Below are 66,778 nucleotides of genomic sequence, written 5' to 3'. Positions count from 1 at the left end.
ACACCCACATGGGAAAAAAGGCGACTGTAGTTATATGGAAGGTGCAAGCTGCAATTGTCTTTGCCATGCTCTCTGGTCAGGGTCCTACTTTTGCATGAACTCTTATCACCTCTAGGTACTCAGAGAAATTCTTAGTACATGGAACTTCAAAATAGATAAGAACTGTTGATCACCAAGAATTTAGGCCAATTCCAGATCTCTATCACAAGCAAAAAGTAGAACATAAATGTATATATATATACATAGCTATCTAATACAGAGGATGGATTAACTTGAAAAACAAAGGCTCTTCTATTTTTCTTACCAGTGTTTTAAGATGGTTTTAAGATTTAATTTCCTTTATTTGGCTTGGAGTTCGACAGGACTATTTTTTGTGGGAAGGGAGAAAGGAGGTAGATGTATTTGTTTCCAGGTGCCATTTGCCCATGAATGCCAGATATAGTAATCCTGGGCATGGGATGACAATAGTAAATAGAAATGAAAGTAAACAATCTGGGTTTTAAAGCAAATACAGTGATGGAATATTAAAGATGAAATGGAATCAATTCACTCAATAATATTATTGAATGCCAGTGGGGTAGCGGCTACCTCACCAGGTCATGCTGTGACTCAAGGGTGTGGACCAAAATGTCCGTCCTTTCAGGGGGCTTCCAGGCTGTGTGTGGAAATACAAACAACACAGAGACAATGCACAACTCCCTCAATGCCTGCTTGTATTAGAATAGCCCCTGTTGCTTCACAGTCTAGCATGTTCCCTCAAGACTGCTGAAGCAACCTCTCAAGACCAGTGGAGAAGTTTCTCTCCTGCGAGTATCCTTGTCTTTCTGCCTTTCCTTATCCTTTACTACTTCGAGATGACCTTACTCTGGGACTTGTCCTTGTTCCCACAGCTGTATTCCACTCTGCCACTGGGCTTCCGGAGCCCAGTGACTTGCTTAAGAGCTGCAAGTCATTTTACCAGCCTGATTGTGACAATTGGATCACACTGAAAAATATTAGATTTGCATTAAAGAAACCTCAAATGTCAGTTACAAATACAAAACATTTTGAAATGCATTTTGGCAGAGGAATCTATGTAATACTTTAAGAAGTTTAATACGTCAAAAAAAGTAAAAGTTTAATCAACCAAATAGCAAAACCATACTTTTTTTGGTGCAAAGAAAAATTTAACATTAAAATAGTACCAAAAACCCTTATAAAAAGTCAGAAAATAATGACAGAAAGTCCAAACCAGGGTACAAAGGAGTTACAGAGGTAGAAACAAAGATTGTAATAGTGGAATTATGTATCTTAGATTAATTGCTCAATAATAAACAAGTCAACTCTGGAAAGAGAACATTAAATCTATTGAGAATTTCCAATAGATGTAATCATTGGATTACATCTCATATAAGTCACTCTCATAAAATTAGAAATGGAAATTTATGGAAAATTAACTCCACAAGTCTCAGTTGATTTTATTAGAAGATTCTTATCTTGGCTTCAAATACTTTATGCCGTAATTACTATTCTCGTGTTTAGTATTTTCAATCTTCAGTGGAAATAATTATTAGTCATATTCTAAAGTGATCATCCTAGATTGCCCTGAAAAAGAACGTAATTTTAATATCATCAATTTATTACAAATAATAAGAAAAGGCAAAGCATAGAATAGAGCAGTATTCATCTTTAGACACCAAGACATATATACTCCACAGAAATTTGACATATAAATTATATCAAATTTGGTGCTGAAATGAATTAAATAATTTTATTTTTAATATAATTAGCTTTTATATATGCATTTAGGCTGTTTATTTAAGTAATGTTAACAAATCTCAGAGTCGCTTAGGCTTGGTAGCTATTTGAAGAGTAAAAATAATGTTTCTATTAGAAATATATCTTGATTTTATTTCTTCAGAGTTGGATTTTATCATTTGATTGAAATGCTTCAGTTGTATGAAGTACTTAACACATTAAATGAAAAACAAAATTAGTCACTTGCTCTCTCTACTAACTCATTAGATATTGCGTAAGTTTTGTGTTATTTTGTTTTTTTATCAATTACTAATCAATGTCATAAGGTAGATCAATAGACTAAGAGCTGCTAAACACAATATACAAGCCTTAAGAATCAATAGTGATGTCATCTACATAAAGGAAAGAAATTGAATTTATGGTTACATTGAAACTTAGATCACATGATTCTACTTCTTTCATTTCATTTGTTTTTGTTTTAAAAATCCAAAGTTATATGTTTATTAAACAAAATACAGAAAATATAAACAGAAATAACAAAATAAAAATTATTCATATCCCTACTACATTCAAACCCAACTATTGTTAAGATTCTGAAATCTCTTTCTGTATTTTTTAAGAAAATTATGATTGTGTGGATGTGTGTGTTTGTGTTTATATAATTTAGGATCCTGCTGTTTAGCTCTATGTTGATAAGCATTTTTCTGTGTTATTTTACAGAATTCATACGTATGTCTTTACTGGGTATATGCATATACTCTTGGTAATTTTGTTTGTTTCTATTAAAATAGTTCTGAAACTATTATCTTTAGGTATAAAAGGTTCCAATTTACATATCTCAGAGAAGTCAAGGTCAAAGCATATAAATAATTTTGTGACTCTTAGTAAATATTGTCAAATTTTACAAGGGGATTGGACCAAATTATATTCTCACAAGAATATATGAGGTTATCACTAGTATTGGAAATCACACAATTGTTGTTGTTGCTAATTCAAGAGGTTAAGAATATTTCACTTCAATCTGCCTATATCTAATAATAGGTGATATTATCTTTAAATAGCTTTAGAAACATTTAGAGTTGGTCGATCTATGTAATTTATTTCCATTCCTAAAATATAATGAATTGTTAACCTTTTATTTTTTATTCTCAAAGTCTAATCTGTGTTGCCACCAGTGGGCTCATTGACTGGCATTTTTCAGTTAGAAGGATGAACATACTTAAAAACTTTGGAATGGCTCAGTTTGGAAACGTAGGACATGTTAAATTTATGGCACAGAAAGGGTCCACAATTCCTTTGTATAAGAGAAGGTAATAAACAGAAAACTTTTTCCTTTCCATAGCACTTTGCATTTCCATTCTACTAATCATTTTAAATAGCTTTTGTCTGTTATTGTTAATTTTGTTAATAAGATAACTATTTTCAGAAGCTACACACAACTCACATTATTTGGAATTTTTGATTAATCATAATCCAAAAGCACAACAAAATAAAATATACTCTTTCCTATGATAAATGTTTAGTTTTCCTTCTTTACATAGATGCTGGTTTCTGCCAATGCTTAGCTGTCAATAGAAAATATATTTAATAGTAATTATATGAAGCCCTTTGGCCATTATAGAAATAAATATTTTCATTTGAAAATTTAACTTAATCTCAAACTTCTCTTAAGATTAGAAGAAATGGCCTACAAAGAGCCCATTTGTAACTTCAGTTGAGCACAGGATTATATATAAAAGCTTTTGCAGGATGTGGCTAAATTCAGTGAATTATTTATAAAAGTAAAAGTGTTAAAACTTTGCTTGAAATTCATCCTGAACATGTGGACGCATATTGTAATTCCCAATATTAAAACACTTCATCCGTTATGTGCTTTTCTTTAATCTCTTCTGGGACAATTATAGAATATATTATACTAGAAGTCCTCCTATAAACTGATATCTGTTTACTCCAAATATTACCTGAGGATTTTAGTATCCGGGGTTTTTCTCAATCCAAATAAGGTTAAGTCAACATATGATACTGTGATTAGTTGATGCAAACATTCTTTGCTCTTCTGCTTTGGTCAAGGCTGTTCAGAAGTATAAAGAGATTGTAGAGGCTAAGCAGCCAAAACGCCACCTCCCTCAGCCAATCCGAAGGTCTTCCCTTAACTGGCCATAATTCCTCCCTTAGCGTCACAGCTTTGTGTAGAACAACAAAGCAGGGATACCAACACCCTGGTAAAATAAATTCACTGGTTACCTGGGAATGAAGGTGAGTGCCGAGAAGGTCTCCTCTCTGTCTTCCCTTAATGCTGCCAAATCGGCTCTCTTTTTATAATAACGTGGGGTGTTTCAGGCAGCATATGAAACATTTTTTATTATATCATATGATTTTTAAAAATCTAGACATTTTTGTGGGTTTGTTTTTGCTTGTTTATTTTTGACGTGGGAGAGGGGATTGAGATAGCTTTTTATTTAGTATTGATTTAGAATAAGCATAAATGACATAGAGCCCAGATGTTGGAAATTTGTCTTTGCTATTTACTAGCTATCATACCCTTGCACAAAATACTTACTCTCTTGGAGCTTTTATAATCTCCTTTGTAAAATGGAAAAAGTAACAATCATTCCACTTATTTGGCAAGATTTCTGACTCCATAGGCTGTAATATTTTCTTTCTAAGGGCAAACGTGTCGAATCTATACTGAAATAGGTTTATTACAGTTCAAATTAAAAAAATATTATTTCCTGAAAGTTTTGGTTCTGTTCTGATATTTTAAAACTTGCTTTTTTGAAGGGGATTGCCAAATAATGGTTTCGTACTCTATTTTATAGATTTCTTTTCACAAAAGAAATATGTGTATTGTGGAAAATAGAGATAAGTAAAAATTTTATTAAGAATTGCTACCATTCAGAAATAATAATAACTTGTGATTATACACAAGATTGTGTTTGTGGGTGGGGGGAGTATGAAACTGATTCTTTTCATGGTGCGGGCATGTAAACACAGTAGAGGGTTTTTAAGTTTCATTATGCAACTTTAGGATCTCTTTTTTGAAGACAGTTAAAAATATCTACAAAATTTTATTCTAGGCATTAACAATCTTATGCCTTTAGTCCTTGTATTTAGTGTCATTACTCTGTCCTTGTGGGAATAAGCTTTCACTGCCTGTGTTTTATAAAAAAAAAAAAAAATCCAATTAATCACTATAACTACATCCAGGTCCAGCTGGTTCATTGCCAACTCTCTGCCACTTAACTGAGGCTGAATTAGACTAATAGTTTTGTGCACTGAACAGTGAGACTTTCAGCTCCTTATAATGATTCATGAGTTACAGCTGCAGTCCACGCTCATTAACAATATCTGACTTTTCGCTGAACCACAGAGCTTCCTTTCCTCACAGTTTATCTTTTGATAAAATTTCAACTTTTCAGTTTTATGGATGAGCATTTGAAAGTTAATAAGATTCATAGACTTCAAGAAATCATTATTCAGGGTAGATGAGATTGTGAGAAAATGAACTATTTTTAATTTTTGTTAAGATTCACATGTAGAAAAATAGATACTTTCTCTGGGAAAAAAATACTTTTTCATGTTTTCAGAGAAATTATTTGTACCTAAAAATTTTTTTTTATGTGGAATTAAAATTTCCCAAAAGTGTCCTATTCCAGAATTTTGGTTTTAAATAAGCCAAAGTTGACTTTTATGATTTTAGGAGTATTTATGAGTATTATTTCATCTTGCATGATCCAATTGGCTCTATGTTATGTGAGCACATTATGAGAGGAAATGACAATTGGTTCAAATCAAGAAGTAAGGAATCTAAAATATACATTCTTAATATCTTTGAAATCTATTACTGTAAAATATTCAAAATTTAAAAAATAATCTTGTATTATCAAGACATAATACATTATTTAAAATTATGGAGTGTAAATATCATCAAACAAAATTTTAATATTTCTCTGGTATAAATATATATAAGAACAGACTCAAATTTGTAACAAAAAGAAATCTGGTTAAATGTAGAAGAGGAAATAATGAAAGCATTGTAGTAGCTTTAAAGAAATATAACATGTTTGTGTAAATTTTTCAAAAGTCACATTTGTAATTTTTTAACAAATGATTTTGAGTTAAAATAAATCAGAAGGGTATTTTCCTTGATCCTAGGGGTTTTGGATGCAGTTCCTACATATGCTCTCTCTAATGATAAGTCAATCTGACCTTCTTTTCAACATGCACTCTTGAGTGAGGTAAATATAGCTTCTCCAGTTTGCAGTTTGACTTCTTTATTCATCTGTTAAAAATACAATTAGCCTCTGTGGTGGATCTTGTGGATTAGTTCCCTAACACATGTATTTCAACTTCTTTCTTCTGTGACTCCTAGTACTGCAATGCCTGGAGGTTGAAAACTAAAATGAAACATTTTTCAGATGTCCTTGTGGTTAAGCTTTCAGGTGTGATTTGGGTTCCTCCAATCTAGAACACTTAATGGAAGATTTGAATTTTGAACTAAGTTAATTGGGAGAGAGCCCATAATTCTGCTATTCAGATGGTGGCACAGTAAGCTTGGGTTTGTCACCAACTTCCTGATTTTCAGCAATTTTCCGAATTGGCAGGTAAAACATTCTCAAACAGAGAAGCAGTGGGGAATTCATGGGGCTGGTAATTTCTTGGCTATTCTGCCTAGAGCTTAATCTGCCTCGATCTCCAGATCATCCAACAGTTTTTAAGCCAAGGAGTAGCTGGTGATATGCTCCTTTCCATATAATAGGTTTCTGAGGTCTGTAATGGAACTCTAATCAATAAAATAACTGACCTCAATTATAAGCTATTCAAGGGCATTTTGATTACTCATTCCTGATGATGGAACCCATAGATGTTCCCAAATGGTTTGATTTGTCATTTGTCCCACGATTTAGGTGAACATTAATAGAAAATAAAATAGCTTTCTGAATAGATTTTTAGAGAGAAGATTATTGAGAATATAAGAGGAAATGTGTGGTTTTTTCCTTCGAATATTCTTTTTATCAGAAATAATTTTATTCAGTGATACAATCAAGGTAAATATAAACATGTACACATTCATATAATCACACATTATCTGTACTACTGGGAGGAGTAAATGATACAAATAATTCAAAAGGAATGCATTTGAGTAAGGTATAACAGTGAATTTACATCACTCCATCATTTCCTTTTTCTGTCTGGTATATAATATATTATGATGTTCAGGTGTCAATTCCTTTGTAAAACTTTCCCTGCCTCCCCCACACTTGACTCTCTAACCACTAAAAATACAGACAGAAACACACACACACAGGGTTCCTATTTGCCACTTCTGTACATAGTTATGTTAGTACTTTGGTCAAAATGTGTTAGAGTTATTTCTTTAGTCTATTTTACGTTCTTGATGGTGAGGTTGATGAGGGTGGCATGAATTGTGTTTATTAATCTTTGAATCAATAGTATATGTAATATTGTAAATGTTAAAAAAAAGTGTTGGTTAACTCAACAAATTAGAAGTAAGAAGAAAGACCATGAGAAGAATGCAGCATAGAGAAATACAGAGACTATTGGATGAGGAGTCTTAAGATCACTTTTGCAGTCATGTATTGCTACAAAACAAGCCTCCCCCTGACCCCAATTCACTGACTTAAAACAACAATTGATTATTTTTCAGAATTCTGTTGGTTGACAGGCACTTATTCTGCTTTCTGTGCTGTTGGTTGGGTCTCTGGGATAGCTGGATGATCTGAAATGGCTTCACTCGCATGATCTATGGTTGGTGCTTTTATCTAGGTAAGAGGTGATGGTAAATATTGAAGTTCTTTAAAGGCCCTGCCTTAGAAGTTATTCAACCTCAATTCCATTGCACTTTATTGGTCAAACTATGTCTCCTGGCCAGCCAAGACGCAAGATGAAGGCAAATAAATACCACTTCTTGAGGGTCTAATGACAAACTCACATTGCAAGAGAGAGATGGGAAATACTGCTCTGGCCATCTTTGAAAACATTCTCTTCCATACATACCCTTACTTTATTTCTGTCTCTCCTTAGATGTGAAACAATATTCCTAGGTCCCAGTTTTCTCATCTTTATAATAATAGTACTGGACTTAATAAATTTTCTTCTAGCTGTAGGATTATCTGATATAATGATGTTTTTGTTCAAAAGGTTTGTATTGAAATTTGAGCCAGATTTGATCATGTCTTTATTTCAACTTGAAATTTATCAGGCTTTTCTTCTTCAGGCTCCTGTGAGCTTCAAGTTGCTTTGTAGACTAATAGTACGCAAAGAGTGATCATCAAACCACCAGCATCAATATGTCACAGGAGCTATTTATATTTATTTTTATTTTTATTTTTTAAAAGGCTGGTCAAGTAAAGCAGTGAGACTGGAGAAGGAACAAAAGAATCTGTAACTGGTTGTGATCAATTAGTTGTAAACACCATTGCACTCAGACCAACTAGGAGCTACTTTTAGAAATACAAATTAATGGGATTTACCCCAGAACTACTGAATTAGAATTTGTGGAGGTGGTATGCAGGAATTTGGGTTTTAACAAGCTCTCTAGGAAATTCTGATACATGGTAAAGATTCAAAAGCACTGGTGTAGGCTGAGTGTGGTGGCTCACGCCTGTAATCCTAGAATTCTGGTAGGCCGAAGCAGGAGGATGGCTTGAGGTCAGGAGTTTGAGATCAGCCTGAGCAAAAGCAAGACCCTGTTCTACTAAAAATAGAGAAAATTAGCTGGGCATGGTGGCACATGCCTATAGTTCCAGCTACTTGAGAGGCTGAGGCAGAAGGATTGCTTGAAGCCAGGAGTTTGAGGTTGCTGTGAGCTAGGCTGACACCACGGCACTCTGGCCCGGGCAACAGAGTGAGACACTGTCTCAAAAAAAAAAAAAAAAAAGAAAGGAAAGGAAAAAAACCACACTGGTGTAGAATACATCAGAGGAAGTACAAAAGTAAGCAGCAATGTAAAACAAAGCAATCCTGCCTACTGACCACACATTTAGTCATAAGATGTGGATGGTATCAAAATTAAATACCCCAAATTCTCATCTCAGCCAAGTAATTCCACCATTACAGATGCATTCATTGCATTTAAAACTGAAAATCCAGTGTTAAAAGACAACTCCATAAGGAGAGGAACATAGCAGGCTATTAAAACTACAGCAGAGATGAGTTTATCATTGTCTTTCTTGAAACCCACATAGCAAAACCTAAAGAAGCTGAATACCAGACAATAAAATCTTGTTTCGAATAAAAATCCTGTTATGAAGAAAAGATTGATCCATGTGTTTTTAAGTCTCCCCAAGAAAGAAGAAAAATGCATAATGAGGGTCTCCAGAAATAAGGAAAAGGCACTGGGTCTTCATGGAAGCCTGAAAGGGGCAGAAGGGGGTAAAACATCAAATGGAGAAAGAAATGAACAAAGCGGAAGTGGAGAGACACCAAAGCTAGAAGCTGCGCCCTCCTCATCTGGCTCTGGCCCAGCCATAATGCCTGTTACCATGGTGACAGATTACAAAGTTGCTCATGAACAATAGGAAAGATGAAGAGAGGAAGAGATGAGAGAGGAAAAGGAAGGGAGTGTGAGGGATGGAATAGGAAAAGAAGTGTTTGGAGCTGATTGCAACAGCTAAGAGATGAGGAGACAGAAACAAATTATCCTTCGAAACCAGAACCTCCTATCTCTAGCACTCTCTCTCAATGATCTAAAAATAATGCGGAGGCAGGAAAATGAGAGTTTCAAAAGTGAAAAATTTCTGTAGTTCTGTGTTTTTTTTTCTTCTTTGTTTAGGTGTCTGTTACTTGTCTCCCTCACTTCCAGCTGCAAGGGAGGCTGGGGAATGTCCCTTGGGAGCTGTGTGCCCACAAGGAAAAAGAAATGTGATTTAATTAATACGTAGCTGTCCCTGCCACACAGATGCAAATAACATATGGTTAAAAAAATGATTTATCTCAAGTCTTCCCTCTGAGAGCAAAGATGAGCAAATTTAGTAAAATCGAAATAACAGTTATATCTGTACTTTATGAAAGATTGTGAATTTATTTGTAGTCACTTTGATATGAAATTAATGCATTGGCTTTCTTAGAAACTTACTTAATTTCAAGTTTAGTAGCACTGCTTTTCCTAGTGAAATATTATCTATTATTGACATAGCAAATAGTGTAGGTTCATGGCTTATAATGTGTTATTTTTCTTGTCATAGCCATCTAGGTAATCTTAAAAAGAGAATTTTGATGGAAGCAAAAATCATTTAACAAAATGTAATTTGATTTAAATTTGGATCCAATTAAAGTTTCAAAACATGATGCTAGAAAACTAGGGAAAGGTAACACAGCATTGCTATGCAGATATCAAGCATATTACTGAATGTTTAAGAGAATGGTGAGACACTCAAATCCAGAGCCACCTTGGACAGTTAGTTACCTGTTGTTGTATGCGGTACTCAGTATTCTAAGATTCAGTTTCTACATCTGTGAAACCACAGAAAGAGTGGAGAATTTGAGTTAAGTAATCCCTAAAGTCCTTTCTAACTCTAAAGGTTTTACAGGCACAGCAAGAATAAAGGAAGGCATCAAGTGTCTTGTGCTCCTACAAATGTAGTAGTAACCTCCTTTTTGTTGGGGAAGACTAAATCCAAACCATTTCAGATACATTGGTATCTGTAAAAATTCCTTTGTGGGAAAGGAAATAGAGCTGTTGGAAGGATAAAGAGAAAATTAATATTTATATCCATAAAGTTCTTAGCGTAGTGCCTGATACAAAAAAAGCTTAATAAGTTAGCTAATTTTAGCCATTATGAAGCCATTTCAGAACACTTCACAGCCCTCAAAATTCAAAATGTTGCTTGTTATTATTATGCTATTACCTAAAAATCCCTCCAGATCACTTATCATTTGGACTTCAACCTTATATATAAATAGGTACCAAGGAGATAGGTTATCAGAAAAGGAAGAGGAAAATTTTATGTTTGTTTACCTCTCCTCATATTCCTCCCTGTTACTTAGTCTTTTCTCCCTTCCTTCTTTTCCTGCTTCCTTCCTGTAAATCCTTGGCTATGAATTAAACCTGAATAGTTTGCTTTCAGAATCCAGTTTCCAAATCACTCTTCTTTACTGACTCTTTTTAGTACCTTCCACAGTGCCTTGCACGTAGGCACTGTGTAAATTTTGGTTGATGCTAAAATGCTATGTTAAAGCTTTTTGGGGGCCTGTCTTTAAAATTTTTTGCAAGATTCAAGATTTAGAAAGTTTACAGACATAGACAGGAAGTAAGGCTTGAGATGTTTCCAGTCATCCTTGTCAGTATTTAAGCAATTTTTGGCATATGTGCTTGCTAATGCAACATTGCCTGATTTCTTTCAACCAATGTTTTTATTTCTTTTGGTTACTGAGCAGAGCTATCATTGAACCTTCTCTCTAACTCTCCCCTATATCCCTTGAATAACCAAATATTGATTTTTTTTCCTTCCCAAATAGATCTGTCCAGGCCAGGTCTCTCCATTTCCTAGCATCACTCTTGCTCACCCCAATCCAATCCATTTTCCTCACAGCAGCCAGAGTGGTGAATTGAAATATACAAATAGATTTTGGCTGTCCTGTTAAGTGTCAGTCATGATCCCAGCAGGAAACAGGCTTCAGTTCAAACAGTTCCAATATAGAGATTATAATAAAGGAGCCCTTTGCATTGTGGTCACAGTTAAGGGACTGAGAGAAGATGCTGAGGAACATAGAGACAAAAGTGAAAGCTGTTTACTATTGAAGGTTTGTATTGCCAGAGCTCATTGAGAGCTTGCCCAAGGAGAAGGGACCTTGGAGATGGGGTGGGAGTACTTGGAGCTTCATCTCTCCTCCAGTCTCAGATCTCCTCTCAGGGTATCCTACTGGCCAAACTTAACTGGAAACAGGAGAACAAGGAGCTCGGGTAATTCACTCTGTAGGGGTCAGCCTGCAGGAGAACAGAGCTGGGCAGATAACATGAAAAATAACCAGTGCATCTGAAAGACCAATCCTTGATTTGACCTGCAGGACCCTGCAGGACCTGACACCTTCCTCCCTCATCCAGCTTATCCTTGGTCACTCTGCTGCATTTCACAGAGCTTCAGCCACATTTGGAGTTTGTACTTTCTGGAAGGTACTATGCTGTTCCCAGCTCAGTGTCTTTACAGATGCTCTTTCCTCTGTCTAATAAGTTCTGGCCCAATTATTCACTTTGTTAAATCTTAACCATTCTTTAGAGCTCAGCTCAAAAGACATTTCCTCAAGGAAGTCTTACCTGACTCCCTGGACTAGGTCAAATCCCCATGTAATGTGTTTAATTACAACCTGTTCTTCTCCTTCACAGCACCTACTGTACTCAAATATCTATTTCTTTATTAATTATGAGACTCTTCATATTCTTGGCTATGAACATAGAGATTTTGTCTACTTGGTCACTACTGATTTCCTACATGTTCTGCATATAAGTGTTGAAACTCAATAAACATTGATTAAGTGAATGAACAAATGAATGAATAAATATTTTTTCATGGTTTATCAAAACATGCAAAACTGTCTCATATGGCTTTTTAAACGTACTATCAAAACTACATATGAAATATCATGGGAGAAGAGTAATCTTGAACTGGTTTTCTGTTGTTGCATATATGTCTGTAGTGTTCTATATATGCAGGAAGTAAAAAAGAGGAAACTTGTTTTTTAATATCTCACTGCTTTCCTGCCTGTTATAAGGATAGATTGAATGATTACTTCTTGTAAAGCCAAAGTGTAGCAGCAGGGCAGGGCTGTAATTGAATGACTCTAGTTATCCTTACTGTGACTTTCCTAATTATTCACTATTTTATTATGTGCCTCCAGATCTCAGTTGGTGGCAGAGTACCTTTGGGTGGAAAAAAGTCATTCTGATTTATCCTTTACCTCCAAATATCTCTGTGCCTCCTCACTTGCCCCAGAAGAATATTTGTACCTATAAATTAGATGAAGAAAGGGAGAGCTTCATGGGGGTAGAAGTAGTCTGAACATGTGCTGTTTTCAACACAGTGCATACCATGCAAGGATTTTAATATCCTAAATCTAATGTCTTTTTATACTATATATTTCTTCATCATTATTATTATTTTGTTCTATTTCAGAATATTACGGTGGTACAAATGTTTGGTTACATGAATTGCTTTTGTACAGTTTGAGTCAAAGTTATAAGTATTTCCATTGCCTCGACAGTGCATATTGTACCCTGTTAGGTATGAATTTACTAATCCCCTCCTCCCCCTCCCACCACTTCCTTGATTTCTATTGAATTTTATTACCATATGTGCACATCAGTGTTGATCTATTAATTCCAATTTAGTAGTGAGTACATGTGGTTTTTATTTTTCTGTGCTTCCAATACTTGACTTAAAAATATGGTCTCCAGTTCCATCCAGGTTGTTACAAAAGGTATTAGTTCACCATTTTTTATGGCTTAGTAATACTCCATGGTATACATATACCAAATTTTATTAATCCACTCATGAATTGATGGACACTCGGGTTGTTTCCACATCTTTGCATTTGTGAATTGTGCTGCTATAAGCATTTGAGTGCAAGTGTCTTTTTATAGAATGTCTTTTTATTTCTTTGGGTAAATACCCAGTAGAGGGATTGCTGGATCAAATGGTAGGTATACTTTTTGTTCTTTGAGTCATCTCCATACTACTTTCCATAGAGGTTGCAATAGTTTGCAGTCCCACCAACAGTGTATAAGTGTTCATTTCTTTCCACGTCCATCCTAGCATTTGTTGTTTTGGAATTTTTTGATAAAAGCGGTTCTCACTGGAGCTAGGCGATATCTCATTGTGGTTTTGATTTGCATTTTCCTGATGACTAGAGATGTTGAGTATTTTTTCATATTTTTATTGGCCATTAGTCTATCCTCTTTTGAAAAGCTTCTTTTCATGTCTTTTGACTTTTTAGTGGGGTTGTTTGATATTTTCTTGCTAATTTGCTTGAGTTCTTTGCAGATTCTGGTTATTAGGCCTTTATCAGATGTATAGCATGTAAATATTTTCTCCCATTCTATTTGCTCTATTGATTGTTTTCTTGGCTGTAAAGAAACTTATTAATTTAATCAGGGCTCATTTATTTATTTTTGTTGTTGCTGTGATTGCCTTTGGTGTCTTCATAAATTCTTTGCCTAAGCCAATGTCATAAGAGTTTTTCCAACCTGTTCTAGAATTCTTATAGTTTTCTGCCTTAGGTTTAAGTCTTTTATGCATTGAGAATTAATTTTTGTGAGTGATGAGAGGTGTGGATTCTGTTTCAGTCTTCTACATGTGGCTGTCCAATTTTCCCAGCACCATTTATTGAACAGGGATTCTTTTTCCCAGTGTAGGTTTTTTTCTGTTTTGTCAAAGATCAGATGGAAATATGAGGATGGTTTTATATTTAGGTTCTCTGTTCTGATCCATTGGTCTAGGTGTCTGTTCTAGTGCCAGTACCATGCTGTTTTAGTTACTATAGCTTTGTAGTATAGCTTGGAGTCCAGTAAAGTGATACCTCTCAATTTGTTCTTTTTGCTTAAGGTTGCTTTGGTTATTTAGGGTTTTTTCTGGTTCCAAACAAAGTGTAGAAGAAATAGAATTCCTTCTATGCAGTGAAATAAGCAGCAATAAAAAATCTCCCAATAACAAAAGTCCTGGACCAGATGTTTTCTCAGCTGAATTTTAGCAGACCTACAAAGAAGAACTGGTAATTATCCTGCAGAAATTATTTCATAAGAGAGAAGGAAGGAATCCTTCCCAACTCATTCTATGAAGCCAATATCAAAGCCAAGAAAGAATAAAACAGAAAAGAAAACTACAGATTAATATCCTTTATGAATATAGATGGAAAAATTCTCAATAACATCCTAGCAAACTGAATTCAGCTGCATATAAAAAAAAAAATCCACCACGACCATGTGGGCTTTATTTCAGAGAGGCAAGGATGGTTGAACATACACAAATCTATAAATGTGATTCAACACATAAATAGAAGCAAAAACAAAGTCCATATGATCCTCTAAATAGATGCAGAGAAAGCATTTGACAAAACTGAGCATGCTTTAATCATAAGAACACTTAACAAAATAGGCATAGATTGAATTTACCTCAGTATTATAAAAGCTATATATGATAAACCCACAGCCAACATCATACTGAACAGGGAAAAATTGAAAGCATTCCTGCTTAGAACAGGAACCAGACAAGGTTGCCCACTGTCACGACTTCTGTTCAACATAGTGTTGTAAGTCCTAGCCAGAGCGATCAGTTAAGAGAAGGAAATCAAAGGTACCCAAATCAGGAAAGATAAGGTCAAACTATCGCTCTTTGCTGATGATATGATCTTATATTTAGAAAACCCCAAAGATTCTGCCAAGAGATTCCTGGAATTGATAAATAAATTTAGTAAAGTCTCAGGTTACAAAATCAATGTACACAGTCAGGCTGAGAATCAAATCAGATACTCAATAGCTTTCACAATAGCAACAATGAAAATAAAATACCTGGGAATATATTTATCCAAGGAGGTAAAAGACTGCTACAGGGAGAACTATGAAACACTGAGGAAGGAAGTTGCAGAGGATGTAAACAAATGGAAAAACACATCATGCTCATGGGTTGGCAGAATCAACACTGTTAAGGTGTCTGTCTATACTACCCAAATTTACAGATTCAATTCAATCCCCATTAAAATGGCAACACCATTTTTTGTAGATCCACTGTCTTAATAATAGATATGGTTATTATTGGTTCTTCTGCTAGATCTATAATACATAATAGTATTCTCTATCTGATAGCCATTTAAAATTAATTATGTCAATGGCACCAGAGTGAACAAATTGATACATTGTGCACAAAGTAGCCAAAGGATGAACTGGCTGCCACATTCCTTGAATATTGGGGCTCCTCAGACTTTTCTTGACCTCTTTTCTTCTCATTTGACATAATCATTAAGGTTAATCTCATCCACTCCCATGGCTTCCACTTTCATCAGACACACAGAAACATACCCACACATATGTGCTAATGACTTCTAAGTTTTTTATCCCAGTCCCAAGTCCTCTCTTTGGCTCCAGATCTTAATTTTCAAGTACCCTTTTCCACCCTCTTCTGAAATCACACCTGTTAAGCTTCTCTTATTTTCAGTCTCAGTTAATGGATCACCATCTACCTAGTTTCCCAGATCAGAAGTGTTGGACCCAACCTTGCATTCTCTCTCACTCTATATCTAACCAGACATCATGTCCTTTCAATTTTAACTCCAAAATATTTAATTATCCGAGCTTCAACATTTTCTCCTCATTTCTAGTTCATTGAGTCAGTTTCTTAACACTGTAATAATATAATTTTCTTTGGCCTTTCTGTCCTTTTTTCCCCTCTCTTCATCATAGTCTGAATTCTGGGAAGAGATTGGCATCTACAAAAACAAGATTTATACCACTTTCTTGCTCAAAAAATATTTATCACACCTTAAGCTTCTTTGCTCACTCCTTAGTTTGACATAATAAATTCTTTAAAGTATGAACTATGTAAACTCTCTCTACCATTCTATCTATCCAAACTTATCACGTACTATCTCATATCTTACCCCAGGGCTCTATATTTTAAGCTTTTGATGGTATCAGTTACTCCTTGCTTTCTGTGACCTTGTTTCATGATGGAAGAGCTAAGAAGACCTTTGAAAACTTACATTTCTGTGCTTATCTGCAAGGCCACTTAATGGCTCATTCTTGGCATGTTCCAGACCCCATCTTATCCCTTTCACTATTTGGTCATTCAAGAAATAGTGTTAGTGAAAATACACTGAACATACTTGTACTCTGGTCTCCTTCATTTATAAGGGGATCTGTTCAGTCACTTATTAAGTTACTCATTAAGCCTTTATTGAATACCTATTAGGTTCCAGACACTGAATATAGAGATACAGTCCTTTCCATAAAGGCATATAGTCTAGTAGATGAGATATATACCTTACTTAAGTCTAACATATATATGTGTTTGTGAATGCCTCGCAATTGAGCTGGCTTCTCGTAAGAAAAGCAAAAATACAGACCACTTCTGATTTTTCAGATACTTTAAAAATTATTAATTAAAGGAAAGACTATTTCAAGAGTTTCTCTTTGGTTAAAGCCCTAACATTTTCAAAACGGTTTTTTAAAAATTTTACATATTTTGTTCATATATAGTCTGTGTGAAGTTCTTAAAATGAGTCAGAAATCATAAATGAGATATAATGAGTATGACTTTTACAGCTTTTATTTTTCTCCTAGGTATTCCCCTGGCATAAGTGCTACTGAACAATTAAAATGTTGACTAAAACAAAAGGATAAGAAGCAACAAATTTCTTTACTGAGACATGAATGGAAGAATCTCTTTTTCAGTGCTAAGACAGACTTATAAATAGTGTGCATAATTAATTATTTTGCAAATTCAAGTGTATATGCACAAGACATCCTAGTATGTTTATAGAAATTCCTAGTTATGTTGTTTAAAACTTAATTATTTCTCTTGGAGTTTGTGTCTAAAAATACAGACCAATTCTGTCTACAACCATTTGCTTTTTATGTCACAAACTGATTTTACACAATTATTATAACTTGGACAGGCAACTTGGGCTAAATGTGCCCCCTACATAATTTTTTCTACTAATCTTTTTATAAATAAAGTTTTTGGAGATACTTGTATTAACTAGAGTCATGATTTCAGTAAAGTCCAATAAAAATCTAAATGTACTTTCTAGTTCAAAGTTGCTTATAACTTTTCAACGTTTAGTTTGTGATTTTAAATTTACTCTCTAAAGATAAATTATAAATCCAAGAGCTGGAAGAGACTTTGTGGGATCATTTGGTTCTCCTTTTGCCTTAGACATATACAAGCCTAACTTTATTAAATTGCCACTCTCATTTAAATTCCTCTGAGGGAAAAAGAGCCACAGCCTTGCCTGGATGAAGTACTTAATTATACTTGCAGTGAATATAGTCTTCTTTCTTGGGGATATTGAACCTATTTTGTCTCCTTAGTTGCAAATTAAACCTAATTCCTTTTCAGTTTCTGGCAAGTGTTCACAGGCACTATCCTTCATCAGCCTGAAGGCATTTATATAGCCTGATGGTCTTCTTTTTGCAAGATTAAAAAAAAAAAAAGAATACAAATAAAAACAAAGAATTCAGTAGCCTTTTCTTATAGAATCTATTTTCCTATTTCTTCTTCTTTTTTTTTTTTTTTTGGTGCCCTTTTAGTTTCTCTATAATTTAAAATGCTAAAAGAAAATCTGAAGATGTTTTTCTTAAACATGGTCAGGAAGAGCAGGTTTTTTCCTTTTATTTCATTTGGCAAACATCTATGGAGCATCCGTCCCATTCTGACCGTGTATGTGGGATGTTAAAGAGGCAATGCTGAACAGGAGGGAGCCTCTGATCTCTAGGAGCTAACCATATTGACAAGGTGGCATTGAAAAATTATAAGCAACTTTTATGTAGGCAATACAGAGGGGGTCAACAATGCTAAGTAGGTTAGGCCTCGGGCTACCAAATCAGTGGAGCCCCTGTGGGAACTTGGTGCCATATTTCAGAATTCTGTGCATTCTGTACTGTGCAGTACAGAAATGGCTCACAAAAGATGAGAACTGAGACTTTAGCTCCATGTGTACTTAAAACAAACAAACAAACAAACAAATAAAACTTGGATTTGTGCCATGGCATCCTCTATAAACAGCCCACTGATCTAGAGAAATATTTTTTAATTTTATGATTCCTTGCCCAACTATTCCTCAAACTCTACGAGATAAAAATTCCAGTACAAATATAATCCCTAAAATAAATTTTTAAGAAAGATAGTATAATCATAAATTTGGAGACATATTTTTCCAATATTCACTCTCAACAAGAGGAAATGAGTGCATTTTTTCCCATGACTCTTTTACCTGTCCATATTTAAATATACACATGCATACATATGTATTTTGTTGGTGGTGTTGATGGCAGAATGCCAATAATCACTGTGTGTTCAACATTTCATTTTGTGAATATATAATCTTTAAAAGTATTCTATTCTATGTTTTTACTGAGCAGAAAACTGAATTTTTAGCCCTTGCTTATATAAGTGGTTATTATGGCACTATATACCCTTTAGGTATAGATACGTAATATGGCCTGATTTTCCCAGGATAGATCTAATTTTCATCTGTTATTCTAGCATAATTATTAATAGCTCCTCTTTTCATGCTCAGAGGTATCCCAGATTGGTTGATAAATTGCGTGGTTGCCCTCAACTTTGGGCCACCTGCTCTAATGTGAAGATAAGAAAGTATTATAGTTAGCATGAAACATCAATGAGAGAGCATTTAAAGCTACCTCTGCAAGTGAGTAAAAATCACTCATCTGTTCCCTTTTCCTGAATAGGTCTGATTTTTCCTCTGGGTTGGGACTTCTTTCCGATCATATTAAAGTGATTTAGGTGAGGCGAAGATAGTATTGGGGGTTGTATTCATGTAAATAAAATGTATAAAAGTATCTATAAACAGATCATCTTGATCTGGCTGTATTTTGAATGCAATCTATAATGATACAGATCTAATTAATTGTTTATGAAAATTTATTTACTCTTTTATGTTAGTAATTTATTTGTATTTCTATATACTCAATGCTATACTTTTCTGGATTATCTACAGATAGCTATGTCCTCTATCAAATCATCAGCACAGAGATCTTAATGTAATCAAATAATTGTATTATATTAACATTTTAAATGCAAAGATTTTGTAAATTGTAGTATGGTTTGCAGCCTTGAATTTACTATCATATCTGAACGAGGCCTAAAATTACTTTTGTTTTAGGCATACATTGAATTTTAATTGATGTCATTTTAAATTTATGCATCACTCATGGGCTTAACTTAATGGAAGAAATTAGGAAGGTTGACAGGAGGTGAGTTGGAGTTGGTAAGTCCACGAATTGGAACAAGGAAAGGATGATATAGGCAGAGTCATTGGTACCATATGTTTTTATCTTCCTGGGGAAGCAGCATGATTGCAGGGCTCCCTGTGAAACTCCTGTGTACTAGTTTACAAAGGCTGCCGTAACAAAGGATCACAGACTGGGGCCTGGGGTGCTTAAATAACAGGAGTTTATTTTCTTACAGTTTTGGAGGCTGGAAGACCAAGATCAAAGTGTTGGTACAGTTGTCTCTTCTGAGGCCTCTTTCATTGGCTGGTAGATGGCCATCTTTTCGCTGTGTCCTCATATGGTCTTTCCTTTGTGCGTATGCACCTTGTTGTCTGAGTCCAAATTCCTCTTTTTATAAGGACAGTGGTCAGATTGAATTAGGGCCGATATTAACAGCATCATTTTAACTTATTCACCTCTTTAAAGGTCCTATCTCCAAATGCAGTCTTCTGAGGGGTTAGGACTTCAACATATGAATTTTGGGGGAACACAGTTCAGCTCATAACACCCTGAAAGAAGGAATTTCATTTGCAAGAATGAGTGAAGCCAAATCCTTTAACATCAAAATTAGAAGATGAGACAGGGTCTGAGCTACTCCAGGAAATTTCTGGAAAGTTGTTTTATATTCTTGATGGCATATATTGTTGGAAGGAAAATTTATTTCACTGCTTATGCTCTGAGAAGGCCTAAAGAATGATGTTTCCTGAATATAGGAATAGCTTATGTTTCAATGGTTTATATTTGGTACGCTTTATTATAGCTTCCCAAGATACCATGTATAAATAATAAAATAAAGGGCTAAGACTCAGAACAAATGAGTTGAAGCCACTATAAACTATTCATCATTCCGTGGTTCTGAGCAAACTGAACTTTGATCTTTAAATGTCAATTTCTTTATTTAAAAGTTATTACAGGTTTTGAAGGCATGTTTCTCTTCCCACCCCCTGAACCCCTACCCCCACCCCAGTAGGAAAGGATAAGATTAATTGGACATGTAAAATCATTGGATTACTTAGGTAATCCAATGCTGTGGAGGGAGATCGTGAGATTCATAGACCATTGGAGCAGGAATTAACATTACAGATACTCTCTTTCAAACTCTTCAGTTTTCCATGTGAAGAATGCTAGATCCAGGAAAACATAGCTTATTAGGGTTTAAGCTCTGGAGTCAGACCAGTCTGGTTTTGAATCAGCCTTGGACACTTTTCTATCAATATTACTTGGAGTAAATTACTTAACCTTTCTAAGTCTTGGCTTCTTCAACTACAAAATGAGGAGAATATTAATAACAGTTTCTTCTTCATAGGGTTGCTATGGGTTTCAAATGGAATAATTGCAAAGTACTTAGCACCATGCCTGGTCCATGTTAATTGTTCAATAAATGTTAGTTCTAATAATAACTGAGTATACCGTTGCCCAGGATCATGGAAATGGTGTTATTCGAAACTCTGAGATTTCTTAGTTTTAAAGGTATGTTTCAAATTTAGCAAGAAAATCATTTCCACCTTTAAAACTTTATAAGTACTATTTACTACCAACCATACCCTTTTTTGATGCCTTTCACCAACCATTAAATGTAATAACTTTCCTTAGGGCAGTAAAAAGGGCTTTAGCTTTCACTCCTGCTTTGGCATAAGCAGGCAGTTCTGTAGCAGTTACCATTGCCAGGATCTAGAAATAAAAATTTACCCTTTGATAGTTTACTAAATGCAGTTATTTAGCAAATCTACCACTTGAGAGTCTGTTGATTTTTAGGACATTTTTAAGTTCAGGAATAAATTTGAAGTACAATAAATAGAAGCCTCATTCAACTATTTCATTGGAATCATATTGTATTTAAAAATTGATAAGAACTGGTAAGAAACTTGTTGAAATTTATCTGAGAAGTCTTAAAGGTACAGATTTCTTAAAAATAAATTTTATGTAATAAACCTATGTATAGGCAATTATGTATATATCATTATAAACTGACCACACAAAACCTTAATGAAAAGCACTGTTTAGGGCTATGTTTCTTAATGCAGTTAGGTAGGATTGGGGGAATAATGGTGGGGAGGGATCAGAAAATCAGGGGTGTGTGGCTAGTTGGTTTATTAGGGCGAAAACACCGAAGTTTGTTCCTCCTTGCTTTGACTTGATTTCAATCATGGTATTTAATGTATAATCAAGTAGAGCATAAGATATTTGTTTATAAAATGAGGGCCTTGGCTATAAACAGGTGAAAAAACCCAATTGGGGTCAAGGGGAATGGTCGTAAGTTATTCTGTCTGTACAACTGCCTGGTGACCTTAAGAAAGGTAATTGTCAGTGGGTTGTTTTTCTGATAAGATGGGCAAGATATCACCTGTCCTTCAAATAGGGTTGCTGTAAGAGTTATATGTGTTAATTTACTGAAATGCCTAGCACATAGTTGGTGTTCTCTAAATAATGACTATTATTACAGTAGGTTCTTAAATATTGGTTGATTATTTAATCAGATTGAGGGAAGTTAGTTCATTCGAGTGCATGCTTTTCTTGTAAGAAATAAATAAGCATTATGATCATTATCCAAATTCATTCATTCAACAAATACTGACTGAGCATTGACAGTCAAAGATCTCTACCCTTAGGGATAACCTACTGCACATAATGTTCACTCAAAAATATGAATTAAAAGTCTTTTCCATTAAAGGGAGTTTTTATTTACTTTTTTTCAAGTTTTGAATTATGATTATTTATTCAAAATGTGCTCCATGTCTTATAATCAAGGGATTAATAACTAAAACAACCAAGATGAATTTCTAGCAAAATATATATCCTCTGATGTTTCCTGAAAGCAATAAGACAATATGTGGCATTAACATATACAGTTTACCTTCAATATAATCCTGAGTAGAGTTGATATTCCTGTGAAGAAAAGAAAATCTAATATACACATTTGACTTTTACTTTATAGAAATTTGTGTTCTATGGCCACAAACATGTATTTTATTATTTGCTATAACATCTTAGCTAATGCTAATATATAATGATTTTTATGCACTATAACTTGCTTTGGTGATGAATCTAAAAAAGCAGACTTATAAAGAGAGAATATCAAATTTCATTAAAAGGAAAAGGAAAAAAATTTCTGTGGGGCACTAATAGTTAGACATCATTATGTTAAAGTGGGAAATAATAAATTGATAATTTAAATAAATTAACAAAAACATAAAAAGTGACAAAACAAGAAAAATATCAGAAGTTTGCACATATAATTAAAAATCATTTTAGTTTATAGCTATTTTTTCTTTAAAATTTGTTTTAAATCAGATGCTTTTAATCATATTAATAGTATACAGTAGCAAATTTTGTGAAATTTCTAGAAATCTATAAAATAAATTAAAAGATGAGACCATATGAGACCAGACAAGGAAGAGAAGACCAGCCCGGATGAGGAAGAGGAGACTAGATTGGAGGGGGAGATGAGATCTGATGAGGAAGAGGAGACCAGACCAGAAGAGGAAGAGGAGACCAGACAAGATGAGGAAGAGGAGACCAGACTGGACAAGGAAGAAGAGATGAGATCGGATGAGGAAGAGGAGATGAGACCAGCTGAGACCAGACGAGGAAGAGGAGACCAGACAAAATGAGGAAGAGGAGACCAGACCGGATGAGGAGGAGGACACCAGACCCAACAACAAAGAGGAGACCAGACTGGACAAACAGGAGGAAACTAGACCGGATGAGGAGACAAGACCAGATGAGACCAGACTAGATGAGGAAGAGGAGAGCAGATCAGAAAAGAAAATGAGACCAGATGAGGAAGAGGAGACGAGACTGGATGAGGAAGAGGAGACCAGACCAGAAAAAGAAATGAGACTGGATGAGGAAGAGGAAACGAGAACAGATGAGACCAGATGAGGAAGAGGAGACCAGACCAGAAGAGGAAGAGGAGACAAGAATGGATGAGGAAGAGGAGATGAGACTGGATGAGGAAGAGGAGAGGAGACCAGATGAGGAAGAGGAGACCAGACTGGATGAGGAAGAGGACATGAGACCGGATGAGGAAGAGGAGACCATACCAGATGAGGAAGAGAAGGGGAGACCAGATGAGGCAGAGGAGACCAGACTGGAAGAAGAGAGGAGACCAGATGAGGAAGATGAGACCAGACTCAATGAGGAAGAGGAGATGAAGAGGAGACCGAACCGGATGAGGAAGGGGAGACAAGACAATATGAGGAAGAGGAGACCAGAAAAGACAAGGAAGAGGAGACTAGACTGGACAAGGAAAAAGAGATGAGACCAGATGAGGAAGAGGATACCAGACCAGAAGAGGAGATGAGACTGGCAAGGAAGAGGACACCAGACTGGATGGGGAAGAGACCAGTCTGGAAGAGGAAGAGGAGACGAGACCCAATGAGGAGGAGGACACTAGACCAGATTGCTATGGTGTAATATCTTTTTAATGTGTTGTTGAATTTGTTTTGCTAGTACTTTATTGAGGATTTTTGCATATATATTCATCAGGAATATTGGTCTGTAGTTTTATTTTCTTTTGGTATCTTTGTTTGGCTTTGGTATCAGGGTAACGCTGGCCTCATAAAATGAGTTTAGAAGTGTTCCCTCCTATTCAATTTTTTGGATGAGTTTGAAAGGGATTGGTGTCAATTCTGAAGATGCTTAGTAGAATTCACCGGTGAGGCCATCTGGCCCTGGGCTTTTCTTTGTTTGGAGTTTTTGATTACTGATTCAATTTCATTATTATAGTTCTGTTCAAGTTTTCTATTTCTTCATGCTTCAGTTTTGGTAGGCTGTTGCTAGGAATTTATCCATTTATTCTAGATTATCCAGTTTGTTTGCATATAATTATTATAATAGTCTCTTATGATCTGCTGCTGGTGGGTAGAATCTTTTGAATAGGTCTGTTAGTTCCATTTGTTCTATAATATTGTTGAAGTCATTTGTTTCTTTGTTGATTTCTGTCTGATTGTTCCATGTTTTATTGAAAGTGGAGTATGTATTGCTGTCTATTGTATAATTCTTTTGATATGTTGGTGAATTTTATTTGCTAATATTTTCAAAAGAATTTTTATATTTATTTGGCTCATGAAAAAATAAATTTCATATTTATATTCATAAGGAATATTGGTCTGTAGTTTTCTTTCTTTTTGTACTGTTTTGTATAGTTTAGGTACCAGAGCACTACTAGCTTCATAGAATGGGTTAAGAAGTGTTTCCTGCTCTTTTATTTTCTGAAAAATATTGGGTAGAATATGTGTTAATTCCTCTTTGAAAATTTGATAGATTCTCCAATTAAACTAGCTGAGCCTGTTGATTTCTTTTTCAGGAGATTTAAAATTACAAATTCAAATTACTTAATAGTGTAAATTGATTCAAGGTTTCTATTTTTATATTGTACTTCTCACAGACTTGATCCATTTCATCTAAATTATCAGAGTTATGTGTGGAGTTGTTTATCGTGTTCCTTTATTATTCCTTTGATGTCTCTATAGTGATATCCTCTGTTTAATTTCTACACTTGTTCTTAGCCAAAAGGCCAAGAAGTGATTTTTCTGTTTCATTTCTAACATTAGTATTTGTGCCTTGTCCCTCTCTCTCTCTCTCTCTCTTTTTCTTTTTGTTGGTCTTGCTGGAGGTTTGTTAATTTTATTAACCTTTTCAAAAACCACATTTTTGTTTCACTGATTTTCTCTATTGTTTCTCCACTTTCAGTTTCATTGACTTCTGTTTTTATATTTGTTACTTTCTTCATTAGGTTTGATTTGGATTTGTTTTGTTCTTTTTTCCCTAGATTCTTAAGGTGGGAGCTTAGATTATTGATTTAAAATTTTTCTGCATTCTAATGTATTGAATTTTATAAATTTACCACTTAGTAATGCTTTAACTGTGCCCTTCAGATTTTGGCAAACTTTCATTTTCATTCAGTTTGATGACAACATAAGGGGAATATGAACATCCTGCCTCCCCACTTGGCCTTCTCTGACACCAGGCCAGTAAAGGGTGGGTGGGAGAGGGAACTTAGGGTGACTTGTTACATCTTGGTGAGAGTGTAGGTTCTCCTCTTGGCCTTTGGTAGTGTGGCAAGGAATGGAGCCACAGTTTTAAATATGGTATCTGGGTGTTTGGTTGGAATAGAGAAGTTATTGTCTAAAAGTTTTCTCCTTTAGCTTGAGAGAGAAAGCTTTCATTGAGCCTTTTTCCCCTTTGTGCCCACTGGCATTTCCCAGTTGCCAACTTACTTAATATCTAGTCTGAAATATACGAGGCAAAAAGAAAACCCAAGGAACTCACACTATTCAGTTTATTGTGTCCTAGGGTTCTTTGCCAGTCTGCTGTCTTTTCTTCACCTTTCAGGATCATAATTTTCTTTCTCTGGGCCACATTCTAGATTTCTTTAAATTTATCCTTCAGCTTACTAATTTCTATCCTAAATTTTCTTTTGCTTCGGCCAGTCACCTTAGCATTTAAATTAAATTCTTTAAATTGTATTCTCTACCAGAGATTTTTTAGACAACAGTGGTGTTGTAAATTCAGACTGTAAATCCCTGTGAGGGTGACCTTGCGGTTAGGAACATTCAGGAGACATTCTCCCTTTTCTCTTAGTCCTCACCCAATTGTCATCTATGCCAGCCTTGAGACAGACAAAATCCTTGCCATCTCCTACTGGGCATCAGATTTTATTTCTTCTTTACGTTTATACTTACTGGTAGAAAACCCTATTTGATTTCCTACTATGAGTAAGTGCTAAGCATTATCACCTGTACCCTCTGGGTTGCGTAGGCATTAGAGGAAACTCAGGTGTCCAGAGTTGGGCAAAATATCTCAGAGGTGGCTTTGGCATTGGCCTATCTCCCAAATTTCCTGTGCAGCAATGTGGCAACTCCATGAATCCTTTTGTTTGTTTCTTTAACTCTGCAATACATTTAAAATTAAGACTATACATACATATTTGTCCAGCATTTTAGTTGATGTTGTTTAGAGAGCAGTCAAGGTTTCTGATTGTCCTAGAAAAGAAAATTTGGACCTACTATCTCATATCTATAATTTCACTTCCTTTGCAAAGACATTATTCCTTACTAATTTTTTGTACTCTTAGTGGGTGGCTTTTTTACAAACTGACATTACCATACCCTTCTGGCAAAGCATCAGCTAGTTGGGGATTAAAAGGAGAATTATTCTTCCATCTGTTTGTCATCTAGCTTTTAAAGTAGATAATTTCATCTCCTGACTTAAAAAAAAATAATCTCTATATTTTACAAGCAAAGTGTTAGCTGTGGTAGCATTCTGTTTCTTTTTTTTCTGTTTATATTTATCATTTATGTTTATATTTATACCATTATGTTGTGTAATTTTATTTTTTATGTACATTTCTATTTATAGTTTGTATTTTTTAAACACTGTCAATATTTTGATGGGAAAGGTTATCAGATATTTCTCAATTTCAGATCTGGCTTGCTGTTTCTCACTGCTGTTCTAATTTGTCACTATGTGAATACCAAGAATTGCTTTGGGGTCTTTGACATGATACAAAAATTTAGCAAATATATATTACCAGCCTACAGGGCTTCACCGACTCTGGGTTTTGCCTCCAACCGAAGATCGTCTGTTTCTTATCTAGGTTAATACCATGTTCCTTTCTGGTGCTGAATGTTGTCAACTTTGGGATTGATTCAATTCCTCTGAGGCAAAAATTAGCAACCCAGTTTTCTGGAAGTTGTTGACCACACTTTGGAAAGTTATAATTGGACAATGACCCAAATGAAGTCACTACCCTGCCGGTGTGCTCAAGAGCTCACCTGGAAGATAAGCATACTTGAGACTTCACAGTCCTATGACTCCAGCCCCGGGCCCACGCATGAAGATGCCCAAGAAATCCTGTACCTTGGATAAGGGTGAGGAGGGGGCCTTCTGCTGCACTACAAATCTTGTGGTGTGACCTGTGGGGCTGTGGGCAGTAGGATGGGGCTTTAGTACCTGGTTCTTTCTGTACATCTCATTTTGTGTCAGTTTCTTTGCCTAATTAAGTTATGATTTTTCCCTTGATATTTTATCAACTGAATAATTTTTTCCAAACTTGGAGGGCCAAGTTTCAAGGAAGATGAGAGAACACTGAATCTGGCTACTTTGTAGGAGAGAAAGATTCTGTGTGAAACCATCCCCATCCACATAGAGGCACAGATTAGATTCCTTTTGATTGATCTCTGAAATTCTGCCATTCAGCTTTTACAGCCATCTTGGTGATCATTCATGGATAGATGGTAAAATCATGGAGGATAAGAACCATGGTGTTTTATTTTCTTTCTTTCTCTCCCCTCCCCTTCCTTTCCCTTTTTCCTTTTGCATCGTTATCTTAAAACCTGAAGGCCTAGCACTTACAAGCACTTACAAGCCCCATCTCCAGTGTTGTCTCTTCTGGTTATATTCTCTGTGTGATACCAAGGTAAGTACAAGTTACCATATAGTCAACAGCCTAGGGGGAGTTAATTAGTAGATGAGTTCTTTATTCTAAATTAATCCCTTAAGATTAGTTACCTAATAATATATCATTACTGGTGAAATTGAAATCAGTGATATTTAGGTTATGAGATTGGTTGAAATGATAATACAGGATCCACTACTTTGGCCTGAACTAATGCTCCAGTAAGTTCACACCTACTTGCTAATAAATGTCTCTGCATTTGACAGAAGGTGATCTGTGATTTCTTTCATTGCAACAGACCCCTTAGAAGTGAGAGCTGGGGACTATAGACCCTCCCCCACCTCTAACTATTAGAGGATTCCAATATCCACCAAAAAGAACTTGACATTTTTTAAACAGCCAGCCTGGTTCCTAGTGCTTTAGTTTTATAATAATAGTTACATCCATTCCTGTCTGCTTTCCCAGGCATCGGAAACTCTCTGGGAGCCTGACTCTGGAGCACACTATGTGCAGCTGGAGTATCAGGGTGAAAAATCCAGTAGAATTTGTTGAACTCTGTAAGTGATGATAATTCTTTTCTAGTAAGAAAGACTTGAAAAACAGAACAAAAGAAAGACGCATTATGCTTTTTCCTTTCCTAGGTTATATCTCCTTTGGGTGTATCTTTCCTGGATATTTGGTCCTTTCCGTTGACCTACCAGCAAGAGATTATTATTGTATGTTCTTATTCAAATGGTGACACATTTTTTGGGGGGTTTATAAAACAAAAAACTCACTATTTAAAACTTATATATGATTCATTGTTCTTTGGAAATTGGCTAAACTTTGATTATATTATAGCCAATACAGCAACTGTGTATGTATGTTTCATCCATAAGTCACCATATTATTAATTTTTCTGTGTAGGCACCCTCTTCAACTGTCACATATTCTTACCCTGAAGTTTTGCTGAGCTTTGTAGCAAATATGTGGGGAAAAAAATAACCAACAACATTTCTGGTCTGAAAAAAAAAAGCTACTCATTGAGTAGGAGTGTGAATTCAAATGTTAAGGTCACCATGGAACCCACAGTTATTCATGTCAGTAAGATCTATGTGACATCACACTTTTGTTAAATATCTTAGGAAATGACAAAAAGAGGCCAACAGTCACTCCATCTAAGTGCTGAATGAACCTTTGTTTTCTTCTGTCTAAAGCCTCTCTCTTTTTCTCTCTCCCCACCACCAGCCAAGGCAAAGGAGCATTTCCCAGCATATTCAACTTATATTATATAAAAATGGATCTGATTAATACATCTCTGTAGTGTAAACCACTGACCTTTTCACCAGGGAGTGGCCTCTTTCTTAGAAATTTTTCTCTCTTTCAATGTGTTTTTCTAGAACATATTCAGTCCATAACATTCTACCCAGTCCCACAAAATTCTCATCATTCTCCCATACAAAATACATCCATTTCATCTCAACAGCCCCCAAATTCTTAACTTATTTCAGCATAAAGTCTGAAGTGTAAAGTCTAAAGTCTCATCTAAATATCACGTAGACTGGGCGAGGTGGCTCATGCCTGTGAGGAGCACTCTGGGAGGCCGAGATGGGAGGATCGCTCTAGGTCAGGAGTTCAAGACCAGCCTGACCAAGAGCAAGACCCGTTCTCTACTAAAAAATAGAAAGAAATTAACCGGACAACTAAAAATATGTAGAAAAAATTAGCTGGGCATGGTGGCGCATGCCTGTAGTCCCAGCTGCTCGGGAGGCTGAGGCAGAAGGATTGCTTGAGGCTAGGAGTTTGAGGTTGCTGTGAGCTAGGCTGGCACCACGGCACTGTAGCCCGGGCAATAGAGTGAGACTCTGTTGCAAAAAATAAATAAATAAATAAATATCATGTAAATCAGATTTGAGTGAGACATGAGGTATAATTCATTTTGAGACAAAACTACTCTCTAGCTCTGAACCTGTGAATCCAGAGAAGTTATGTGCTTTCAGAATGCAATTGTGGGTCAGGCATAGAATAGACATTCGCCTTCCAAATAGGAAAAAGAGGAAATAAGTAAGGGGTGATGGATCTCTAGCAAGTCTAAAACTCAGCAAGGCAAGTTAAATCTTATGGTTGGAAAGTAATCCTTTGTGGTTAGAAGCCCTACCTTCTGGATGCACGGGGGCAGCAGATCTGCCTTCCTGACCCATTGGGGTGGTGATTGCATTTCTGTGGCTTTACTCTACCCTTGAGGATAGGTAAGGGTGGTCCCACCCTTGAAGCTCGAGGCAGAGGCTATCTGCCCAGTTGAAACCAAAGTGGTGGCCCTGATGATCTCTGAATTGCCTTTGGGGTCATTTTTCCCTTTACTTGAAGAATAGGGCACATTTGCTGCTACATAACTCTATTATCCTATCCTGTCAAGTCCAAGAAGTCCCATATCCTTCCTTCATTTTGTCCTGTCTTTCTGTCCCTGTTGGTTTAAACTGGCAGTGGTCCTGCTGGCATAATCCCATCTCTATTTCTGGCTTCTGTTGAGATGACTAAATCCATTGGTCTCACCCATGATCTCTTTATCAAATGGTTGTTCAGCCATATCTTTAGCGTTCTCTTCAGAACAAGCTTTCTCATTTTTTGCAATGTGAATAGGCTGAGAATTCTTCAAGTCTCCAAGTTCTGATTCTATTCTGCTTAACTATCCTTCTTCAATTCATCTCTTTTCACATTTTACTATACATAGTCAGGAGGAACCAAACTACTTCTTCAATACTTTGCTTAGAAATTGCCTCAGCTAAATATCCAATTTTATTGCTCACAAGGTCTACCTTCCACAAAGCACTTGAACACGTTTTAGCCAAGTTCTTTGCCACTTTATAATAAGGATAGCCATTCTTCTGGTTTCTAACAACGTATTCCTCAGTTTTCTTCTGGGGCCTCACCAGAATTACCCTTAATATCTGTGTTTGTAGCATGTCCCTGAAAACTCTTCTAGCCTCTATCCATTACCCAGTTCCAAAGCCACCTCCACATGTTTAGATATTTGTTACAGTAGCACCCCACTCCTGGTACCAAAATCGGTATTACTCAGGGTTCTCCAGAGAAATAGAACCAATAGAATGTATATCTATATCTATACCTATATCTATCTATCTCAGATATAAAAAGATTTATTATAGGAAATTAGCTCACATGATTTGGGCAGCAGAGTAGTCCCAAGATCTGTAGGCAGCAAGCTGTGACTCCAGGAATTCCAATGTGTGGATTTAGTTCCAGTCTGAAGGCTGATAACCAGGAGAGCTAGTGGTATAAATTCCAGTCCAAAAGCCAGTAGACTTGAGACCAAAGAAGAACCAATGTTTCAGTTGAAGTTTCAAGGCCCCTTCCACATTAAATATAACAATATGCATTACTCAGTCTATAGATTCAAATGCTAATCTCATCCAGAAACATCTTTATGGGGACTCACCCAGAATAACGTTTGATCTAATGTCTAGGCAGCCCTGCCCAGTCATGTTCACACATAAGATCAACCCTTATAGCAAAGCGCCCGTGTCAAAAATTACTTGACCATATCTGTGAGGGTTGTTTAGGGGCTCTCCTTTCTAATCCATTGGTTATATGTACGATATCTTGTATTGTATTTTTGTCTTACTGTTGTGACTATAAATTTCAGTGACTACCTATTTTTGTAATCTCTGAAAAAAAAGAGTGAAAGTTTACTTGGAAATTTAAAAATATAGATAAATATTCTGAAAATTTCCAGTATCGTACTTAGTTTCAAAGTGGATATTTTTGATAACAGTGCAATATGTTTTGTGGTAGTCTCAGAAATGCCTATTACTACACAATAAATTCTGGTTTATTTTACCAAATATATGCTTAAATTAATTTATTCAAACTCATACCTGTATAACTGAGTTCTAGCGTAATCCCCACTCTGACCTAGTAATTTTTGGGCTAGTTTTGTTCCTGAACATTAGAGAGCATATTATAGGTTTTTAAAATTAGATCTACTTAAAGTTTTAAGAATTTCTTTAGATATTACTTTCATATTTTTCAATGTTTAAATTCTAGTTTACTGATAGCTTGCAAACAATTGTTGTTTTTCCCCAACCATCTAGAATAGAACTATGTCCTCAAAATAGATACAAGCCAAGCTACACAGTACAAAGTGTGAAATGGCATTTGGTCCTTTGTCTTCTAGCTATTTTATATCTGATAATGCAAAATCACAGAAATATCAAAATAGAAAAAGTGGAACAACTGTGGGAGTGAAGGAAAGAGGGTAAAAGGGACCGCTAAAGAAACTTCTGATTCTGACTAGTAAATATGGTATGAATTTATGGCATGCATATCCAAGCTTCTTTGTAAATTCCTTATAAAGAGAAAAATCTTTCCATGTCAAAGATTGGTATTAGTAAACTAGAAATAAATAAGATATTGGATGAAATCAATGAGATGCTGGTTTCATTATAAAAACAAAATGCCTTTTCAAAAATATATATCATGTAACTATAGCTATATTTAAAATTATCAAATATATGCATAACTAAACCTATGTGTTAAAGCAGATCTCAGTCACAACATTGGTTTTTCAAACCTTTTTGTTCATGTTCTCTTTTGAAAGAGTTGAAGACAAAACCAGTGTTGCCAGATGAGCATGGCAGAAATAGCACAGGTTTGAGAATTATCCCTGACCAGGGTTCAAATCCTTGCCCTGCCATTGGATGTGGTGCCTTAGACAATTTACCTAATCTCTCTGAGCCTTTCCTTACCTGCTTGCAACTTTGTAACAAAGAAATGATTTTCTTAAAGCATTTACCAAATGATAAGAATGAAAAATGGATAGCTATTATGGTTTATACAAAAACCTAAAACTACACGTATGCAAACTATCAGGGTATGTCACTAAGCAGGAGCTGTGGTTAACCTTGTAGTTGTAGAGTTAAGGTCCTTTAAAAATTCATTTTCTTGATTTTTAAGTTCATAGTAAATTAGACTTTTTAAAAAGCTGTTTTAATAATGTAGAAGCAAATGCAATTTGCCTAGAATTCTACTCTTTTGCTAAGTGTCCCTTCTTCAATATGAAGTGACTTATGTCCTAATTATTTCCTAGTCTCTGAAATGCTTGTCCAGAAGGGAAAAGTTTAGGATCATTTGGGTCTGAATGTATTGCAGAGCTTTGTAAGTTGGGAACCAATCCTGATGGTTACTGTTCATTGTGGGGTTGAGGCTGGGTGACTGTCTCTTTCTGGCCCACACAGATTTTTAGCTCAAAAGGCTCCTGGGACGTTTGCCTGATGACCTGCTTTAGTGACTTTTGTGGGAGGATGGGGGGAAGCTAGAAAGAAAATTATACCTCAAGATATTCTCTATTACAATCCAAATTGTGGGAGATTTCTAAGTGTTGAGTGTAAATCAGAAGCATAAAAATATAAAATAATCATATCCAATAAAACTACAGCTTGCACAAATTTCTATCATTTTCTGCTAGTGGCAGAACCAAGTTAGGAGAATTTCATTAGGGCATATTTTATAAGCAGTACTTCTATTTTTATTTAATATAACTTCATGAATAAATTTATGGAGACAAATGAGATGAATTTAAACGTTCAGCTGATTTTCACTGGAAAGAAAGAGAATCATTGCTTTCTAATTTTCTTTTCTTTACCAACTAAAGTTCTATGTAAATGTCAGTGATTCCAAGTGATAGTAATTTGAAAATCTTAAAGATACACTGTTGAATACACATAAGCCTCTCGCCTATGTATATTATATGGGAATCATTTTCAAAATGGAGTTGGATTCTTGACATTTTTTTTGCTAGAAAATAAAGCATATGTATCTATATCTGAAAATATAATCAAGCCTCTGTTCTCCTTTATCTCCTCAGAGCACAGTATTTCAGTATCTTCCAAGGAAATTACAAGAGGGATGAGAACTAAAGTAAGTGGTTGGCCATTAAATGATTCTTTAGATGTCAATAATTTCATTTGACTAACTTAAGCACTTTAAAAAGGGAAAATCAAAGCAAAGTCTTATTTTCTACTCACTGCCCTTTCGGGAGACAATTGTCATTTCTCAAGAATTTTTGCATTTCACACTGAAAAAAAGATCTGATAAGGAATGATTTTTTTCCCTTTAGAGAAGGGCACGTACTCTGGGCTGTTTTTCTGGCCATGCCCATAGATTTCTGCTGATCCATGCACCCCCTCTTGCCCTGTTCCTGTTAGGAAACAATGGCTTTTATTTGTGGTGGGACTGACCAAGGATGGGGTACATTCTGCAACTACAGAACAAAATGAAGCCATTGGCCTAAACATGGCCTGAACCTTTGACCCTGACCCCATTAGTACTTTGACTAATGTGGGAAACTACCAGAAGCTCGCACTTAGAATTCTGAATCACATGATGTGACAGATAACACTAAACATCATGATGATTAAAATTCCTCTGTTTGTGAAATAAAAAATAGGAAAACAGCCTACTGTTAATTCAGCATTGGTACCTTACTATAACTATTCTGTTATAATAACAACAATAGTAGCAGCAGCAACAAGGATAGCTAACATTTATTGAGAATTTCTCATAAGCAAGTTTTATAGGCTGAATTGTATCTCCTTGAATTCATATGTTGAAGTTCTAACCCCTAGTGCCTCAGAATGTGACTGTATTTGGAGATAGGGACCTTAAAGAGGTAAAGCTAAATGAAGTCATTAGGGTGAGCTCTGATTAAATATGACTGGGGTCTTTATAAGAAGATGGTTTAGGATATAGATGCCCATATACAGAGAAGACCATGTGAAGACACAGGGAGAAGACTGCCATCTACAAGATAAGGAGAAAAACCTCAGAAGGAACTAACCTTGTGGACACCTTGATCTTGGCCTTCTAGCCTCCAGAACCACGAGAAAATAAATTTCTGTTGCTGAAGCCACCCAGTCTGGCATATTTTTTATGGCAGCTTTAGTAAACTTATATATTAATAGGGACTGTGTGAAGTGTTTTACATTCATTATCTTCCTTACTTTTCATAGTAACCTATGGAACATATGCTATTATTATCCTTACTTTTCTAATGAGGGATCTCAGGTTTAGACAATTTTAAGGGCTAGTAAGCGGGCAAGCCAGAGTGAGAACCGTTGCAGCTAGATGCTGGCATCCACAGACTCAGCCATGCTGACATGTTGCCTGTCTCCTGCCTTCTCTCATGTGATATAGGAATGACGACTCTACCCTCATTGCAGAGGGACTGTTACTGTTCCAATTGTATTGTTCTCATTTTGCAGATGAGGAATTTGAGACTTAGGACTGTCTTGTCTAAAATCACTCCACTGACAAGGGGCTGAGACAGAATCTCGGCAGATGTGTCTGACCTACTGTTGTGAATCCTAATCATCCAACTGTCTTGCCTTTGCCTCCTTTTGTCCAGAGGAAAGGAACCATCTCTTGGTTTATTTTTGGATCTTTAGATTCTGGAATACTGCTTGAATAAAACTGCAACCTTGTTCTGCTTACTTTAATGCAGCATTTGAAATTTTGAGATTTATTCATTATTTAGAACTAAGGGGAAGAAAAAGACCCAAAAGGAAATTGCAAACAGCATAGTCACTTCCTTAGAATAAAAATAATAGTTTATGGCATTGACCAGTTATTTTATATTTTAGTAATACAAAAGGATCAGACCGCATATGGTGGAACATAGTTAATGGTTTTTCTTAAACTATTTGGTTAATTTATCTATCCCCCTGATTAGCCTCTTATTTATGTCCACCAAAAAGGTAATAACATTTTCTTTTAACTTACTCAATAGAGGGAAGTTACTGAATAAAATAGGAGTAGGAAAGCAATCAGAAAGCAATTTTAATTTAACTGAAAAAAACATGAAATGGGGAAAAATTCAAATAACCTAAAAGCAATTCTGTTAGATCATTAGGTAGCCCATTTAAACCTAGCACATTTACACAGCATATCCTTACAAGTATTATCTTTTTAAATCATTTGGTCATACTTTTAAGTCCATTGTCATAAAAAACAACAACAAAAATTCTTGAAAATTCCACGCAGATGCAGAGAGATAAAAATGTGGATGTAAATATTTCAGTTATCTGAAATTTGCTTTTCTGATAAAATCCACTTTTCAGAATTTGTCTGAAAACCCACAAGATTTGCAAATACAGGCCTTATTCTTTAAAAAGACTTCACAGAGTCCACATGTCCACATTTCTGTGCTCATAGAACAGGTACACCGAGTCCTTGGCAGAAGCATATTTACTCCTAATACATCTGACACAGTGGTTTACTTCCCTTCCTTAGTTCCCACTACTTGTTAGCAGCAATGAATTTATAAGGAAGGCTTAGGTTAGAACTAAAAGCAAATACATTGTTAGTAACAATCAGGACTTCAACATAGGAAGAGATACATGCCTGAGGTGATGGATAACCCAATTACCTTGATTTGATTAATTCACATTGTGTGCCTGTATCAAAACATCACATGTACCCTATATAGACAACTAATATGTACCTATAATAATTAAAAATAAAATGAAAAGGAATTGGTGGTTCTAAAATAAGATAGAATCTAAGAGTGTAATTCAATATCAAACATTAGGGAAGTAGCAATCTTGCATGACTTTTGCAAACTAATAGTTCTGTGTACAAAATCAAACCCACTACTTGTTTATAAGCTATATAAACCTAGGTCAGTGATTTAAAATCTTGGAGTGTCTGTTTTATCATTTGTAAAATGAAAATAGCAAAATCTAATTGGCAGAGTGGTTGTAGGGATTAAATGAAGTTACTGTGTAAAATGCCTGGTCAATTTTTCTTTCATTCTCAGGCTCCAAATATTCCATGCACACTTCAATAGCTTTCACAACTCATTGGACCCTACAGTTGTTCATGTTCATAACAATAATTGATTCTGGATCATTATGAAAAAATGAAAGCTATCTTCAACATTTTTTACTTAAAAATTTATGCCAATGTGTAATTCATGTCAGAAAAACATCAGAATGGTTATTAAGTCATTCCTGAAATGTGCTACCTAGTCTGTTTTTCTTTTTGGTTCTTGGCACCACCCTCTGGGGACCGAGGTTCCACTTCATCCTCCTTCCAGGACCCATGACAGAGCAGCACGTGTCTCATACGTTGCTAAGCCACCATCACTAGGGAAACAAAAGCTCTGGAAAGTCTCATGCTGGCAAGTAAATACTCCAGCCCAGGAGTGACACACTGCTTCCTCCTATGAATACATCATTGTCACACGGCCTCATCCAACCACAAAGGGCCAGGCTGTTCAATCCTACCATAGGCCTGATAGGTGGAAGACTGGAAATATTTGGGAAATAGCCCTAGTGACTTACCTCAAAAGAGACTGATGTATAAACCAAGTTACTAATATGTTTATATTATAAGGGGAAAATTCAGGATGGATCATATTGGATGCTAACATTCACTTATAGAAAAATTTTTCCCTTGCCATCTTGTTAGTTTAAAATGGAGAGTATCTGTTACTATGTATTGCTAGTGTTGGGTTTCCAGCGAGCGCTCTTGCTGGTATCAGAGCTGAGAAGCTGTAATTGGAAAGTTGCTTGATGGGCACTGAATCAGGGAATTGGATGATTTAGGGAAGTGGTTCACCCACATTCTGGTATAGCCTAATGAACTGTCCTTGCCCCACAACAGAAAACATCTGGAATATAATCCCAGATTCAGTGTGTCTCCTTTGTAGATTGCGGTGAATAACCATCAGCAAATTTTATATTTCTGACTTCTGTTTTACCCTCTTCAATCTGCCTCATATTTTTTAGACAGGTCTCCTTCAAATTTATTCATACGTTTAATGAAGCTCAATTCAAACCCTGATATTTCTGCTTTTGTGTTTTTGTTGCTTTTTTTTGTCTTACTAACTTATATTTTACTTAAAACATGGCTCCTGCATATATATTCTTCATGTTTTGGCTTAACCAGCTTTATTTTAGAGCTTGGAAGTGCCTCTATTTGAGAGAAATAGAAATATTTAATAGGTTTTTCTATCACTTGCTGGACCTGTTTACTAGGTCATGGATACTGGAAGCATTTGGTGAAAAGGATTCTTGGGTCTGATTTGGATTCTGCTCTGGGTTTGGTGGGGGAGAATGATAAGGCTTAGTGATGAGGCTGTGGCTTCAGGGAGTGACGATGACTGTGCATGAGGCTCACATTTTCCATATCAGGGCTAACACAATAATGGGAACACATTAGCAGTGTGTACAGATCACATCTCCAGATAATGGTGATATTCTGGTGATTATGTCTCTGCTTTGATGGGTACGATTAATACAAATCACTGAAATTGTCAGTCCAGGAGAAGGAGAGGTAGCATAATTTTAGAACAGAGATTAGCATCACTCAGTGTTATTCCGAATATGTTTATGTTCGTGACTGTGATCAATAAAGGCCAAAAGATTTTGATTAAATACATTTTCCTTCAAGAATAAAATATATTCAATTTACCAATTTAATCATATGCCTGTTGAAAAATATAGAAAGAATATTCTTTGTTTCATAACTACGGAGACAAAATCAGAGCCAAAAAGGAACTCAGTACTTACAAGGTCAATACTAGTTGGTGTGTTTCCAAAAAAGTTCTCAACGTTAGTGTACAAGAAAAAAGTTTCAACATTTCATTGAGCAAAAATATACAAACTGCTCTCTTGGGATCTGAGTGTCCTTGGCTAGGGAAAAAATTCCATGGTAGAATGATCTGTAATGATCTGCATTAAGCTTTCCTGCCAACTCAAGCTCTTGAGAGTTGGGCTATGATAGAGAATTGCCAGTGGGAATGCCTTGCTTGAGGCCTGCCAGCGGAGTACTGTATGTAGGGCAAGCCTACACATCCCTGCTAGAAATGCCATGGAGTAGGTAGTCAGGATATCTACTAAAAATATCGTGATGGGGGTTACAAGAAGAGTTATCATGTGGTGAGGACTAAGACAATGTCAATACTAGTTCATATGTTTCTGAAAAAACTCTCAGTAGTACAAGAAGGAAGCTTCAACACTTCATTGAGCAAACATATACATACTTCTTTAGGGATTTGACTAGCGAAAAAAATCTGGAGAATTGTGTATTTACTTTAAGAGTCTCTAATTTCCAACATTTCTAGAGTTGACTTAATGTGAAGCTGAGCAGATACAGGATCAAATTAACCATTGGCCAAAAGTCCCACCTTCATGCATTTCCAGATAATTACTCTGCCACTTTCTGTGCTCCTATGAAACGAGTAGGAAAACCAACCTCTCAAACTCTCCTGCAATTGCTTCTCTGTGTGGATGTATGGCGAATCACATTCTCTACAGTTAGCATTTGTGAACTGGCTTACTTCCGTTTATGATGAGGCTGTCTGAGGAGAAGCCTAAAGTTTTAATCTAAATGACCAGAGCCTCAGGGTATGTTATCTTTCCAGCTGTCTTTGTTCATAGTGCCTGTGTCCACTGTGTTCTTGGGTCTGGAATTATCTTGGATGGTACTGAGTGTCACTGAGTCATTACCCCTACTCTAATGCTGATACCTCCCAAATCTATTTTTGGGAGTATTGATTAAACCAACATTTATTCAGCATCTTTGTGCCAAGCCCTGCCTGGTGTGTAAAATAAATATTAAAAGAAAGAAAAAGACACAAGGAGATGACAGATTTGGGCAGGTGGGGAGGAAAAGACCTACATATAAGACAATAATTATAATAAAACAATTTATTCAACTACGTTCAGATTTCAGAGGAAACTAATAGGAAAGGGGATATTGGACAAGCCTTCACTGAAGAGGTGACGAAATTTCTGGATCTTGAAGATGGACAGGAGTTTGTCAGCCAGAAGAGGTGAGAAGAATATTCCAGCATCTGCAAAGATGCAAATTATATCAAGTAACCGGGAATGCTCAGTGAAGAGAGAGTAAGTGGCAGAGGTCACTGCACGTGGGAAGCCAGACCTGTGGGTTGGAAGTGGAGGTAGTTGATGAAGAACAGGGGCAGGAAAGGGAGATTTGGGTCATGTCATGAAGGCTCTGAATTCTACGGTAAGGGTGTGGGGCTTTATTGGTAGCAAGGGACTGCAGGCCAGATAGTCTTGGGCTACTCCAGATTGGGGCAAAGTTTAATTAGTATTTTGGGGGGATTAACCTTGCAAGTCAAGATTTAAAAAGAACATACCTTTTTATCTTTATAAAAACTTGAAAAATCACAGGCTTTCATGAGATAGGTCATCACTAATGAATTAATATGTAGCTATAATTGTTCATGGGTTTTGTGTGTGTGTTGTTTTGATTGTTGTTTATGTAGGGGAGGAGCAGGAGAAATGAGGAGAGTGAGAGGATCCAGAATTGGGTGGAAATGGGTGGAAGGACTGATATCAAACGAGGAGGGATGGAACCAGTACAGACAGGGAGCTTGAGCAAAGGACAAACTTTGCCTTTGTTAACTTTTATGCATTTGTGTAAAAGGCAGCAGACCACAGAACAATGTTCTGTTGTCTGATCTTCTTTGCATAAGAGATAAAGATTTTTTTTTTAAAGATTGAATTTCTATTAAGCAGCCTTTATTCTTTGGAACTACACTAATTCTAGTTATTGCCATTCATTTTTTAAAGTAAGAAGAAACTGTATGGTTTTCTGGATTACAATATAACATACTGGGTTATAGAAGAATGAAAAAAAACGTTTTTGTTAAATATTCTTAATTTTTGTGTTTTTTTTCCCCAGAAATTTTAACCTAGTACATTAATATTAGGTGTAATGTGGTTGTAGACATTCATTTTAGATACTAATATGATATTTCATCCTTTTTTGTTTTTGTAAAAACATCACAGAAATGACTCATGAGAGAGTAATAGATCATCTTCATCAGCTCCCATCAGTCTGGACATTGCTGCCCAATGATGTTGTTACTTAGGTTCCATCAATCTCCACGAAATTTAGTACAGAAACAAGAAGGTTATTTATGAATAATGTACTTCTATTATGAATAAAAAATTTCAGTTTCCAAAAGAAAGAGAGTAACTTTTGCTCGCCCATGTACTGTGCCCAAAATACAGCTGACTTGGTCTGGATATTGACTTTAATGCTCAGGGTGTGTAGTTCATACTTTAGTTTGACCACATGACCTAAGAAACAAAATTCACGATGAACCCAAAAAGTCCTTTCTCTCCCAAGCTAAATTTACACGGAAACTCCTGCAAAGATGGACGATGATATAAACCAAAGCTAATTCTGATAAAGCTCTAATGTGGACACTCTTATGTCCATTCGTGACAAGTAATGCAGCTTCCTCTTCATACCAGGGTATTTTATTTACCTTCCGGAAGGAAGTTGGAAGTTCACATTCCTGTTAGTATTTATGCAATATGTGTCCAGTCACTCTTTTTTGGTGTCTCCTGGACCCACTTGACTCATCTGTCAGTGCATTGGTCTCTGGAGCCATCGCTGTGGTTCATTACCCCCTTGTTATTACTGCCTCTGGGTGGAATATTGACTGCATGGTTGATGGAGTGTGAAGGTCTCAAAATAAACTGTGAATTTGAGCATATATAATTGGATATTGAGTCATTGTGAAACCTCTCGGCTTTGTTGGAGTTACCACCTAGGCCTTGTGAACCTAATTAACGTATCCGAGGATTACTCTGAATTGTTCAGGGCTCTTTTCTCCATGACCAGAGAGGAAAAACAGAACTCTGTCTTGCTCAAAAATGAGCACACGATGGAGTGCCTTTCCCTTGTTAGTGTTCTTTTTGCTAAGTGTTCTCACATGTCATTCTTGGAAAAATTCCTGTGAAGTGGATCATGTTATGTCCAGGTTTTAGATGAAGCAACTGAAGTTCAGAGAAGTTAAGTGACTTGCCCCAAGCCAGAAAGATCATAAGTGGCAGAGCTGTGATTCAAACCAGGGTTTTTTGACTTTGAGGTAGTCATCTTTCTGTCACACTGTGGTGGTCACGCACCCCACAGTCCTCTTCTTGGGAAGCCCCAGGATCCCCCCTGAAGCTACTGGGTGTGAGCCTAGGGTGTGGTTGTTGAGTAGTAAATGCCCCATGGTTGAGTGACTTTTGATTATGAAGTGTTGAGAAAAAATAATAATGCCAGCTTAAGTGTCAGAGATAAGAAAATGATTCAGAATCATATGCTGTTAGGCAACCAAATTTAGTTGTAAGATTTTCTTTTCAAGAAGTACATTGCTCTTTATCTATGAGTAAAGCCTCAGTAGATGAAAAGGATGATGATATTGCCACTGAGATCCATTTCCAGAGCTGTGTTATAGGGCAGTTAAAAGGGAAGTGAGGCAAATTTGTGATGTAAAGGAACTTAGTGCCCTCTCACCGACCCTTTAAGGCAACCTCTTTTTCTTCCTCATCTTAGCACTCTTGGGCCTGGCTAACAGTCTAGAAGGAATCTGAAAGATTGCTCTGCCGTTGTGTTAATGTATGAGTACTCAAAATGGAACCTCTCCCTGGGATTTGAGGATGTTAATAGGGAATATATTAAAAAGGAGTAAAGAATTTCTAAATGGTGCCGTCCTGGATACTAGAGTGGATCAATGAGGGGAGTCGTTTTGGCTAGGAAACTACTGAAACCACACTTCCTAGGCAGTACCAGACAAAAGTGACTGTGTAGTATAATTAGAATTAGATATTTTATATGCAGTGTTGGTTCCTATTATTTAAATAGCATGTTGAAGTCAGTACCCCATGACTGAAGGGTTGTAGAAATATGGTTAAAATCAACAAGCACATTTTAGATATGGAAAATGCTATAAAGGGTTGATAAATATTGGGATCAACATTTGATCTGTTGGAAAGGAAAGTAAGACATAATTATCCCATACGTAAAGTATGAATTCAGGGATTGTGGCTTGGTATTCTTCACCTTTATAAAATAAACAACTAAGAAAAAACAAAAATGGATAGGTCTTAGTGCAGAAAGAATTAATGAGGCATTTTAATATTGGATTTACTGACAGAAAATTGTCTGGTGATACTGGAATTTGCTACTATGGAGTATCAACTTAGAATAGGATGTGCTGTGATATAGCCAAAACAACCAAGTTTTGGAGTCAAACAGACCTGGCTCTTTTTGTAACATTGTACCACTTACTTAATCTCTTTAAGTGTCAGTTTCCTCCTTTGTAAAATGGGAAGAGTAATCCATAACTGAGTTATTCTAAGAATATTCTACTAAGTGAGATGCTGTTTAAAAAATACCTGGGAAATGGATGCATAAGACTTCAGTAATATTCTTACACTTCTCTTTTCCTTTCTCATTTTAAGAAACAATTTATAAATAATCCTGCCTAAATATAATAAACTGGTTATAATTCCTAGATCAAAACCATGCCTTCTGGCACTGAAATAACAATAAAAAGGCCTCAAAGCTAAGAACAGTGTGCATATAGAGTTATAAAGACAGAACTATGTTTATAGTTGGAGAAGTGTTTTTACCCTAATTTGTTCGTGCTATGCTTTTACAGTGAATTAGGAAACAAGCATATCAATTTGGCGTACTTAGAAGGAATTCCATGGACCTTAAGTCAATAACCAATAAACCAAGCTGTTTATATTCCAAATTTGGACTCACAACATAAATTTTAATTCCCTAAGTTCAGCATATATATATATATGTGTGTGTGTAATATTATACATTATATACACATATATATATTCATATATAACACATTACATATAACTAACTATATAACTATTGTATAAAATATATAAAGTATATAATACATAAAGCAAATAAATATGATATATAAAGCAAATAAACCTTACTAAATATTCTCTTACTGGTAGCAGAGATTCATAAGGTATTACAGCAATAATAATAACCTATTTTCTGAATGGAAGAAACCCTTCTGGAATTGGAACCTTTGCCACGGTCTTGATACTTAAAATTTTGTAGTGGCAAATAGAAGGGGTAGGGCAGGAGGAAGGGCCTGCACTTGATATACTGAATTAATTGTGCATAGGAAATGATTACAATTAGTGAAATATGTGCCAAGATAGTACAATCCACAAAACTTGAACTATTTTCACAATTTGTAGCTCTTTAAATCTTCTATTTCAGAAGGAACTTCAAGGAGTCTGGATAAGAAAATGATAGGAATTGAAGGCCTGATTATGAAGCACCTTGAGCTTATTTTGGGGACTTTGCCTTTTACTTGAAGTAAGATGGAGTGATGGGAAGGGGTTTGAGCAGAGGAGTGATATGCTATGACATCTTCTAGCAGAATCATTTTTCCCACTGTGCTGAGAATAAAGTATAGGGAAAAGAACTGGCTCAGGCAATGTAATTAGGAGGATCATATAATGATCAGGTGAGAAATTATGGGTCCCTAGACCATGGTGGTGGCATTTGATGTAGTTACAGATTCTGAATTTATTTTAAAGATAGAGCCAATAGGATTTCTCATTGGATCAAATGTGGGAGAGTAAAAGAGGAATCAAAGATAACCACAAGATTTCTGCCCTGATTAACTCAACAAAGCATATTGCCACTGACTAAGATGGGGAAATCTGAGGACGAACAGAATTTGGGGGAAGAGTATGGGGAATAAGGAGTTTTATATTAGTCATGTTGAGAAGTTTATTAAACTTTCAGCTGGGAAGTCAAGAGACAGTGGATAGACAAATTGGGGTTCAAGACTGACATTTAAATATGAATTTAAAATTGTCACTGAATCAAGCCATGACACTGGATGAGATCTCTTAGAGAGTGAGAGAACAGCTTAGGGATGAGCCTTTGGGACCTTCCAGCATTTAGAAACTGGGAAGATTAGGAGAGACCTCCAAAGCAGATTAGGAAGAAGTGGCCAGTGGGGAAGAAGAATCAAGTGAAGAATTTTATCCTAAAAACCAATCAAAAAAGTATTTCAAAAAGCAGGGAGAGAGCAACCATATCAAATGTTATTAGAGGAAGTGAGGACTTCAAATTATTTGATTAGACAATGTGCAAATTGTTAGTGGCCTTGACATAGTGTTTCAGTGGAGGGATAGAGACCAACAGACTCCTCCTCAACCTTCGCAGGACCCAGAACAAGAGTACAATTTGAGGTCCATGCATCATCTCTCTAAATTTTTAAAGTTACAAATCAAGATTAAAAAAACGAAGATATTTTGTGACCGCCAGACAATAAGCATGAGAAAAAGCCCACGGAAATAGCAGAAACATTGGTCCTGGTGTAATGTAGCCACTGAGCCAGTGCCAGTAGCCTCCTCCCCCTCCCCCAAGCTGAGAAGAGGAGAGAGGGACCGGTTCTCATCCTCCCACCATCACGCTGGGAAAGCTGCCGGGCCCAGGCAATCTCCTGAAGATGCAGCGTGGGTCTGCAGTTTTCCTCTCCTAGGAGTGGGTGGGTAGACAGCTGCCTCATCAGTGGATGATACACAGGCTGCTTGGCTTTGGGGGTGCCAGGTACATACAGGCATTGTCTGGGAACAGAGCCATTTGGGGTCCATAAGAAGGAGGAAGCCATGAGACCGGTAAGGGGCTGAGCTAGGGTGCAGCCCACCCTTGGAGAGAAAGAAGAGCCCTAGTCTTAGAACTTTGTTGTCTGGAATGAATTCTCAGTCATTTGGGGCAATCCTGATCTTGCACTGTAAGGTTTTCTGTTATTTGCAGCTGAACAAATTCTCATTCATAGGCATTCAATAAATATGCATTAAATGTCTACATAAATAAAAAACATTGCCATAAAGCAACATGTGGCCACTAAGAATGGTGAGTCAGAGCTATAAAAAAATGACATGTTTAGTATGATTTAATTTATGTATGTATGTTTACATGAATGTATGTGTATGTATATATATATAGCACATATCTAGAACATATACTTGCATATATACATAGAGAAATATTTGAAAGATAGTTTACAAAATAAAAATTGTGATTATCTCTGGTTTATATGACTTTTCAGATGACTTATTTTCTCATTCTTTTTTTATTTTTCAAGTGGGCATGTTATTTTTATGATAAGGAAAAAATAGAAGTTTTAGGAAGAAAAGCAAATGGCATGTAGAAAAACAAATGGCATGTAGATGTTTATCATTAATTTACAAGGTCCCCTTCCACATATGAAAATTGGATTAGTAGATTTTTTTCTACATTTTTGTAGGGAAAAGAATTCTGAAGCACATATTTATAATTTTACACTCCTTAACCGAACCTGAACTATTGGTTTTAACATAAGGCTGTTTCTCAACCTTCTTTACACTGCTGTTCCCATAGACACTTTTCCCTAATTGCCACTCCTCCTCACCCTGGCCACAGAATTTTAGTACTATTATTTGCTCAAGTAGTTTGGCCCTTTGCAGGGTCACAGACTATTGTAATATCTAGGACTTTTTTTTGTCCCCCAAGAGCCATTTTTTTTTTTTTTTTTGCCTCTTTGTAGGCAATATTGACCCTGTTGAGAAGACATGACATCAGCCATGAACATTTCAGTCTTGCCACTAATAATTGTGCCCAGGAAAGGCGAGTGCACCTCCTTATTATCCTCCATACATGTCTTCATCCCTTTTCTCCCAGGACAATACTTTGCTCCTAGCAAACACTCAAATGTTTTCTGAATGACTGAACACTGATATGTTAGTTCAGTCTCCCTCTCAGGAGCAGAGAAGATCCCTTCCTCATATCATCACCAGCTCACTCCAAATTTCAACTTCTCCAGCCCGCAGAAGACACCCTTCCCATTAAGTCCCCAGATACTCATTCCAAATTCCTGCTACACTCTCATGGTATTTTGCATTCTCCCTACCAGTGTTTCCTAAGTGTGGGAAGTTCTTGTTTTACATATCCTGGTGATCTGTGCTTGCAGGGCCATTTCTGCCAATGGCTCTTGACTCCCTGGCTCTCTGCATCCTGCTGGCCCTCCGCCTGTCCCCAGACCTTAATTCTGATGCCCAGCTGTCACTGGGTTGCAGTTTCAATATAACTTTCTTAAGGCTGAGGTCATCCAAGAAATTACAATATGGACAAGGAGAACTTAATACCACCCCAGTAGTTACTGCTCTATGTCAGGCTTCTTTAGAGAGTGGTCCATACTGGCAGTGATTCTCCTGAAGCCCTGCGTGTTCCCAGGGGATAGATTCTCCTCCCCAAACCAGATAGTCACCTTCAGATTTTCTCTTCAATTCCTTTCTCTTAGGATCACACTAGGGCCCCATACTTTTCTGCCTTCAGTTTAATCCAAAGGAAGGAAGACATCAACACAAATAGCCAGAGAAACCAATGAGAGCAAACAAACCCATGATTGTCATTGGGCCAGCAGGCCTCAAATGAAGCCTGCCGTTTGTATCATGGTACAGATGGATCAAGGATTCAGTCTGAAACATCTGCATTTAGATATTTCATTGCTACTGTGCTTTTCTGAGAACAAAGTATACTTCTGCATTTCTTCTGTCCTTTGCTCATTGAACAAGTACTGAGTGTTGACTCCTGCCAGACACTGTACCAAGTATTTGGGATACAATGGTAAATAACACACATGCATCCCCTGTACTCACAGAACTCATATTTTTACAATTAATTTGTCCCTTCCAGAGAAGTCAGAGAGTCTGGCTCAAGAACCAAGTCCAATTTTTACTCAAAAATGCAGAAACTACTTACCATCCTTTTAGTAACAATTTCTCAGCTCCACTGTTCTCAGGTCAAGGCACCATCTCTGACAATAGAAACGATATGTTGCTGTATTAGTAAGGAAAACTACTTGTGGGATAAATATTTGAATTGTATTAATAATAATATATAACTTAGCCTAAGTGAATTGTTTTTGCAGTCCAAGACTGCATCAGAACCACTTGGGAGCTTAAACACACACATGTGCACATATACATACCACATACAAAATCCCCCCAACATAACACCATGCACACACACAAAAAACACACATACATACACCTGGACCATACAACCAAAGATTCAGAAGGGGTATTAGGCATGGGATCAGGGGAGCAAGGAATATGTTATTTATAAAAAGTGATGGAAAATTCTAATAGTCTACCAGATTTTTTACTAATCCAGTAGAAAGATCAGCTGATTGGGGATCTGGGGAGCTTGGGTATAGGGATGGTGACCGTGCTCTTCATGGTAGTCTGCAGGACCCAGGGAACCAATGTCCCCTTGAGATCCCATTTGTCCATTATTATAGTGCCATCCTCACTCTGGCCCATGGTTCAGATATAGTTACCACTGCTTTCCCAAGTGCAGAAGCTTGCCTGTCTTCCCCAGACCATATGCAAGTGGACCATGGCGAAGGTAAGGGCCAGAAAAATCTTACATACAATGCAGCACAGGAATTCCAGAAGCTTTGATTATATGTAAGTTTCATGTTCACACATTTGCTAGAATATAAGCTCTTACAGACTCCTCCTTCAAATCTCCAGTTGGTTTTTCTCTCTCATCTCTGGGAAAGGTCAACTCTGGCCACAAAAAGAAAAGGTTCCACCCGTTGATACTTTTCTCTTTGTCAGGCATATTCCACTAAGTTGGGATTTGTTTAGATTCTTAATTAGGTTCACCTAGGCCCAGGCTCTAGCTCCAGAAGCAGAAGAGATGGTTGGATTCAGGCTCCCATTCTATCTCCAGCAGAAGCCACAATGCAGGCACACATTGCCAAAACTGTGGCTTTATTTTATGCCTCAATGACAACATATTAAGGAAGTGGAGTCCTCTTCTATATATGTCTTGAATGGAATTCTTGGACTAAAATTAACCTTGGCACAACTGAGCTATGGATCATCTGATTCCTTTCTGGGGCTGGCTTATTTCAGAAATCACCTCATTAATTGTGCATGACTATCGGAACCACCTTGATGATGGCACCAGCTACACTTAAATTACTCTTTTACTTTTGTAGTTAAAAACATTTTAGTTACAAAATATTTTAGCATACAGAAGATAATATAACAGATGGCTATTTTTCTACCACCCAGATCTAGCAATTTCTTCAGTTTAGACTTTTTAATGAAAAATATATAGATATAGTTAAAGAAAGCTCCATCCCCAATCCTTTCTACCCTCTCAGTCCCAGGAATAACCACTATGCCAAATATGTTGTGCATCCATAGTTTATTGTCACTGCATGTGTTATGTATCCATAAACATCACATAGATTTGCTTTGTGTTTTAAAGTTTACATAAATAATAATAAACCAAAGTTCAATTGAAGTAGATCTCCCTGAATTATGATGGATATATTTTTAAAGCATAGTATACAATTCAAAATGAAAGTCTCTTTTTATTTGAAGCAGTGGGAGAATGATTTTGATTTTTGTCCATCACATAGAGTGCTAAATATCAGTCAAGTAGAACTAGTTTAGACTAATGTGGCCCATTTTTAAAAATAAACGAAAGCACACATTTGTTTGTATATTTTTAAACAATTGAATGTTAGGGGAAAAAATCTATCTTCAAGAAACAGTATAAAAAAGAAATGCACTTATTCCTTGCTATCAAAGTACTGATGACATGGTGAAGACATGATGACAGCTGTAAACAACTGGGAAATTGCCTCATAAGTTAACAAATATGGATTTGAGCTTGGGAAATCCAAAACACACATTTGGAAAAACCCATCATCATGTAGCTGTTTACAGTTGCTTCCTGATTTTAATAGGTTGCAAAACATGAAGCAGAATAGATTAGTTCATAAAGTCTTTACTTTGCCACTGGGAAAATTTTATTACTGTTAGACATGTGAGCATTTTGATAATATAATACGTAGACAAAATGAGTTGCAATAATTTGGAAATACCTGTATGAGGAATAAGAAAGACATGACCACTTGTTTGAGTTGATTCTGTTTCCTCTTTATTGTTTTTGCTGATTTTAAAACTTTTTTGTATTTCTTATACAAAAAAGTACAGAAAATCACAAAGAAGAAAATAAATTGTTTCAGAATAAAAATTATTCTTTTATTCTGAAATAACCAATGTTAACATTTTTCAGTAGATGTATTATGAACATTGTCCTGTATAATTCTTCTTCTACAACCTCATTTTCTTTTATAGTTTTTAAATTATACAACATATGATTATTATTTAAAAAAACAAGCAACACACACAAATACACATATTAAAAAGTCTCCCATTCTCTACTACCACTTCCCATGCAAATCTCACTCCACTGTTTCAAACACTGTTTGGTATGCATTCTTCTAGATATTTTCTATGTAAACACTTTTAAAACAATGGCTATCCTATCATACTCTTCTTTTTCATTTGTTCACTTGATAATTGTGGTAGACTCTTATATTGGTGACCCCCAATGGATCATGCCTCCTGGGGTGTACACCCTTGTGTAGTCCTCTCCTACATTGTGTCGGGGCTTAGCCGTGTATCTTGCTTTGACCAATGGGACACTAGCAAGCTTGATATAGGCAGAGGCTTGATAAAAATTTGCACATCAGGGCTTGTTCTCGTGGTTCACTCCCACTCGAAACCCTGCTACCATGCTGTAAGAAAGCGAGTCTTGACTTCTGGATGAAGACAAGCTTCATGGAAGGGAACTGAGATTGTTCCAGGTGGCAGTCAACAGGTAGATGTGTGAATGAGGTCTTTTTGGATGTTCCAGCCACAGTTCATCTGCCAACTGAACGAACCACTATAAGTGACCCCAGCTACACCACGAAGAGCAGAAGAACATCTTTAGTCAATCCACAAAGTTCTGAGACATAATAAATAATTGCTTTAAATTTGAGTGGTTAGTTATGCAGCAATTAATAACCCAAACAATGATATTATTAGTTCATTTTTATCTACTTCACTCTTTAATTTCTGCTTAGTGTTTAATTTTGTGAATATACTACCATTTATTTAATTAGTTCTTGTCTTGTGTGTACCTTGCTTATTTATACCAATAGCATTGCAATAGACATCACATTCAACACTAAGAAAATATCTTGATATATAAATATTCATGTGTACCTCTAGATATGTCCTTTGGGTAGATTTTTAGATATCTTTGAATCAGAAACTAGGCAGTTTTTAGGGCTATTGATAAATACTGACAAATTACCCTCAATAAGAGGTAAGATCTGTTTATTTTTTAGAATGGACATGATAAAAAAAAAGCCTCATTTAATCACTAGTATCAGCTTGGACTCTGACCTTGATTACCTTAGCTAATTACTTGGGTTAAGGAGATGGAACATAATTGCGGAGAAAAGGGCAAATAAACTTTTTAAAAATGTCTACTGGAATGATGATTCACCTAGAATCAAGCATTATTGGAGATGAAATTTATGTTTGGTAGTATCCATTTAAAAAGTTGAAAAGAGGCCGGACGTGCGGTGGCTCACGCCTGTAATCCTAGCACTCTGGGAGGCCGAGGTGGGTGGATCGCTCGAGGTCAGGAGTTCGAGACCAGCCTGAGTGAGAGCAAGATCCCATCTCTACTAAAAATAGAAAGAAATTATCTGGCCAACTAAAAAATATATAGAAAAAATTAGCCGGGCATGGTGGCGCATGCCTGTAGTCCCAGCTACTCGGGAGGCTGAGGCAGGAGGATTGCTGAAGCCCAGGAGTTACAGTGAGCTAGTGAGGGTTGCTGTGAGCTAGGCTGACGCCATGGCACTCACTCTAGCCCAGGCAACAAAGCAAGACTCTGTCTCAAAAAATAAATAAATAAATAAATAAATAAAAAGTTGAAAGGAGAGAAGAATTGTGAACTTGTACAGCCTCTTTTTGAAAGCAATTTTTCAATATCTAGTTAAGTTGAAGGTGCCTATATCCTTTGATCCAGAAATTTTACTTTTAAGTGTACCCTAGAGTGTCATGCGTGGACATTTAAAACAGTATAGATTGTAATGGCAAAGCAATCCCGCTTGTCAACAGGAAAATGGTTATACATTAATGCAATAAACTAGTGCAGTGGAAATGTCATTATAAATCCTTATGTCAAAAACAAAGGAAAAAAGAGAAAAGAAAAACAGCAGATTGCAGAAGAATTCATACTGTATGAACCTATTTACATGTAGTTTTGGAAGCACGAAGAGACTATAATATATATTGTGTAGGAATGCATACAGATGGAGTAAAAGTATAAAAAATGCATGGAAATAAGATTAAAACTTGTAATAGTAGTTACACTGTGAGAGAGTGAGCAGGATGTGATCAGAGATCAGTTCTCAGAGGCTTCCAAAGTTTTGGTGATGTGGTATTGCTTAAGTTGGGAGGTAGGTACCTGGCTACTATTGTATTTTTTTATACACACTGTATGTGTCTTAGATATTCCATATATACATTTTTTAAAGACTGTGTGGGGGAGGGCAGGAAGGAGGCCGGTGTCTCCTCTGCGGTGTAATACTTCTTGGTGCTGAGAAGGGGAAAATAAAGGTGGTGTCTGCGGAATCCCCTGCCATGTGTACAATCAGTTCTTCAGTGTTTGGTCCCTGCTGACTGGTTGTGGAATCCCCAGTATTTTGGAAATATTTAGAAGATCAAGAAAGTTTTCCAGTGGATAAGCGTTTTCTCACTTCCTTTAAAGTACTTCCTAATGTCTTTGTATCATGACGAAGCATTTGTAGCTCAGCTCTGGTTCATGTTGCTACCAGTACAAGGGTCAGTCCTTCACCTTCTCTGTGGGGAAGTGGTAGAGGGCAGTATGGTGTAATGGGCAGAACATGGAGACAGACTATCTTAAAGTCAGATCTTGGTTCTTCTCCAACGAGCTGTATCAACTTGGGCAAGAAGTAAGTCACTCAACTTTTTTGATTTGTTGTGAAAATCAAATGTGATACCCTGTATAAAGTGCCTGACACACAGGGGCTCAATCATATTCTCCTCTTTTCCTTAAGGCATCTACAATGTGTGCCTCATTTTAATGATATCTGCAATCATAGAATTGAGTGATTATATTTAAAACCCAGATTGAAAGTCATACATTGAAACCAAGCCAAGAATTGGCAGAAGACTTGTTTTTTCCTGGCTAAACATTAAAACAGTATACTGAAAAAGTCAGTTAGGCGACTCTTTGATCTTCCTGTTGAGTGAGCTGTTACTTCTCAAAGCTAAAGACTTTTTCCTCATATGTCATTGCACAGTAGAGGGTTCTTTGTCTATACTGGAACAAAACGAGTACCTGTCATGGTATTTGTGCTCTCTATTTGCAAATGAGTATTTATGATGAAGATTTTCTTTTAACTAGAAAAATAACAGCATTTAAATCCATCAGAATTTTTTTAGACTTTAAGTGATCTTTAGAAACCATGTCAAAGCCTGTCACTGCTACGGTTCCTTGACCTCCCTCCACAGTTGGTCAGGACCTGCCATGGGGACGGTGATCCCTGGGGCCTGCTCCAGGGCCTGCTCCACCGATTCATTGCCAGCAACATCCTTTTCCTGCCTTCGCCCTCCCAACTGCGGGGCCCACAGAGACTTCATTCTCTAGTCATCACACTCACACTGTCAGCCCTCTTCTTCAACTTGCTATAGTCTTAAGACTATAGAAAACTCACTCTTCTTTGAGAGGAATTTAGGCTCTCCTTAGCTCTTCTGAGCCCTCTCAACTTCTTCAACACAATTTGGTCCCTGTGTTGTACCGTTCGCTGCTGCCATTCTGCTTTTATCCCCATTACAAACTTGTTTGATTTTGATTCATTGCCTCTTAATGGAAGTACTAGGTAAATAGAAGTTTAACAGAACCTAAAGCATCTAAAGAAAGTTAAGCTTCTTTTGGCAAATTTGAAAGGCAGTTGAGTTAATTGTCCTTTTACAATTGCTGGGCACTTACTCCAGCAGAACCCTTACAGCATAAAAGCACTAAAGCAAACTGAGATAAGGCTGGGAACAGAAGAGAAAGCTCCAATAAACAAGACACTCATCAGATAAACAAAATTCCATTAATTTGATATTCTTTCCAAAACTTCTGAAAGGCTAGGCTAATCCCATCTGATTTATAAACAAAGGAAATATGTGTTAACACCTCATAGCACACATTTTTTTCCATTTCTGTATCCTCTGGTTAGAATATCATTTTGATCTAGGTTTTTTATTCTTCCTTGTTATTGTTTACATTGTATTTTATTAGTTAACGCTATGTCTTCCATTATGGTAAAAATTCCAGAGAAGGAAACTAATCATCAGATGAAATGAAAGCAAAATGGAAAGAAGGAATAATATAGGTGACCCATTCAACAAAGCAATGACTAAAAGCTCTAGATATTTAACATCAAAAAACAATTGGTTCCACATAAACGCATTTTTAAAAAATGAAGATAAATACTTGGTGAATATGTCTTTAGTCAATGCATCTTTTTCACAGAACAAACATCAATGAAGTGTTTTCCTGATAACCCGAGGGAATATTTATAAATCTAAGTTTCTTTTCAGATGTTCCTCTAGGGATACCCATATACTAAATGGGCTAAGATGGTTATGGTTTTAGAACTCAGGTCCACTTTTCATAGGTCTTCTCTATCTTCTCATATTTCTACACATAAGCCTGACTTTATATGTGGTGTCCAGCTTTAACAATCTTGCCCAATATTCATAAGTACTTCACAATTTGCACAGTCATGTAAATGAGACATGTCTCATTTACATCACCCTGGTACATTGAAGAGATTCCATAAATGTTAATTGCTGAGAAAATTGTTTATAATTAAGTCTAGAGTAAAAGTTAGTAGGTTGATCTTGAGAGCTCTTGTATGGGTAAAGTACATAAGTTTTATGCATTTTTTGATACCTGTTTTGCTCCTTTATTTTTTTATTTCTTACTTATTCAGTTAGAAATTGAGTAAAAGACAGAGGATTTATTTCTACAGGGAATCATAAAATTTTCACAGTAGGTTTTCCTAAATATGTAAGCCTCTATAATAAAGCTTGATTAATATTCTGCCTTTATAAAACTCAACAGTGACCCACTCTTAATGGAAACAAGTGAGTAGTTCAGATTGAGCAGGCTTGGGACAAATTAGTTGTTTTCTGTGGTTCAAGGAAAAAGGACAAATTCATTGCCAATTAATGAGAGACTTAGAGTTGAGAGTCTGGGAATTAGATTTATGTAATAATATGTTTTAGGTTGTTTTTAATTGAAATTCCATTTAACTTAATCATTTGCAGGCTAAAACTTAAGCATCCAGCAGAAAATGAGAAACAACCAAAATTATCCAACAGTAAGGGATGAATGAATAAATAATTTATGATACATACATATGATGAAATATTATGTAGCCACTAAATCAGTATTAAACTAAGGTTTACTAAACCCAAAATGTTCATGATAAAATAAAAAGTAGAAAAAGTAGGATAAATCTGGTATATAAACTAGGATATCAATTTGGGAAAATAAAAATAGGTATATACATAGAAAAACAAAAATATACAAAATAGCAGATAATATTTGGCAGTATTACTGGTGATTTTAATAGTTTCTTTATTCTAATTTACATTCCCATTTTCTTTTATATATATATATAATATATGTTATATCTAACACATGTATCTCCTAATATTGTGTATGGATCTATATATGTTATGTATGACATATATACATATATTAATATTATTGAGGGGCTACTTTAAAGAAATAGGCAGCTATCATCCACATACTGCTACTATTACTATTGCTGCTAGTACTACTACTTGTACAGAATTATTACTCTTCTTAGCACTTTCCATATGTTAACAAACACAACCCTCCCAACAGTCTGTTGGAGACAATCTTCCACAGGTCCCTGGCACTCTTACTCATCTTGTTGGGTATGCCAAGAATGCAAAGCCCTAACTACTCCTTATCTCTGATGATTTTCGGGGTTGTATTGCAGTGACAACCTGAGGAGATGAGGTAACGTCTCCCTCTGGGACAGTAAGTAGGCTTGCTTACAGGCTACTATAAAGCAGATTCTACCCTTGGCACAGTATTCCTCTTCTGTAACACAACACCCTGTGTGCAGGCATCCATCTAAGCAAACCTGCAGTGCTACTGGGGACTAGGGCTCAGGGAACTAACACAGCTGTGATGATACTCTGGCTACTACTTTTGCTGTGAATAATAAAGTCTTTTGTCTCTGATCCAGGTGTCTTGTGTCTTTTGCTAGTGTTAATGAAACTGTGGCAAGTTAATTTGTTAGCTTGCAAGTAGGGTAAAGCCTGAGACCTTTCACAGTTCTTGGCAAAATTTATTGCCCATATCATATAGATAAAGAAAGAGAGTTATAGAAATGTCAAGTCTCTTGATGCTATATAGCCAGTAAGTGGTGGAGTTGGATGTGAACCTGGCAGGCAGGATCCAGTGTCCAGGAGCTTATGATCCTGTAGAGTTACTTGTAGCAGCTGAAGTTAGGTACCTTGAGAGGTCAAATGACTATCAACTGCCCCATGCAATCAACAGTCCTGCAAAATAGGGCTGACGGGTTCCTAGGAGTTGCTATATGATGATGCTTCCTTAATCTGTGAACACATGAGCATGGCAAATTGTCACTATGAGAGTCTGAGAAAGCAAGTCATAGGTCACTCTATTCCTAGAAGATGAACTAAATATAAAAACGGGGGTGGAAAAAAAACTAGGAACTATTCTCTCATCTTTACATTTTTCATTATGCATGCTTGCTATTTTGTAATATCTCTGTTCCTTCCTTAAAGAGAAAGAAAAAGTTGTGCTTGGAATTCGTGACCTATTTGCAAGTTGTGTTTGTATGACAATCATCTTAACGACTGAAAATGGAAGCAAGGCATCTCAATACTTCAAAGCGGTCACCAAGTTCAATTTTCAGAGCTTGACTCTGAATGAATCTCCAGCTGGGCGTGGATTCAGGACTACTGCAACATACAATTTCTGAGGGTGACACTCACATGCATACAACATGAATGTTCCCTCCTAGAATTGTGTGATGTACTATTTAGACATTTGATACGGTTCACAGAAAGGAACACCACTGGCAATGGCCTTAAAGCAATGCAGGTATACCTAATTTTTAGTTAATGTCCTCTTGACTTTGAAATGAAAGGACTTTGTTGGAAGGTACTTCTGAGTGAGGTCTTTCTCTCAGACTTCTTTCTCCCTGCCTCAGATTTTCAGATAAAAAATTCTCAGATAACCCAAGCTATTCATATCAAAATATTATAGACAGATCCTGATTCAATGGTCTGGATAGGAGGCTGAGATGCCATATTATTAGCAAATTCACTGCTACTGTTCTATCGAAACCTCATTGAATAAAAAGATCAGCATCTCACAAACTTCTCTGATGATAAGAATCACCTGGGCAGCTAATGTTTAACAATGCTCACAGGTGCCACCCCTAGAGATCCTAATTAGATGAGTCGGGATAGCCTGAGCGTTTTTAAATAAGTAGTCTAGGTGACTCCTATCATCAGGAAAATTTGGATATGCTACCGTTCTAGATCAGTGGTTACCACTTCTGGCTCTGCTTTGGCAATAGGGCTTGTAAAAAGAAAAAAAGAAAAAAAAAAGGAGATGCCTGTAACCAGGAATGAAGCTCAGGTATCTGGGGCCTAAGACATTGTTAGTTTCATGAAGGCAGGGACCAAAGTTGTTTTTGTTCATTGCCATAGCTGGGTGACTTTAGTGCAGTGTCTGACAAAGTGAGTACACACTACTTATAAAACAGTTTCCAATTGCCTTTATCTAGATTCCTCACAATCTAGCCCTGTATTAGTCAGAGTTCTTGTGATTTCACATGACAAAAACTCCTCTTAAACCAGCTTAAGCCAAACAAGGGTATTTTTTTTTTTTGAATTAACAAAACAGTATAGGTTTGATCTGATTCTAGGCATAGTTGGATTCAGATGTTCAAACAATGTTATCAGGTATCAAGTTGCCTTCCTTCTTTCCTTTCTCCTTCCCTCACTTTCTTTCTCTCTCTTTTTTCTCTCTTTCTTCCCGTTTCTCTATTTGTTTCTCCTTTTTCTATTTCAACTATGATTTCCTCTGTATTTTCAGAAGGCTTTCTTTACCTAGGGAAAACTCTCCAGGGGCGTGCTCAGGTCTACATGGTCCTTACATCTGAAATCTCAATGGAAGAGAGAATCACTTTTCTGACAGTGCCAAGAAAATTCTAGAGAAGAACCTAAATGGCCTGTTCTTCTGTGTGCATATGTTTGGAGGATGGGGTATTGGATTATTCAAGCCTGGGGTTAATTCTATTCAAATCATTTGGATTGAGGAAGATTAAATGAAGGGGGGCAAGTTATTAAAAAGGAGATGGTATTGTGCAGACAAATATATGTCCTCCATAGGCTCAAATCGACATTTCCAGTCTCATCATCTGGCCTATTGCTCAGTGGAGTATGACCTGCCCTGAACTAGTTGCTGGTCTGTGACTATTCTGCATCTTCCCAACTCTACCCCTGTCCCAATGTTTTCTCTTTGCTTAAGATTCCCTAGAATTGTATCCCATCCTGTTAATTAATTGTAATCATCCATTTTATTGCTCAATTCAAATGCTCTCTTCCTCTGAATACTTCCTTTAAAAAAACTGTGGTTAAAGAAAAAACATAAAAATTTACCATTTTACCCATTTCTAAGAGTACAATTCAGTAGTGTTAAGTATATTCACATTGCTGCGCAACCAATCTCTAGAACTTCTTTATCTTGCAAAACAGAAACCCATTAAACAAATCTCCATTTCCTGTCCCCAGTCACTCTCTGACAACCACCATTCTACTTTCTGTTTCTATGAATTTTACTATTCTAGATATATCGTGTAAGTGCAATGAATCAGTATTCGTGTTTTTGTGATGGTTTATTTCACTTAACATATGTCTTCAAGGTTCATCCATGTTGTAGCATGTGGCAGACTTCCCTTCCATTTTAAGGCTGAATAATGTTCCATCAATCATGTGTGTATACCACATTTTGTTTTTCCATTCATCTGTCAATGGACACTTGGGTTGCTTCTGCCACTTGGTTGGTGTGAATAGTGCTGCTATAACATGGGTGTGCATGAAGCCTTCTTGAATTCCTCCTTCCACTCTCTGCTCCAAGAAATTATCTTCTCCCGCTCTTATAAAAATGCTGCCTCTTCCATGTCATGCCCTCACTCTGCCCACAGCGCTATAGATACTGCATGGTATAGCATACTGGTAACTTTCCATATGAGGCATGTGTGCGATTCAAATACTATTTGTATTGCACTTGACATATGTGTTCACATACACTCCTATGGAGGCCCAACTAGTTGTAAGACTCTAGAAAAGAATACTGCCTAAACTACATAAAAGCCAGCCTCCATTTTTTCCAGTTCATTGAAAACTTAGACACTAATATTATTTAGATAAATAGAAATGAGTAATCGAAAATTATGATGTAAATGGTTAAGCCAGAAGGTCTTCTAGGGAAGATAAATGTTTAGGATCATCTGCCACAATTATTTCTCCTGTTCCATGTTACAGTAGAACATCTGATATGAAATCATGTGCACATGTGTGTGTGTGTTTAAAGGGCTTGATAAACAAATCTTATATTTTTGTCAGGTTAATTGCCATAATTGATTTCTGAAGAAAAATCCTGATTTGCCTATATCATTTATAGCTAACAAACTAATTTCTAGAAGTATATTGCCAGAAAATTACAAATTCTATGCAGAAAAAGCCATAACCAACTGCATGGGAATTAATGATTTTGCATAGTCTCAGTCCCAATGAGTCTATTTGAAAGTTTTACCAGCAATCCGAAACTGCAAATAGGAGTAAAACCTTAAGATGTAAGAGTTGCCTCTCCAATCTTTCTTACTTTCAGAAGCTGATTTTAGTTTTGACATTGTTCTATGATTAAGTTTTATAAAACAGAAAGAAGCAAAATAATGCTACTTGAATTAAAGGTTAGATATTTTTGGTTTATAAAACTTGAGTAAATGCAACTTTCTGTTATAAGCATGTTAAGCATTTCTTAATTTGTGACAGGATGACTGGATTGAAAGAAAAATTATTAGTAATGTGTAAGAAACTAATCTCATATCTGCTTCAATAGCTAAGGACTAAATAATGCAACATAAAATACAAGTAATAGATAACATAAAAGACATTCAACATTGCAGAAAGCCTTGCTATTTCACCTTCCCAACCAGGTTACCACTTTCTAGCCATGGATAATTTTCGTTTGATCTTACTCTCCAAACCAGTGTGAGGGATTTGTGTATTTATTACAAAAATCAGATTCTGTATAAAAGTAGATTAGTCCTACAAAATACAAAATATTTCTTCTAAGATAAAAAATCTGAGAAGTCTGGTTTAACATGGATCCCCTGAGCCTGAATATTAGAAGTCAATCTCTTCTCTTGTAAATACTTCATACTGCCTGTGATATTCAGAATTAAAAAGCAAGTTTGTGGCAAATTTCCATATTTCTTAGAAAGATGAAGAATTCAACTGTGGCAAATTGAGGACAATATTTGCTTAAATTGTATAATTTTCTGTTTCAACATAAAGGTATGAACTCATATCAAAATTGAGATTAAAATTCACGTTGCCTATCAGCAACATGATACCCTTCCAACACAGGGCACAGAGTAAGTCTTCAAGCATGTCCTCATCAGAAAAGATTGTTTTTCTATTGAGCACCCATCAAACATCTACCTGAGAAAAAGAATACTTATAGACAATCATTTCTGACATAAGCAACTCATCTTGAGGGTAAGCCCCATGAGAACAGGGACTTTTATGAATTGCTCAATAGTTTATCTCCAGAAACTAGAATGGTATCTGTTCACAAAGTATCTGAACACAAAGAAATACTGAATAAATTACCCTATGTTTCTCCCTGCATAGATCTCACTCCTAGGACAACCATGACCCAGGCTTCTCGGTTTTAGTTCCTGAGGGATTCCCAGATCTGTCCGCAGCTCTACAGATTCACTACCACCAGTGACAATAGCCTCTCTACTTGGTCTCCTTGGCTGCATTCTAGTCCTCTCTGTGGTAGGCAGACCCCAAAGATGTCTATGTCTTAATCGAAAGTGTGAATATGTTAGATTGTATGGCAAGGGGGAATTAAGGCTGCAAATGGCATTAAGGTTGCTAATCAAGTTACCTGGAGATAGGGGAGATTATTCTGGATTATCTGAGTGGGTCCAGGGTAATCTCAGGTGTCCTTAATATGGAAGAGGGATGCGGAAGAATTATTATCAGCATGATTTGATGTGAGAAAGACTTGACTGGCTATTGCTGGCCTGGAAGATGAAAGGGGGCATGAGCTGAGGAATGTGGATAGCCTTTAGAAGCTGAAAGACACAAGAAATTAAATTATATCCCAGAGCTTACAGAAAGGAACACACCCCTGTCAGCAACTTAATTTTAGCCCAGTGAGACCCATTACGAACTTCTGAACAGCAGAACTTTAAGATAACAAATTTATGTGATTTAAGCCACTAAGCTTGTATTAATTTGTGATAGCAGCCACGGAGCACTACTATCCTCCAAATGAATCTCATTGGCAATTCCTCCCTACCCAGAACCTCCCTGTAAAACACTTGAATGATTTTGATTTTGCTATTTCTTGTAAGATGAAGACCAGGTTGCTCAATGTGATCTACAAGGCTTTGCCTGGACTGCTCTTCTCAGACTCTATGGTCTCATCTTCCAAGTTCACCCTTAACGTTTGTCTGCAGTCTTGTCACACCAGCCTTTGTTCTCCTATGGACCCTTCTAATGCAGGGTCTATTGCCTTTTCCTTTTCCACTGGTTAGCTCCTGCCCTCCCTGTAATCCTTAGATGAAAATCACTTCCTCAAGGAGGCATCTCTGACCTTCATAACAAGGTCAGTTTCCAATCAGAAGCTGTGATAACATTGAATGGTGAGCCTCTCTTGTGAACAATTATTAAGGTGTGATTTCACATTTCTTCACGTGATCCTTTGATTAAAATATGCAACTTTTGTGGGATCTTTCCTTTTTTCCCTCATGATATCGCCTATGCCTAGCATAATGCCTGGCATACAGCAGATGCTCAATAAATATTTGTTGAATAAAGGAATAAATGAATGAATGAATGAAGCTGGATCTCCCGAAGACTGGATTCCAGGGTGGTTTGGGGTAAGTCCCTTACAGAATCACCGTCATGGAGAGAGGCATTTTAATGTTATTCTCTTATGAAAAGATACTGTGGTAAACAGCCCATGCAATCTGCTAACTATGTTTTTTGCAGGGCTTTTGGTGAGAATTTTTCCATTTCAATATTTTTGTTTTTAATTCAAATTTATTTTTCATCCTGTTTTGGAATAACAATTTTTTCCCCCCAGAGAGAATAATCTGTTTTCTTTCTTTTCTAGAGGACTCCATGGGAACAGCCCAAATCCATGATCTTCAGGACCCAAACACACATAACCCAGGTTCTGGAAGAATCGACAGCTGATGACTTGCAGCTAAGGTCCCTTGCCAGCCACCTTTCGATTGCTCTTTGCTGAAGAGAGCCACTTGGCCCAATGTCACTCCACTCTCAGGAGCAAGCTGCATCCAAATGACAGTCCAATCCAGGTGGTAGAGTAAGAGGTATTAATACAAAGCCTTTTGTTATCCACTTGGAACAACTCTACAGATTCACCCCAACTTTAGTACTACCCCCAGGGGAGCTTTTGTTTGCTGGCTTCATAGACCAACTGCTCTCTCTGCCCATCTGGCTGTCTTCATTTGCCCACAGATGCTAATCCCCAAAAACATCGTTAGGAAACTTTACCAATGTAAATCTCTGCCTAGAAGGCTCCTTCCTAGAGAACCTGGTTTATGACCTCCTCTTTGGCCAATATGAGACTTGAACGATCACATCTCCTTTTTACTTTTCATGGAAGCTAAGAAACCCAGCTAAAGAAGCTCCAATAGCTTATATGATCTACATATTCACAGCTTTGGTTTAGGTTGTCTACTTGCATGCCTGTCTGCCACGATGCTCTCTTTTTTTTATTTATAGTATATCATTATTTTATTGGACATATTCTGACTTTAAAGTGCCTCCACTCCTTTGCAGAAGAAGGCAAGATTTCAATGAGCAAATAAATCATTTAAATAAAAATTTAGTCTATTTGGAAGACCAAAAAAAAAAAAAAAAAGAAAAACCCACTAAGCACAGAGATTTAGGTTTACTTAGCATATGGTGAAATTCCATGCACCAAAGTGAGATAGATGTGTTCAAATATTAAACATCCCAATTGTTCTCCTTCCAGTGTTCTGCCATAAGGTACAGTTACGACTGCTTGAAGTAAAAGGCAGGCAGAAAAAAGGTGTGCGTATGCTCATCTTTTGTTTTAAATTTATATTCTGCTTAAGAAGCAAGCAGGGAGAAAAGAAAGGCTAGCCATGAAGTGGGAAATTCAGGAGGCAGATGGGGCAGATGGTCCACGGTTTAATAAACCTTCCTTCCACATCTCCCTCTTAGACAGTTGTCTCTAAATAACTTGCATCATGATGTCTTGATTCTGCACCACTTCAAGCCATTTGTCTCCTGAGCAATGAAGCAGTGTGCAGTGTTAAATTGCTCCTATAAAGTGGTTATGACTCTGTTTCTCAGTTCCTCATTTTTCAAACCCTTATTGTAACCAAAGTTACCAGACACAAAAATAGCACGAGCTTTGGATAACAGCAACATTTCTTGATGCAGCTGTTCAGTTCATTTATGTGAATCTCATAGGTTCATCCTTTTTTAGCAAGCAGAAAGCAAAACTTTTGATCTCGTGTTTTGGCTAGGGTAGGGGAATTATGTGGTCTGCTAACATTCCTGATAGATTGATTTTTGATCCCATATCAAAGACATTTATGTTTTCTGATCTTATTTCCTCATTTTGAAATTTCATTTCAAAAAATAAAATCAGAAACATAAACTTTCTTGATAATGGTGGGGGAAATGCCAGGATCTCTCTTTTTTCTTGCAATTAAGGTTTTCCTTGAGAACACTAAATCCCTTGAAAAAGGAACCCTTTACATAGCCTAAGGCACATTTAATCTGGTGCATTTCCCATCAATAGCAAACTACTTCTTACAGCCAGGAGTTCTCCAGTGATGTTTAATGTAGACTTCAGAGACCATTATAACCAGGACACTCAGTACGGTCTGGATATTCTAGCAGGGAAAAGAGATGAAGTGATTCTAGAGAGTCATTAAATTGTTTGTTCACTTATTTGTTTATTACTATATATTATAAATATGAATTAAGATCTGTTTATAAAATTATAGAAAATACAGTTGAGAACTTATAACTGTCAGGCAGTAATTTACATACTGAAAATATTTATCCTAAAATAGGACTGATATGATAGTTTAAGTTAGCAAAGGAGAGCTAAATGGTTGGTGCAAAAGTAATTGTTGTTTTGGACCCTGAATTTTAAAACATTATAATTAGGCTCAAACACACCTTTATTAATCAAAATAGGAACTATTACAATCGACACATTTTTGCCAATAAAAAATAAATTTGTTTATTCCTGTAGTGTAAAAATCTGTGCTTCGGGATTCTAGGAACTCTTGGAAAGCATTTTCTGCAACCTGCTGGTTGTGGAAGAGTTTTCCCTGCAAAAAGTTGTTGAGATGCTTGAAGAAGTGGTAGTCAGTTGGCGAAAGGTCAGGTGAACATGGTGGATGAGGCAAAACTTCGTAGCCCAATTCACTCAACTTTTGAAGCCTTTTGTGCAATGTGCAGTCAGGCATTGTAGTGGAAAATAATTGGGCCCTTTCTGTTGCCCAGTGCCGGCTGCAGACATTGCAGTTTTCAGTGCATCTCATTGATTTGCTGAGCATACTTCTCAGATGTAGTGGTTTCGCCGGGATTCAGAAAGCTGTAGTGGATCAGACCAGCAGCATACCATCAAACAGTGACTGTGACCTTTTTTCGTTGCAAGTTTGGCTTTGGGAAGTGCTTTGGAGCTTCTTCTTGGTCCAGTCACTGAGCTAGTCCTCACTGGTTGTCATACAAAATCCACTTTTTGTCACACATCACAATCTGATGTAGAAATGATTTGTTGTGGTATACAGGAAAGAAGATGACACTTGAAAATGAAGATTTTTTTGATTTTCGGTTAGCCCATAAGGCACCGATTTATGGAGCTTTTTCACCTTTCCAATTTGCTTCAAATACTAAATGACCAGAGGATGGTCAACCTTGCGTCCCTCAGCAACTTCTCATGTAGTTGTAAGAGGATCAGCTTCCAAGATTGCTCTCAGTTGATCATTGTCAACTTCCGATGGCCGGCCACTGTGCCCCTCATCTTCAAGGCTCTGGTCTCCTTTGCAAAACTTCTTGAACCACCACTGCACTGTACGTTCATTAGCAGTTCCTGGGCCAAATGCGTTGTTGGTATTATGAGTTGTCTCTGCTGCTTTACGACCCATTTTGAACTTGAATAAGAAAATCACTAGAATTTGCTTTTTGGCTAAGATCATTTCCATAGTCCAAAATAAATATAAAATAAAAAGCAAGCAATAAGTCATTAGCAAAAAAAAAAAAACATAAAGTGAGAAATGCACATTAAACTGATGTATAACATAACCACATTTATTTAAGAATGTATTCCAATATCAAAGGGCAAATGTCAACAATGCTAAAACCGCAATTCCTTTTGCAGCAACCTAATGTAAGAAAAATTTGCTTTTTAAATCGGTTTATTCTGATAATCATCCTAAGAAATGTGGCTTCTTTTAAAAGTAAAAAGAAAAATTTAAAACAAACTTGGGAAATTAAAAGTTACTTAGCAAAGTTAAGATGGTGTTTGAGGACATGGCTTGTGGAAATGAATCCTGATTCCTGATGCAAGAACTTCACCCCACTCTCTCAGAAGGTAATAGGAAAGAATGATAGTAAAAGTTTTGACTTCCTTAACCTAATTACATCATTTAAAAAATACTATCTCAATCTCTCAATTTGCCTATAAAATCACTAAGCAGACTCACTAATAGAAAATGGAAAGCAAAAAAGAAATGGCTTAAAGAACCTTGAAGAATGTCATTAGAACATGATATGGTTTACACTGGAAAAGAACTGCAATGGATTCTGACACTAACTATGCCAAACATCATAGATTAGAGGCATGGTCCTCCACAAGACTGCCTTCTTTGCAGACACCAGCCTCAAGTTCAGGGGCACTCAGGCCACCCTCACTTCTGACCATCTGGCTACAAATTCAGGGATTCTTAGGTGTGATAATTTGCTAGGATGACTCACAGAACTCAGGAAAACATACTTACAAAAACACACAAACCAGAACTAGCCAAAGGGAAAGATGCATAGGGCAAAGTCTGGGAATGTCCCAAACACAAAGCTTCTCTTGTCCTTTCCCTACAAAGTCAGGATGTGTGACAATATGTATTCCCAACCATGGAAGCTCATCCAAACTTCAGTGTCCAGAGTTTTCACTGGGGTTTCATTACATAGGCTTGATTGATTGAATCATTGGCTATGTGGTTGAACTCAGTCTCCCACCCCTTCACCTCCCCAGATGTCGGACTATCACCTACCTCAAAACCTCTACTCTCTAATCACATAGTTAGTCTCTCTGTGTGACTAGACCCTCACTCTGAATCATCTTATTAATATAAACTATTAAAGGGCCTATCAGGAATCACCTATTAGCATAAACTCAGGTGTGGTCCTAGGGGCCCAGCAGGAATAACAAAGATACGCCTATCACCTTGGAAATTTCAAGGGTTTAGAAGATATCTCCCACTAACCAAGGAGAAAGGCCAGCCAAATTCTTTATTATATAAAAGGAAACCAAAACAGGAGTTCTTCATAAGTAAAAGA

The 66,778-nt window shown here is 36.5% G+C and overlaps 1 long non-coding RNA gene across 1 annotated transcript; it reads right to left on the bottom strand.

The window, feature by feature from the left end:
• Nucleotides 1-40,002: 40,002 nt before the first annotated feature.
• Nucleotides 40,003-48,544, bottom strand: LOC123647587. Its single transcript, XR_006738288.1, has 3 exons — nucleotides 48,459-48,544; nucleotides 47,706-47,760; nucleotides 40,003-40,043 (listed from the first exon to the last, which is right to left on the bottom strand). It is a non-coding gene; the product is annotated as an uncharacterized LOC123647587 (long non-coding RNA).
• Nucleotides 48,545-66,778: the final 18,234 nt, after the last annotated feature.

Source organism: Lemur catta, chromosome 11 (genome assembly GCF_020740605.2).
Source record: "Lemur catta isolate mLemCat1 chromosome 11, mLemCat1.pri, whole genome shotgun sequence".
Classification (NCBI taxonomy): Eukaryota; Metazoa; Chordata; class Mammalia; order Primates; family Lemuridae; genus Lemur; species Lemur catta.
Note: the sequence above shows the minus strand (reverse complement) of the source record. Positions and strands in the feature narration are given on the sequence as shown.